Source organism: Lepus europaeus, chromosome 5 (genome assembly GCF_033115175.1).
Source record: "Lepus europaeus isolate LE1 chromosome 5, mLepTim1.pri, whole genome shotgun sequence".
In the NCBI taxonomy this organism is placed as follows: Eukaryota; Metazoa; Chordata; class Mammalia; order Lagomorpha; family Leporidae; genus Lepus; species Lepus europaeus.
In genome coordinates this window covers 83747890-83819978 of record NC_084831.1, presented here as the reverse complement: position 1 = coordinate 83819978, position 72089 = coordinate 83747890, and the positions used below count along the sequence as shown (strand labels likewise).

Here is a 72089-nt window from a genome sequence, read left to right as displayed (position 1 = left end):
CCCAGGCACATCTCGAGTGGTATCTCAATCGCTGTGCCACACACATGTCCCACCAGGTAGTCTTTTTACTTTCTTTCACCTCATGCATTTCCTAATTGGCTTATGATTACCTCTTTCTCCATGATCTTTAAGTTTCTTATTGCACTACAATCTGAGAACATGATCTAAATAGTATTACCTATCTTAATTTTACTGAAACTTCTTTGTGTTTGGTAAATTTTTTAAAGGGTCATCTTTACTGGAAAATGACTACATTCCCTGTTGAGAGTAAGATTATATTGTTTACCTATGCATGTGAATATGCTAGTTCAGGCCTATCCATTATATTGTTTGTGCCAGATAGTTTTTTGCTTTTGCTGTTCAATTAATTCTCAAATGATAATTTCTAATGTTTCCATTTTTCCACTTGTCCTTTTATTTAAAGTGTTTTTAAAATTTATTTATTTATTTAAAAGGCAGAGTTTCAGAGAGGTAGAGGCAGAGAGAGAGAGAGAGAGGTCTTCCATCTGCTGGTTCACTTCCCAGATGGCCACAATGTGCCAGAGCTGCACTGATCTGAAGCCAGGAGCCAGGAGCTTCTTCCAGGTCTCCCACATGGGTGCAGGGGCCCAAGGACCTGGGCCATCTTCCACTGCTTTCCCAGGCCATAGCAGAGAGCTGGATCGGAAGTGGAGCAGTCGGGACTCAAACCAGTGTCCATATGGGATGCCGGCACTGTAGGCAGCGGCTTTACCCATTACGCCACAGTGCCGGTGCCCCCATATTGTCTTTTTATCATCTCCTTCAGTTATTGTTCTTTTTACCAGTGTACAATATCCATGTCTGACAAAAGAATGAACATTGGGTGTATATTTCCTGGGCTAGAGAAGTTGTCCTATAGGTTCTACCTGCAAATGTAGGTATAATGTGTACTATGTCACCCTCAGTGAAATAAGACAATTAACGGTCAGCCTGCCTCTGGCCCGAGGCATGAACAAGCATATGGACACCATGCACCATCAGAACAGCAATAGCACCGTGCTGCAGTAGGGACGGACGAGGCTTTATGACCCGTTTTGGAATAGGATGAAGGGGTTGCCCTGCCCAACTTCCAAAGTCTCAGCCTCCCTCTTTTGGCTAAGAGTACTAAATCCTTCTAAAATGCAACTGGCCCCGGGAAGGGCGGAAGGGCGGCAGTCATTCACATCTTGTGATGTGTGAGTCCAGTCAGTTCTGCGCCTTCACTAAAGGAAAGAAAGCACAAGGGTAGAGTAGCCCATTAGGGAAGAGACAAGGAGATAACTAACTGTAAAAGTCCTCTAATCGCGTCATTTAAATCACACTTGTACTTCATTTAAATAATACTTAGTCAAATCACTTCATTATAATTGCAAATAAGCAGATTTAAAAATAAGTACAGGGGCCCGCTATAAACACACCCCTTACAGGTGGCGGATGCACGCCTGGAAAGGGGCCATCCAGGGAGCCAGCTCTGGCACCAGAGGGCGTGATGGCGGCGGGGAATGACGCGGGTGCATGGGTCAAGAGCTGCAGCTGAACTTCACAACTTTGCCTGGTGTTGGGTCTAACCAAACTCCACCTCTGCTGATCCAGAAATATGAAAGAGCACAAAGCCCAGATGAGAAAATGTCTTATCACTGAGCCACGTGCGTGGCAATCACATTTCACGTGCGCTCTCTAGGCCCTGGGAGGGGCTTTCTGCTTTTTATCCCACCTGGTCCTCACCGAAACGCCACAGGGTGGGTATTATTATCCCATGTCACAAGCAAGGAAACTGAGGCACAGACCTGCCACATCATCTTCCCCAAAGCAGAACAGCTACGAAGAGGAGGAACCACGACACACACGTGTGCACTGCCTGTGATGTGTTGCCGTTTTACCAACGCTTGGATGTGTTAACTAGGAAATATTACCAACAACGTGTGCCTACCATTCATCAATTAAAACATTCACTGGCACTAAATGCCAGACTGCTATTCACAGGAGTATGAACATGAACGAGGCCCTATTCCTGAACCTCGTAAGAATACTGGAAACCGGCCGGCACCGCGGCTCACTAGGCTAATCCTCCGCCTGAGGCGCTGGCACACCGGGTTCTCGTCCCGGTCAGGGCACCGATCCTGTCCCGGTTGCCCCTCTTCCAGGCCAGCTCTCTGCCGTGGCCAGGGAGTGCAGTGGAGGATGGCTCAAGTCCTTGGGCCCTGCACCCCATGGGAGACCAGGAGAAGCACCTGGCTCCTGCCATCGGAACAGCGTGGTGCGCCGGCCGCAGCGCGCCTACCGCGGCGGCCATTGGAGGGTGAACCAACGGCAAAAGGAAGACCTTTCTCTCTGTCTCTCTCTCACTGTCCACTCTGCCTGTCAAAAAAAAAAAAAAAAAAAAGAATACTGGAAACCATTATACCTAGTGAGATAAGGCAATCACAAAAAGACAAGTATCATATGTTTTCTCTGCTCTGATACAACTAATAGAATACCTGAAATGTAATGTATTGGAGCAAAATAGACATTTTGAGAATGGCTAATTGTTCATAGCCCTTGTCTTTTCCATTGAGGAACAATCTTGTTTAGTTGTGTTTTGTTTTGTTTTCTTTCTCTTCAAACTATTTGCTGAACTCCTTTACTTAGAGTAGGTTAACACTATGATCACTAAGTATACTGATAATAGATCATTGTAAAAATTAAGAATGGAAATCGAGAGGGAGGGGTAAGGGTTGGAGTGTGGCTGGGTGGGAGGGGAAGTCCCACTATGTTCCTAAATCTGTATATAAGAAATATATGAAATCATTTAACTTAAATAAAAATTTTAAAAGATTCCATTTCTCCAATAAAGTTGCTTTTGTCTGATATTCAAAAAAAAAAAAGAATAAAACATAGCCAGAGCAACTGGATTCCAAGCTCGCCACACTTCTAGCTGGGGTATAAACTCGGGAAAGTTATTTACTGTCTTTGAACGTTAGCCTCCCTGTGTATAAAATAGGATGACAAGCTCCTACCACAGAGGGTTGCTAGCCATAATCACAAGGAAATCAAATTAATAGTTTGCATAATACTCAGAAAATACAGTAGACTCCCAGGAAACATTAGCTGACATGCAGGATCGTCAAAAAGATCACAAAAAAAATGTGTGCTATGGAAAACCGATGCACGACTGTCACGATTTTTTGCACGAAAATAAATGATCCTCTAATTCCATCTTTGCATAAACTCCCCGAAGCTCCCTGGTCTGAGCATCCTTAACCCCGTGACTGTTCACAAGAAGCAGTCACAAAGCTCGACTCTGTGAATCCCACATTTCCTCCAAACGTCACGCAGAGGGGAGCCCACTTCCCTAGCATCACACACACACACAAAAGGCCCATTTGAGCCATGAGCACTGCCTTCATTCTGAAAGTCGGGTCCGAACTTCCAGGCAGATTCCGTTTGGCTGGAGGCGGGCAGCCTAGAGTGGGAGCGAGAGGCCGCAGCCTTCCCGGCCTCACCTTTGCTCTCCCGCCTGGCCCCTGGACCAGATCCCGACCCCGCCAGAGGCAAGGAACCTGGACAGGGGGGAAACAAAAGGACGCCGAATGCTATTCTCACTGGTCTTCTTTTGGGCCACATTCTTTGGGGGCCCGGTAGTTTTCCATAAGGTCTTCAGAGCCCACCCCCACCCCCAAACAGCTCTGCATCCGGTAGATGAACGCAGCAGACCTGGCCGGCAGCCTGCTTGACCTGCAGTCCCGCGTCTCCCCGGCAGGCGGCAACCTTGGCAATGACTCTAAATGACTATTGGACGGCTCAGACTCCCACCCGGCCCACCTTTGCTCCGCGGGAACCCCCAAACGCTGCCAGGGTCCCTCGGCTCCTGCTGCCCGGCCTTTCTCCTTGCCTTTCACAGTTTGTGGGCAAGATTCAGAAAGCAGCCGTGTCTCCCCGGCTGCCAGACACATATATCTCCCTGGGGTCTCTCTGGAGCCTCTCCTTGACCCACCTTGATGGCGGCCTGCCTTCCCCTTCCTGCAAGGGGTGGGGCGCGCACAGCCTCCCCAAAAGACGCCCTCATCAAACCCCTCCCCCTCCCCACTCCTTTGCTCCTTCGGTACCGGCCCTGCAGGTGTGAGTGGGGACTTTTTAGAAGAAGAGAAACTCAGGAAAATTTGCAACTTTGGATGGCGCCTCGTTTTAGAATGTTGTAATTCTGGCAGCCTGGGGCCTCCGGCAACATTTCCAACTTGATATTCTGTTGCATTATCTTTTATTATCGTTTTCACTGAAATGTGAAGCAGCTTCATAGGATGGACTAAGTGCTATGATGCCCCTCTAAACAGGTGCTAAGGCCATCTAGGAGAATAAATGCATTTTATCCAGGACTGGGTGTAGGAGTCAGTCATGGGAGGCTTCCTGGCGTGACAACAGTTAAGCCGAGTCTGCAACCACCCACGTGTTCATTTAACAGCTGTAAAACAGTGCTCTACGCAGGTGCTTGAGATCCATCAGTGAACAGGGTCTACCTTCTAGCAGGATGGGAGAATAGATGACAAATACAATAAATTACATAGCTTGTTAGAAAGGGATAAATGCTGTAGGGAAGAAAAGCCGGGCAGGAAAGAGAAGTTCTGGAAACAGCAAAAAGACATTGCAAGAGGAAGAACAAAGTAACAAAAGTCGGGAACTTTGAAGAGAACAGCAGGCAGTCAGAGAACTGAAGTCAGTGTGGTGTGGGCAGCAGAGAGAGCGTATTAAAAGATGTGTCTGTAGGGACGGGGGGTGGGTGCAGTACCCAAGGCTCCCCTCGGGACGCCTGCATCCCACACTGGAGTGCCTGGGTTCCAGTCACAGCTCTGCTTCCGATCCTAGCTTCCTGCTCATGCACACCCTGGGAGGCAGCAGGTGATGACCCAAATATTTGGGTCCCTGTCATTCACACGGGAGACACCAATTGAGTTCTTGGCTCCTGGATTTAGCCTGGCTCAGCCCTGGCTGTTGTGGGCATTTGGGGAGTGACCCAATGGATGGATGGTATCTTTCTTCCTTTCTTTCTCTCTGTCTCTGGCTCACTCTTCCTCTCCGTCTTGCAAATAAATGAAAATAAATAAATAATCTTTAAGAGCTGTGTGTGCAGGACCCACTCCAGGCCTCACAGCAACTCACAGTGCACTGAGAATTCAGCTATCTGCCTCCACCTTCTTCCTGTGCCTTTTGTCCTTAGCCCCTTGTACTGTGACAGATTGGGGGGGGAGGGGCTCTTACATTTTATTTTATTTAAAATTCCATAGGACATTTGTCTGGAAAAGTTTGATTCCTATTCAAACACAATCAGAAGGAAAAACAGTAAGGGGCTGGCTCTGTGGTTCAGTGGATTAAGCTGCTGCTTGTGGTGCTGGCATCCCATCTCAGAGCACCAGTTCGAGTCCCAGCTGCTCTGCGTCCAATCCAGCTCCCTGCTAATGGGCTTGGGAAGGCAGCAGAGGATGGCCCAAGTATTTGGGGCTTTGCACCCTTGTGGAAGACTCAGCTGGAGCCCCTGGCTGCTGGCTTTGGCCCATCCTACACCTGGCTATTGCAGCCATTTGATGAATAAACTGGCAGATAGAAGATTTTCTCTCTCTGTGTAACTCTGCCTTTCAAATAAATCAATCTTTTGTGAAATGTCATCAAGCATCTATGATATAGTCGGCATAGAGATATGACAATGCATAAGGTAGCCATGGTCCTTGTCCATCTAAAATAGCAAAGGAAAAAGCGAACCCCTTCATTTCGGCATGTGGCCACATGTCTCTGTCACACAGAAGGGCGACAGTAGGACCCGCTGCTCAGGCCTGGGACAGCAGAGCTGGGACAGCACAGCAGAGCACCACGAACAGAAATTAAGCCTCATGTCACTTGTTTCACAGGCGGTTTAGACAGAAGGCAGACATGAGAGGGAAAATGATACCAACTGGAAAGAAATAGAGGTCCTACAAGAGTGAGTTAGGTCAAAAATCAAAGAAATGGAAGTTACTATTGTAAAGGCAATTTCATTTCCCATCCTTATCCCAGGTCAGCCAGGCTGGAGGAAATTCAGCCAACAGCAACAAGAAGGACCGGACGGACGGCTTTCACCACGAGTGTGTACGTATAAACAGCAAGTGTATGTTAAAAGTGCGACTGTGGGAGCAGGCATTGAGCTTGGGGTAAAGATGCTTGCATCCCCCATCAGAGGACCTGAGTTTGGGTCCAGACTCCTGACTTAGTAGTGTTCTGCTAATGCAAACCCTGGGAGGTAGCAGTAATGGCTCAAATAGCTGAGTCCCTGCTACCCACGTGGAAGACCTACACTGAGTTTCCAGCTCCTGCTTTAGCCCCTGCTCAGTCTTGGATCTCATGGGCATTTGGGGAGTGAACCAGCAAAATGGAGCTCTGTCTCTTGGTCTGTTTGTCTCTTAGACTCTCAAATAAATAAGTAAATATTTTTTAAAAGATGCTACTGGCTGGCACCGCGGCTCAATAGGCTAATCCTCCACCTTGCAGCGCTGGCACACCGGGTTCTAGTCCCGGTCGGGGCACCAGATTCTGTCCCCGTTGCCCCTCTTCCAGGCCAGCTCTCTGCTGTGGCCCGGGAGTGCAGTGGAGGATGGCCCAAGTGCTTGGGCCCTGCACCCCATGGGAGACCTGGAGAAGCACCTGGCTCCTGGCTCCGGATCAGCGTGGTGCGCCAGCCACAGCGTGCTGGCCGAGGCAGCCATTGGAGGGTGAACCAACGGCAAAGGAAGACCTTTCTCTCTGTCTCTCTCTCTCACTGTCCACTCTGCCTGTCCAAAAAAAAAAAAAAAAAAGATGCTACTGTGATTGATATATTTTTGTTTGAACAGAAGTCAGAATCTTTAAGATAGAGTTAGCCCTCAGGCTAAAAACTCCCCATTGCAATTTTCACTCTGGCCTTGCACTGAAATCACATCAGCCCTTAGTCCTGTGCAAATACCACCACTCCCAGCTTGGACCAGCTTTCTGCACAGTAAAGCTGCGGGTCCATGCGCTGCACCAACGACAGCAATTTAGGAAAATCATTGTTTTCTCTAATTTTAAAAAGGGGCGTATGGTTTCATTAGCAAAAAAAAGATAACGCGAGGGAAAAATAATCTGAAGTTGCAGCTTGAATCGCTTTTGAAAAGTAGGTCTCTGCTGCCCCCTGCTTTCCACTATAAAAACTGCTTGGGGCAGAACTGGAAAGCACTACTAGGTCTTGAAAAAACTTCCTCTCTCACGGTGGGGGGTGGGGAGTGCATATACACCTCCACAAAAAAAAAAAAAACACCTGCCATTACTCTAGCTTAGGAGAGCCAAAACCCCCACTCTGTACCTGAACCTGATTGTTACCTAACCCTGGCTGCGTGGATGTGTGATAAGTACTAGGGGCCATGCCTGGCTTCAGCACCCCAAAGGGCACCGTGGACCTCTCTCTCCCAGAATCTGCCCAGCCTGTGTGCTCTTTCTGGAATAATCCTCTGACTTCCATGAGGACAAAGAATGTCCCACCTTCATCATCCAAGCTTTACTTATGGTCTTCAAACTCAAAACCACCAAAGAAGCTGGCTCTGTGGCATAGCAGATAAAGCTACCACCTGCAGTGCCAGCATCCCATATGGGTGCCGGTTTGAGTCCCCGCTGCTCCACTTTCCATCCAGCTCTCTGCTATGGCCTGGGAAAGCAGTAGAAGGTGGCCCAAGTCCTTGGGCCCCTGCACCCACGTGGGAGACCTGGAAGAAACTCCAAGCTCCTTGTTTTAGATAGGCCCAGCTCTGGCCTTGCAACCATTTGGGGAGTGAACCAGTGGATGGGAGATCTCTCTCTCTCTCTCTCTCTCTCTCTCTGCCTCTGCCTTCCAAATAAGTAAATAAATGCATCTTAAAAAAAAATAAAACCCAGCATTTTCCCTCACAAACCAGCCGGTACAAGGACTGCTGCTGGTGGGCTTGCCTTCTTGTAACGGCACTACTATGGCTTCTGTCTTCAGCTGCTCAAATGTTACATTGTCTTCGTTAGGATACTCCCTCTGCCCGACCTCTAGCAGCAAACCAATGCAGATTCTGCTTGCTTTATAAACATCTCTCAAACCTATGGCCTCCTCCCCATTGTTACCTTCTGTGGGCCCTCATAACTTTCATCTGGAATGTCACACCGGGTGTCTAACTGCAGTCCCCACCTCATACCAGCTTGTAATTGCTGGCAGATTTATCTTCCTGAAATAGAGCTCTGCTCGTGCCACTGTCTCCCCCTCTCGCCTCAGAATAAAATCCAAACCCTTGAGTCTGGCATTCACAGCCATCCGTGATCTGCCACCAAGCGCTTCTGCTACTGCTTCAGGTGACCTACGCTGCACCACCTGCAGTGCACGCCGGGCCCCTAGAGGCTGCCCAAGATTTTCTGCTGTGCTTTGCTCCTGCAGATTCTCTCCCCTGAATGCCTTTCCGCTTACCGCCCCCATCCCCAGTTCTGCATGTTCAAATCGCATGCATCATGCAAGTCTTAGGGTAAATACTACTTCTTCCGCAAAGCCTCCCATAATTCCTTCAGCTGGAATAAATCTTTCCTGAAGTCTAATTACATCCTGTTCCTTTCTTTAGTTCAAGTGAGCAAAAAAATGTATTGAGATTCTGCTTTGTATGTTAGGGAAGTGTTAGTTCTGGGCACGTTGGGGCCAACTTAAAACAGACATGAGCCCCAGCCTTGTATACCTAACAGTCTAGTGTTCATCAGGTACCAGTTGGTATGCTCCTTCTGTGCGAGTCTTACTTTCCCTTCTAGACTGCAAATTTCATAAATACAATATGAAAATTTGCATTTATGCATATTTCTTTCACTTTTATGTCCCCCTGATACACACATCTAGCAGAGTGCATTGCATTCCCTTGAGTGGACAATTATTTGAACAAAAGTATTAAATGTTTAAGGTCATTACTCACTTCCTAAGCTCAAGTAACTTATTACCTTTTTTTAAGATTTATTTATTTATTTATTGAAAGGCAGAGTTACAGAGAGGCAGAGGCAAAGAGAGAGAGAGTTCTTCCATCCACTGGTTCACTCCCCAGATGGCTGCAATGGCCGGAGCTGCAGCGACCCAAAGCCAGGAGCTAGGAACTTCTTCCGGGTCTCCCACGTGGGTGCAGGTGCCCAAGGACTTGGGCCATCTTCTACTGCTTTCTCAGTCCATAGCAGAGAGCTGGATCAGAAGTGGAGCAGCCAGGACTCCAACTGGCGTCCATATGGGATGCCAACGCAGCAGACCAGGTCTTTAACCCGCTGCACTACAGCACTGGCCCCATGCATTACTTTTTTTTTTTTTTTTTTTTTTTTTTTTTGACAGGCAGAGTTAGACAATGAGAGAGAGCGAGACAGAGAAACGTCTTTCTTCCTTGGTTCACCCCCTAAATGGCCACTGTGGCCAGCACACTGTGCCGATCTGAAGCCAGGAGCCAGGTGCTTCCTCCTGGTCTCCCATGCAGGTACAGGGCCCAAGGACCTGGGCCATCCTCCACTACCTTCCCGGGCTACAGCAGAGAGCTGGACTGGAAGAGGGGCAACCAGGACAGAACCAGTGCCCCAACCAGGACTAGAACCCGGAGTACTGGTGCTGCAGGCAGAGGATTAGCCTAGTGAGCCGTGGCGCTGGCCTGCATTACCTTTTGATAGTCCAACAAATCCTTTGGATTATATGGTTTTAAAAATTCCTTATCACCAAGGCAGGCATTTGGCACAGTAGTTATGACAAGCACTTGAGAAACCTGGACCCTAGATTGGAGTACCTGGGTTCAAGTTCCTGCTCTGCTCTTAATTCCAGCTTCTTGCTCATGTGCACCTGGGAGGCAGCAGACGATTGCTCATACCATCCACATGGAGTTCCTGGCGTCTGGTTTTTGTCTGGCCCAGTCTTTGCTGTTGTGGGTTTTCGGGAAGTGAACCAACAGATGCAAGATTGACCTCTGTGTGGGTCTCTCTCTGTCTCCCTTTCCAATAAAATAAAAGTAAAATTTGTTTCAACTCTTACAACTTGAACTGTACTCACAAGAGAGTTAAGTGCACAAGCTTTGGAATCAGACAGAATTGACTATGAGTTCCAGCACTGCTGCCATCAGCTGTGGGGAATGGTGGATGAGAAGTGGCTGGGGAATTCATCAGCCACTCCAGACCCTGGATCCTTATCTGACTTTGGGTGAGCATTAAATAACATAATAAATGCAAGGCAATTAGTGCCACCCATAGTACATCAACATTTGACAAACTAATTAATTACTATTTTTATTTATCACTTATTTTCCTTTGAATCACAGTGTATCAATACTATTTCCCAAAGTGTATTGCTATTTCAAGATGTATTTTTTTATTTATTTGAAATACAGAGTTACAGAGAGAGGGGGAGAGAGAGAGAGAGAGAGAGAGAGAGAGAGAAAGGTCTTCCATCCGCTGGTTCACTCCCCACATGGATGCAATGGCTAGAGCTGAGCCAATCCAAAGCCAGGAGCTTCTTCTGGGTCTCCCACGTGGGCACAGGGACCCAAGGATTTGGGCCATCCTCCACTGCTAGTGTGGTACAGAGCTGGATCGGAAGAGGAGCAGCCGGGATTAGAACCGGCGCCCATATGGGATGCCAGCGCTTCAGGCCAGGGCTTTAACCCGCTGCACCACAGCGCCAGCTCCAGTGTGTTGCTATTTCTGGTGGCACTCTGCTTCCTTACCTCCCATGACAGATGCTATTTGTAAAGTGACTCCATTGTCATTCCTGGCCCTCTTTTTCCTTCCCATCTTCCCTACAGGCTGCTGCGGATTAGCCATGTGCCCCAGTGATGGGCAAAGAGACAGAGCCCAGCAGGAGCACTTAGGGAGTGAGTCAGTGGACTGAAGTAGCTCGCTCTCGCTCTCCTTCTGTCTCTCCCTTCTTTCCTTCCCCGCCTTCCCACTCTCTCTCCAGGAAATAAATAAAAATTGTCAAGCAAGAAACAAATATATAAAAATTATTGAGTGATGCTACCACTCTGGCTGCTGAGGGTACAGCGCTGAATTAGAGGACAAAATTCCTGCTCTTGTGCAGCTGGTATTTAAGAAAGGAGACAGATGACATACTAATAAAGAGCATGGGATAGCGAGGAGAGGCACCAGGGGCACAGCTGAGAGAAGGATTGTGGGAGTTCTCTCCGAGGAAGCTGCAATTTAACTCAGCTGACTAAGGAAAGGGACCCAGTCAGGCAAGGGTTAGAGAGAAGAGCCTTCTGGGTGGAGCCCAAGTTGCCAGAGATGACATCACGCAGGGGAGACCTCAGCGCCTGGCGGGGCTGCGTGCAGGTGAGCAGATCCCCATGAGCCTGTGGGGGGCACTTGCTGGTGTCTGTAGAAAGATGGTTAGGGGGTGAGAATTTCACAGGGAAACCTGAGCAGCCAGAGGGCAGGACAAGAGAAGCGGATGTTGCTTCTCTTGTTTTGGGTTCGAGGTCGGTGCTCACAGACAGCTGATTGAGCCTGATGAAAAGTGAGAGCTGTGTGTGGAAGTGGAGGAATCAGGGAGCGATTCCACCAGCTTTCTCATTCAGCTTCTTCTGCCTTCGTAGAAGGTTGCCTCGCTAGGTTCCTGGAGGCCGCTTCTTGGGAAACACATCGCTTGAAGAACAGAGCCCCACCTACTCATTACACCACCACCCCTGACCCCAAACTTCCTCCTGGCAGGCTTTTTAAGACTCACTGACTGCATTGATTTGAAAGGGAGACTGAGAGAGAGAGTCAATCTTCTATGAACAGGTGGTTCTTGTCCCCGAATGTCCACAACAGCCAGAGCTGTGCTGAGGCCAGAAGCCAGGATCCGGGTCTCGCACATAAGCGTCAGGGACTCGCTGTGACCTCATTGAGCCATCATCTGCTGCCTCTCAGGTGCATTAACAGGGAGCTGGATGGGAACCCGAGTAGTCAGGACTCAAACCAGGCACTCCGACACAGAACACAGCCATCGCAAGCAAGGGCTGACCTTGCTGCACCCTAACACCCACCCTCCTGTTGGGTCTAGAGCACAGGAAAACTGGAAGAGGTCATTTAAGATCTTGGAAGCAGATGGGAAGCTCATGAGGCCTACAGGGCACGTCTTGCTCTTAATGTGACGCTTATCTTGAAACAGATTCTAGGCCTTACGTAGTTAGGTTTGGACACCAGTGTTGTCAGACAGACCTGGTTAAGAGAGTCATTACTGAAGCATAATCGCCTCTTAAATTATCTTGAAGATTGCTAAGGACGAGGATTATGCTGTACTTTTGTTCATAACCTGATTCTTAGCTCCCAGCATCAGTGTCTGGCACATAGTAAGTGCCCAGTATACACGAGGTGATTAAATAATGCTTCAAGAAAATCAAGAACTGGCCAGTGTTGTGGTGCAGCAGATTAAACAACAGCCAGCCACACACCCCGATTCGAGTCCTGGCTACTCTGCTTCTGATCCACCTTCCTGTTCACGCACCTGATTAGGCAGTGGACGATGATCCAGCTACTTGGGCCACTGCCACCCATGTGGGAGTCCTGGATGGAGTCCAGGCTCCTGACTGACCTGGCCGAGTCCTTGCCGCTGTGGCCATTTGGGGAGTGAACTAGCACATCGAAGATCAATCTCTCTCTCTGGCTCTCACTCTCGCTCTCCATCTCTCCCTGTCACTCTGCTTTATAAGTAAATAATGTTTAAAAAAAGAAAATTAAGTATTACAGGCTTATAAAAATTAAAGGATACCACAAAGGAAAATAAAATAGCTACACACATCTATTTTCTTTTAAAGATGTATGTCTGTGTGTATATATAAATATATACATATCAGTGAAAAATGTAACTATGTTTATCAAACAAATCCATTTCTAAGGCATCTACTATGTGGTGGCACCCTTCTAAATCCTGGAGACAGGAAAACAAGACAAGACAAGAGCAAGACAGAGAATTGTCTCAAGGCAGAAGCCTGCAGCACAGGGTTTTGTGCAGGCTCTGATAAAGCAAACTGCAGTGGGGGTGGGGAGGGGGAGCGGCAGGCCACTGGCAGTTGCTGATGAATAGAGGGAAGCGAAAGTCAAGAAAACACGAGAATGATTCCTAGAGCAGCTGAATCTAAGTTGTTTTTTATATTTTGCTTTGTCTCAGATACATCCTAATACCATTAGGCAGAATTATTCAGAGTTCAAATTCCACCCCTAACATCCTTTCATATGAAGATACTTTAAAACGTTCATGGAAAAATGAAATTAAAAAGTAAGTTTAGCGGCTGGCATCATGGCATAGCAGGTTAAGCCGTTACCTGTGATGGCGTCATTCGATATGGGTGCTGGTTCATGTCCCAGCTGCTCCACTTCTGATCCAGTTCCCTGCTAATGCACCTGGGAAAGCGGTGGAAGATGGCCCAAGTGCTTGGGCCCCTGTACCCACATGGGAGACCCAAAAGAAGCTCCTGGCTCCTGGCTTTGGCTTGGTCCAGCCCCTGTTTTTGCAGCCGGTGTTGTGGGTTAAGCTGCCGCTCAAGACACCTGAATCCCATATCAGAGTACTATTTTGGGTGCTGGCCCCTCAGCTTCCCAGTCTTCTTCCTGCTACTGCATCCAGGGAAAGCAGTGGAAGATAGCCCAAGGACGTGGGCCCCTGCCACCTATGGGGAGAAGCACATGGAGTTCCAGGCACTTGGATTCAACCCGACCCAGTCCTGGCTGTTGCATGCATTTGGGGAATGAACTTGCAGATGTAAGCTCTTGTGCTCCCCCCGCAACCCCGTCACTCTTTAAGTAGAAAGAAATGCACATCTTTCAAAAGACAACTTTGTTTTGGTGCAAAATTTTGAAATCCATACATAGTTTCTTCATAATACACACTTTCCATGATGACCCCTCAAATATCTAGACTAGTGGTTTGCGAACAGGACTGAGTTCTGCTGGGGAACATTTGGCAATATTTAGAGGCATTTCTGATTGTCACAACTGGCTGTATGCTACTATAATCTATTAGGTAGAAGCAGGAATTTTTGCTAAATATCCTACAATGCACAGAACAGCCCACAGCAAAGAATTATTCAATCTAAAACACACTGGCAAGGACGTTTGGTGCAGTGGTTAAGACACAATTTGGGATGCCCACATTCGGTATCAAAGTGCGTGGGTTCAGGTCCTGACTCCACCCCTGATTCCAGCTTCCTGCTAGTGAGCACCATTGGAGGCAGTAAGTGATGGCTCAGCTGGTTGGGTTCCTGCCACCCAGTGGGAAAACTGGATTGAGTTCCCAGGTCCTGGCTTTAAGCTGACCCAGCTGTGGCAGACATTTGGCAAGTAAACTAGTGGATGGGAGATCTCTCTCTCTCGCTCTCTTTCAACATAAATACAAATTTCGAAGTAAATTAATAAGTATAACATTGTTAATCCAAGACTGAGAACCCCTAATCTAGGATGAGGAGAAAAGTTAGCCAGTATCATGCTATCACAGACATTGTTTAGTCAAGGTTTCTGCAATGCAATTAATGTGATCATAGGAATAATTTTATTAGCTGCCTCAACTGTAAGTCAAGAAAGTACAAATAAAGCAATATTTGTGATGGCTACAAGTAAAGCATTTGTGTTTCATGATATGTATAATTCAAATATTTATATTAACTAGTCATATTCCTAACATTACATATCAAACCTTGCATTTCAGGAAAATGCTTTTTTTGAATTCCAAATTGAAGATCGCCACACTTCAATGGAAATTATCAGAGATTTTTTTTTTTAAATAACTTTCAGTTTCTAGGACTGGAAAGGCTTAGTCCATTTCTTGAATTAAAAATTACATTTATAGTCATATGTTCAGCATCCGCTAGCTTGTTTATTCCCTATAGGAAGTTTATAACTTGTAAAAGGAGTTTTATGCAGAATACAAATTGGGAGTATTACTTGACTACCTCTTGAGGATGCTGAGCTGTGCAAACAACATCACTTTACCTGACGTAGCGCCTTTGGATTGGTCTATCTGCTCATCCTAGGGCTGTCTGGAATTATAGATCAGGGACATCCCTGTCATACCCCAGCTGCTGCAGAAGGCTACAGGCAGAAAGGGAGATTTATGAGTATTTTGGTTCTACTGAGCCAGGGATCCAAGAGCTGCACAACAGGGAGCCTGGTGGTTCTACATTGTAGGCATTATGCAAAAAGAAAATGCGGAGTTGGGTGTCGAGGGAGTCCTGAGGAAGCAATAGGACGTCTTCATAAACTCTCCAAAGAATAAATTTAACAGTTATTAAAGAACTCCACCCTGTTGTTGCAGACACTGAACTTTATATCACCAGAAGGGAGAGAGGGATTTTCAGGAAAACATCTGTCATTTAACAGTGATAGTGACCTCAGCACCGACAAGCAATTCAAATCTCAGCTGAGTAGAGTGGTTTAACTCTTTGGGGTTAGCTGATTCTGGAGCGTTAGCATTAGCAGGTTATTAATAACCTTGCACTTGATGATCTTTTGATGCTAAAAGAAAAATAATTGTTGAAGGTAACTATGCTTAATCCCATATATGAGACATTTGTGGATTATTTTCCTTCAACTATATCAGGTCATCAGGTTATGATTTTGTTCATGTTGACCAAAGACCTGTGCAAAGCTTAAAATTGGTGACATAATTTCACCTTCAAAATAACTTCTTATACACTTGATGCACAAATCAAAGAGGGGAGCTCAAAGCCTCCAAACCTAAGGTAATGACAAGGAGTGGGAAACATCAGTTATCTTGATTTTATCCATTCACATTTTATAAATTTATTGAAATGTCACACTGTACCCCATAAGCTTGTACAATTAAAAGAAAAGCAAGTCTTTTTTTTTTTCTTTTTTTTTTGCAAGTCTTGAAAAATAAAAATTAGAACAGAATGAATTTGCGGGGAAAAAAAATCCCTGTTTGTATATTTACTATATATGCAGATTTAACGAGCCAATGCTTTTTTCTTCTATCTCTAATTAAAAACAAAAATGAATGAATAAGCTCTGGTTTTTAGGTAATAATAGGAAAATTAAAACACTGAAATCTAGCTAAGTGCCCAGACTGTGCTGTTTCCTTACTTTAATCCTTGCAACAACCTTGCAAGGAAGGTAGCATTATCTTTATCTTATAGGGGTCTTAATTATTTTTTTCCCTCTGATGGACAAGACTAGAAAATGGTGCAGAAGCATTGTGGGTGGGGAACCACAGGAAAGGAAGATCTGTTGAATCCCAAGGCGAACACGCTGTTACACCAGGCTGCCACAAGAAATTACGTTTTTATTTGTGTCAGACACATGAATATTAAAAGGCCTCACTTGAAAGAGAAAGCATTAATACTGCGAGCTGATCACAGGCTCCCCTAAGCGCCATACCATACATGCAGTGGCGAGTTTGATAGCGCCACTTCAGTGTCCCACAGGCAATGCCCCCAGTTGATTTAGCATCTTCTCTCACCTACACTGGCTCTTCTTCCTGTTTCTCTTACCTTAAGGAACATCGACACCTACTTCATTGCAGAGAAAATGGATCATAAGGAAACATGCCAAAATTATAAATAATGTGATTATCTGTGAAACTGAATTCCAGGCTTTTTGTTTTATTTACTTGATTTGAAAAGCAGAGAGACAGAAATCTCCCAACCATTGATTCACTCCCCAAATGCCTGTAACAGCGAGGGCTGGGCAAGGCCAAAGATTGGAGCCAGGGCACTCAATGCCGAGTGCCAAACCTGAATGGTAGGGGCTCACTACCCACTGCATCAAAACGCCAGCTGTGTTTCAACAATTCTTAAACAAAATTTGCCCAGCTCAAATTAACATTTCTGGTGCTGTGACATATCTTACCACTGATTACATGTCAGCATCACTGTAAGCCTGGTGGCATTTATTTGTTGTATAATAATCTTTTATTCTCCTGTAAGAATCAAAAAAACTGTACCCTAATATATTTCAGATTAAGTAAAATGAGGAACCTTTTCGTTCACATGTATTTCAGACATTTTTAATTTCAGGCAAGTATTTGGAAAGTTGCTTTGCTGGACTAAAGAGTATATGCATTTTAAATTTTGCTAGATGTTTCCAAATTGTGCTCCAGATCAGGTGCAGTGATTCAGGTAGCCACTGGCTGACTTGGAAAGAGTTTGTTCTCCTCACCCATAGGGCAGCATGGATCTCTGATCCAAGGCGTGGTTGATACGTTGGCACTCTAATGACTTAGTCTCTTACCTGTTACACATCTTGCAAATATTTCCTCCCCTTTGATGCTCTGGGGATTCTGCACCATGCAGTTATGTGTTCTTCTTGTGTATTCAATTGGTCAGACCTTCTTTATGACTTTTACAGTTTATACCCTACTTAGAAGGACCTCCACCCTTAAATTTTTCTATTTTTTTACTACTGCCTACAGTTCTTGTAAACTTTATCTCTCTAAGCCACTTGAAATTTATTTTTATACAGTTGGATACAGGCATCTGTCTTCTCCCAATGTGGTTGTTCTACTGACTCCAGGGCATTCACAGGCTCCTCTTTGACCCAGATCTTAACAAACACTCTGTATTGACGTATTACATGAGTCTTTCTTTTTTCATTGATCTATTTACATATGGTAACCTGTACTTATTGTAAGTTTTCTTTATTAAGATTTATTTATTTACTTGAAAGGAAGAGTCACAGAGAAAGGAGAAACAGAGAAGAGAGATCTTCCACCTGCTGGCGCACTCCCCAGATGGCCACAACAGTTGTGCCTGGGCCAGACTGAAGCTAGGAGCTAGAAGCTTCATCCAGGTCTCCCACATGGTTCCAAGGTCCCAAGGGCTTGGGCCATCCTCTGTTGCTTTTCCAGGTGCATCAGCAGGGAGCTGGATTGGAAGTGGAGCAGCCAGATATCTAACCTGTGCTCCAGTATGGGCTATTGGTATTGTTTGTGGCTCAACACACTGAGCCACAATACTGCCCCTTATTCTCTCTTTCTTTCCCTTCTTTTCTTTTCTTCTCTTTCTCTCTCTGTCTTTCCAGATTTGTTTTATTTGAAAGTCAAAGGGACCAACACTGTGGTGTAGTGGGTAAAGCCACCGCCTGCAGTGCTGGCATCCCATTATGAATGCCGGTTTGAGTCCCACCTGCTCCACTTATGATCCAGTTCTCTGCTGATGGCTTGAAAAATCAGTGGAAGATGGCCCAAGTGCTTGGGCCCCTGCACCCATGTGGGGGACCTGGAAGAAGCTCCTGGCTCCTGGCTTCAGATCGGCCCAGCCTCCAGCCATTTCAGACATTTAGGGAATGAACCAGCAGATGGAGAATCTCTCTCAGCAGATAGAGAATCTCTCTCTCTCTCTCTCTCTCTCTCTCTCTCTCTCTGTTAACTCTGCCTTTCAAATGAATAAATAAATCTTAAAAAAAAAAAAAAAAAAAAAGGTAGGCCGGCGCTGCGGCTCACTAGGCTAATCCTCCACCTTGCGGCGCCGGCACACCGTGTTCTAGTCCCGGTTGGGGCACCGATCCTGTCCGGGTTGCCCCTCTTCCAGGCCAGCTCTCTGCTGTGGCCCGGGAGTGCAGTGGAGGATGGCCCAAGTGCTTGGGCCCTGCACCCCATGGGAGACCAGGAGAAGCACCTGGCTCCTGCCATCGGATCAGCGCGGTGCGCCCGCCACAGCGCACTACCACGGCGGCCATTGGAGGGTGAACCAACGGCAAAGGAAGACCTTTCTCTCTGTCTCTCTCTCTCTCACTGTTCACTCTGCCTGTCAAAAATTTAAAAAAAAAAAAAAAAAGGCAGAGTTAGAGAGAGAACTAGAGACATAGAGAGAGATTTTCCATCTGCTGGTTCACTCCCCAAATGGCTGCAAAGGCCAGAGCTGGGCCAGGCCAAAGCCAGGAGCCAGTAGTTTCTTACGTGTTTTTTCCCCCTGTATGGCAGGGGCCCAAGCACTTGGGCCATCCTCCGCTGCTTTCCTAGGCCATTAGTAGAGAGAGAGCAGGATCAGAAGAGGAATAGCCAGGACTCAAACTGTCACCCATATGGGATGCTAGTGCCTTAACCTGCTATGTTGTAACACCAACCTCCTTTGTTCTCTAAGAAATGCAGGTCAAACTTTTATTGCTGTGTGTGTGTGTGTGTGTGTGTGGTTATTTAGTACTAGCAGAATTCATCTCCTTTTCCTATAATAGAAAACTCTGGCCTTCTCACCTTGAAATACGGCCATACAGAATAATCCCAATTCCCAGCCTTTCTGGCAGTTATGTGATCATGTGGCTATTTTAACAATAGCATTAACGTAGAAGAGTAGACACAGAATCTAGGAAGTGCTCTTTAAAAATAAAAAAAGATTTATTTATTTGAAAGTCAGAGTTACATAGAAAGAGATGGAGAAGCAGAGAAAAGAGAGAGGTCTTCCATCTGCTGGTTCATTCCCCAATTGGCTGCAATGGTTGGAGCTGCACCGATCTGAAGTCAGGAGCACTATTTTTTAAAGCATTGTTAACTAGGCTTTGCCACTTTGAGTGAAAAATTCCTAAGGAAGGAGGACCAATCAGTAGGAAAACTGGGAAATGGAGAGCAAGAAGGTTTGTCTCTTGTCTGCCTTTCTTCTACAGATGAGGACTCAAAGCAGCTTGTGGTATCCCATAACACCAGGGGCACTGCCACACTTCCACAGCCTCCATATTTACACTCCACTCTCGTATTCTGTGACTTATCACAATACCTGGTAAACAGCCAGCTGAGTTACAACTTCAGCTTGGAGAAATTCTATGGGCCTGCAGCACTGGCCAGGGACTGGAAAAACTCATCCTGTAAAACTCAATTTGGGGTTTATGATGGTGCAGTAGGAAGGGAGCTTGCTGCTTGAGTACAGAAGATAGTTTTAAAAAAGTGGAAGGAGTGCAATCTCAGGGATTAGTTAGGGAGGAAACTCTACGTAAATTGGAAGAACACAGTGGACCTATGTGGAGGGTGAGGATGCATACATTGTAGGACCCCAACAGCTGAGAGCCTTCGCCCAAGCATTGGAGAGCAAGATGAGACCAGACTGCAGCAGCCCAAGCCACTTGCAAAAAAGCTGCAGGAAGAGTCTAGCAGGAATCTGGCTTGGAGCCCTGTGATGGACAGTGTACCTGCCAAACTAGAGGAAGAAAAAAAAAGGGGGGGGGGCATGTTTTCTCTTGCTGATCATCCTGCAAAGGCATCCTGTAACAAGCTGACGGAGAGCAGGTGCCATTTTGGACATATGTAACAGCTGCACCATCTCACGTCCATGCCCAGAAACTAGCCAAGCAGAGACTCCGAGTCTGGAGGGGAGAACAGACAGGGGGTTGGGTGCTCATGACTATGAGAGGCTTGTGTGCTGGGACTATGAAAACACTGAGGCTGTGTGGGAGGACTCGGTGTGGCTGGGACATGGGGCAGTCACATGGGAGGCTCCACACGACCAGCACTCCCTGGATAGCTAGCGAGGGACATTGCTGGGGAATCTGAGCTTACAATGTGGACTGCACAGATCCTCTGTATGGTCCTTGTGGCAGAGCAGATGAATAATATACTAACTGGGGCTAGCCCCCAAGTACTGTCACTGGCTTCCTTTGAAGAGAAGAGCTCAGCTGAGTCTATGCCAACAGGCAAGAAGAAACCTCCCCTCTGATTAAAAAAAGAAAAAGATTTAATACACCAAAACTGGGTGTGTCACCTCAGACACACCTTCACCCTGGAGCACAGAACAGAGCTACCTGGCCACTCCCACCACACGCCTCTAGGTATTCCCTGAAAGCAGACACTCCACTAATCCAATCAGATATAGTCCAAAGGTAAAAGCTGCCATAATGAAAAATCAAAGAAACCATCGAGCAGCCCCACAAATGCCAAATAACAAATGCACCAATCCAAGACACAAGCATAAGGAAGACAACATGATATCCCCAAAAGAACACAACACTTCAATACTAGATTATGAAGGTGATGAGATCAAAGAAATGGCAGAAATAGAATTCAAAAAATTTATCATAAGATTACTTAGAAGTAATGAGTTCTGTGCCTCGCACAGAGCTTCCAGCCAAGCCATGTTGGCACAGAGCATCCGGAGGTTCACAACCTCCGTGGTCCGTAGGAGCCACTATGAGGAGGGCCCAGGGAAGAATTTGCCATTTTCAGTGGAAAACAAGTGGAAGTTGCTAGCTATGATGACCTGGTATCTTGGATCTGGATTTGCTGCCCCTTTCTTCATAGTACGGCACCAACTGCTTAAAAAATAAGGATGTTTTAGGTCATCCGTTTAACAGATAACAGCATTTCAAGAGGTGCAGTCTCTGAAAAATGGATCAAACTCTTGAACTCATAGCATACTAGATATGTTTGTAAATAAACTTAAGACTAGAATGCTGAATGCCTCTTCTCATATATAGGGAATGTGATAATTGAGCGTGTGCTTGCTTTATTATTTGGATAATATTCCAGCATTAGTTTCTTAAGATGTGAATGATTCAGCTTGTTATGTGACCTATTTATTTAATTTTTGCTCTTTTGGATTAAGACATTGTTGAAAATTTATGATATAAAAGAAATGCCAAGCTATATATTGTCTATAATTTTTTTAAAGGGAGAGAAAAGATTTAAGAGCTTCATTTTTTCCCAGGCCTATAACATTAAGCTGAAATTTTTGGTCTGATAATGGTACTGCTGACTAATATTAGTCTTGTTGAGGCTGAATAAAAGTATTTAAAGTGGAAGCATATACTGTAGGAAGTGTTCCAAACATTGGAGTTTGACTAGTAGCAAGGGGATAAAAGATAACAGTTGAATTATGCTTTAAAATCTTAGGGGCCTAGTTTGTAGGGTTTTGTTTTAGGTAGGGGAAAGTAATTCACAATTGAATATTTTAATAGTTTGGTTGCTTTTGGAGTGGATGAATAATGTAAAGTAGATTATAAACTGGTAGTCTCTCTGGCCTCCAGATTTTGGTGAGAGGATGCTATATGTTTTTAAATAACATGTATTTCTGGATTCTTTAACAATTGCTCGGTGTGGTTCCAAAGCATTTCATATAACAAAATAGGTGCCTACACCAGCACTTAGCATAATGTTAGGCATCCTCTTAGTCTTAGTGTAAAACTAGCTGATTTGCTAGAACCTGAAATTTTTATTCTCTCAGTTTATATGCTAGTGCCTGTCTTTAGACTCCTTAACAGCCATCTGATAACTTCTTAAAATGACTTTGCCTAGCTTGCACTTCTGTGTCACTTTGTTTTGACTAAGTAATCATAAATTTAATGTCACTGTTTGTTGGGAAAGTTTTCCTATGGAACAGTAAGATTTCCTATCTTTGGAAAAAGTAGAAGCAAGAATAAGACTGTAGGATTGATAAAATGATCTTGTGATTTCAAATCTTTGCTCTGTAATTAAACTACAAATTTAGCAAAAAAAAAAAAAATGTAATCAGAAGCAAATGCATGAACTAATGAAATCCATACATGACATGAAAGAAAATTTCTGCCACAAAATTGATACCTTAGAGAGAAATCAAAATTGAATCTTAGAAATGAAGAATTCAATAGAACAAATAAAAATACAGTGGAGAGCCTTAACAACAGCATCGGTGAAGCAGAAGAAAGAATATCTGACTTAAAAGAAAATGCACTGGAAATTATAGAGTAAGCCAAAAATAATAAGAAATTAGAAAACTAAAACATTATTGGGGATCTACAGGATACTAGCAAGCCACCCAACATATGAGTTCCAGGAATTCCTGACATTCACAACAGCTACAAAGAAAATCAAATGCCTTGGAATAAATTTAACCAAGGATGTCAAAGACCTCTACGATGAAAATTACAAAACATTAAAGAAAGAAATAAAAGATACCAAAAAATGGAAAAAGTCTTCCATGTTCATGGATTGGAAGAATCAATATCATCAAAGTGTCAATTCTTCCAAAAGTAATTTATAAATTCAATGAGATATTAATCAAAATACCAATGACAGGCCGGCGCCGTGGCTTAACAGGCTAATCCTCTGCCTTGCGGCGCCGGCACACCAGGTTCTAGTCCCGGTTGGGGCGCCGGATTCTATCCCGGTTGCCCCTCTTCCAGGCCAGCTCTCTGCTGTGGCCCGGGAAGGCAGTGGAGGATGGCCCAAGTGCTTGGGCCCTGCACCCGCATGGGAGACCAGGAGAAGCACCTGGCTCCTGCCTTCGGATCAGCGAGATGCGCTGGCCGCAGTGGCCATTGGAGGGTGAACCAATGGCAAAAAGGAAGACCTTTCTCTCTGTCTCTCTCTCACTATCCATTCTGCCTGTCAAAAATAAATAACTAAAAAAAATTAAAAAAATAAAATTAAAATACCAATGACATTCTTCTGATGATGCTGATATTCACACGGAAACACAGGAGACTTTGAATATCTAAAGCAATCTTACACAGCAAAAGCAAAGCCAGAGGCATCACAATACCAGATTTCAAGGCATACTATAGGGCAATTATAATCAAAACAGCCTGGTACTGATACCAATGGAACAGAACAGAAACACCAGGAATCAATCCAAGCATCAACAACTAATTTATATTTGACCAAGGAGCTAAAACCAATTCCTGGAGCAAGGACAGTCTCTTCAACAAACGGTGCTGCGAAAACTAGATTTCCACATGTAGAAGTATGAAATAAGAGCCCACCCTTACGCCATACACAAAAATCCACTCAACATAGATTAAAGGTCTCAATCTGTGATCTGACACCATCAAATTATTAGAGAACATTGGGGAAATCCTGCAAGACATTGGCACAGGCAAAGAGTTCTTAGAAAAGACCCCAGAGGCACAGGAAATCAAAGCCAAAATTAACAAATGGGATTACATCACATTGAGAAGTTTCTTTCTTTTTTTTTTTTTTTTTGACAGGCACAGTGGATAGTGAGAGAGACAGAGAGAAAGGCCTTCCCTTTTGCCACTGGTTCACCCTCCAATGGCCGCTGCGGCTGGCACATCGCGCTGATCCGAAGGCAGGAGCCAGGTGCTTCTCCTGGTCTCCCATGCGGGTGCAGGGCCCAAGCACTTGGGCCATCCTCCACTGCCTTCCCGGGGCCACAGCAGAGAGCTGGCCTGGAAGAGGGGCAACCGGGATAGAACCCGGTGTGCCAGCACCGCAAGGCAGAGGATTAGCCTGTTAAGCCACGGCGCCGGCCGAGAAGTTTCTGTACTGCAAAAGAAACACTCAGGAAAGTGAAGAGGCAACCAACAAAATGGGAGAAATTATTTGCAAACTATGCAATTGAAAAAGGATTAATAACCAAAATCTACAAAGAAATCAAGAAACCCCACAATAATAAACAACTCAGTTAAGAGATGGGCAAAGGACTTAAACAGATATTTTTAAAGAGGAAATCCAAATGGCCAACAGGCACATGAAAAAATGTTCAGTGTCACTAGGCATCAGAGAAATGCAAATCAAAACCACAATGAGGTTTCACCTCACCTCAGTTTGAATGTCTTTCATACAGAAACCAACAACAAATGCTGGTGAGGATATGGGAGAAAAGGTACCCTAATCCACTGTCGGTGGGAATGTAAACTGGTAAAGCCACTATGGAAGACAGTATGGAGATACCTTAGAAATCTGAATATAAACCTACTATATGACCCAGCCATCCCACTGCTGGGAATTTACCCAAGGGAAATTAAATCAGTAAATAAAAAAATTATCTGCACCCCCATGTTTATTGCAGCTCAGTTCACAACAGCTAAGACATGGAATTAACTAAATGCCTGTCAACCAAAGACTAAATAAAGAAATTATAGGATATATACACTATGGAATACTACACTGCAGTAAAAAAAAAAAAAAAAAAAAAAAAATTCCAGTCATTTGCAACAAAATGGGTGAATCTGGAAAACATCATACTTAGTGAAATAAGTCAGTCCCAAAGGGACAAACACCATATGTTCTCCCTGATCTGTGACAATAGAGCACCTAAAAGGAAATCTGTAGAAGTGAAATTGACACTTTGAGAAGCAATGACTTGAACAGCCCTTGTCTTGACTGTCAAGGAAGTTTTTTTCTTAATGGAGAATGGGACTGGGAATGGGAGAGGGAGGAGGAGGTGGGGTGGGAGGGTGGGTATGATGTGAAGAATCACTATATTCCTAAAGTTGTACTTATGAAATTTGTAGTCTTTAAATAAAGTTTCTCGGGGGGGGGGGGGGGGGGAGTAAAACACCAACAAAAAACCTCAATCTGACCACACCAGACACCTCCTCTCACAACTGCTTCCAAATCTGGAGGTAATGTCTCAGTATCATCTCCATGTGGATGTCAGTTCTTTTTTTTTTTTTAATTTCACCAAGATCTGATTTCTTGTTTAGTATCTTCTAGAAATCCCACATAGCACCCTGGTTTTCTTTCTAGTTTAAATTTATTACTTTTTTTTTATCACTGTATTTTTTTCTGTAATTTTAATAGAACTGTAGAAAACACTAACTTGAATCCTGTAGTACCTTTTGATCTGGAGCTCTCCCAAATTTATACTTTATATTCATGGAATAATAAAGGTGCTCATAGTCCCTTCCACACTTCATGCTTTCATCCTTTCCTTGTCATCAGAGAGAGCATCTGTCACCATGCACAGCAGCTCAACTCTATCCTAATTTTTGTTTTAGTTCAATCAAAAGCCAGGGGACCGACCCTGTGGCATAGAGCGTAAGGCTGCCACTTGCAGTGCCAGCATCCCCTATGGGTGCTGGTTCGAGTCCCGGCTGCTCCACTTCTGATCCAGCTCTCTGCTGTGGCCAGGAAAGCAATAGAAGATGGCCAAGTCCTTGGGCCCCTGCACCTGTGTGGGAGGCCAGGAAGAAGCTCCTAGCTTCCTATCAGTGCAGCCCTGGCTATTGCAGCCAATAGGGAGTGAACCAGCAGATGGAAGACCTCTCTCTCTCTCTGCCTCTCCTCTGTGTAGCTCTTTCAAATAAATAAATTTTTAAATAAAAAAAAAAAGGCCAGAAAAATCAAGGGAAAGGAAACAGTGGGAATAGACTATGATGGCTGCTTCTGAGCAGGCCTCAAATGGTGGCAGGATCTGCTGAATTTACCATTGCTGAGAATCTTCCTTCCAGCCCTGAAGGCTCCCTGATTTTGTTTGCCAACTAACCAGAGATCCAGCTTTCACTGCAAGGCTAGAACTACCAAAGCCTACCAAGAAAACCAACTTTCAGTGGCAGAAATCTGGCACAGCAGTTAAATTGCTGGTTGGGATGCTGACATCTTATATGAGAATCCCCGAGTTCAGACTCCAGCTTAGCTTTCCTGTTGATGCACTCTGGGAAGCAGCAGGTGATGACTCAAGTACTTGGATCCCTGTCACCCAAGTAGGACTCACACTGAGTTCTAGGCTCCCAGCGTTGGCCTTGCCCAACCCCGGCTGTTTTAGATTTGGGGAATGAACCAGTGGACAGAAGATCTCTGTCCCTCTGCCTTCCAAATAAAGAAAACAGGAATTCTCATACATTTTAATATGCACTATAAACACTGGCCTTCGTAGTTTTTTGTTAAGATTTGAGTTACAGAGAGGCAGAGGCAGAGAGACAGACACATAAGTCTTCCATCAACTGGTTCACTCCCCAAATGGCCGCAACGGCCAGGTAGAAGCCAGTAGCCAGCAGATTCATCCAGGTCCCCCATGTGGATGCAGAGGCCCAAGGATTTGGGCCATTTTCCACTGCTTTCTGAGGAGTGTGAGCAGGGAGCTGAGTCAGAAGTGTAGCAGCTGGGACTCAAACTGGTGCCCATATGGGATGCCAGGGCTGCAGCAGTAGTGCTGGCCCCTGTAGTTCTTGTTTTCTGTGCCTTATAGCCAAGAGTAAGCTTCCTATTTAGGAACACTGAGTCTTATTGACTTCACAATATGAACATAAGCATCAATTTTTAAAAAATATTTATCTGAAAGGCAGAGTTACAGAGAGGCAGAGGCAGAGAAGTCTTCCATCCAATGGTTCATTCCCTAGATGGCCATGAGGGCCAGAGCTGAGCCCACCCAAAGCCAGAAGCCAGGAACTTCCTCCTGGTATCCCACACAGATGCAGGGGCCCAACGACTTGGGCCATGCTTTCCCAGGGCATACAGAGCTGGATTGGAAGTGGAGCAGCTGGGACTTGAACTGGCACCCATATGTGATGCCAGCCCTGCAGACAACAGCCTTACTCGCTATGCCACAGCACTGGCCCCTATATTCATTTTTTTAAAAAGGCCCAGTTTTCTAATTTCCACAGGCCTGTTATAGATCATTCCAATGCTTTCAGAAATTATAAAGAATCTCGCAAACCTATGCCTAATTTACTAAAATGCAAAAAAACTCCTACTTTGAAATCTGAGAGTCACAGACAACAAACACTTGGTTAAGGGCTCTAACAGTATTCGCAGCCATGAACCAGCACCTTCAGAATCACCTAGGACACTTGTGAAAATACATCACTTTGAAAGAATATGCTCTAGTAAGTCTGGGGTAGTCCCGCAAATCCTCACTTTAACAAAAACGTTTAAGTCCCGGCAGCCCCACTTCTGATCCAGCTCCCTGCTGGCAGGCCTAGGAAGGTAACTGAAGATGGCCCCAGTGCTTGGACCTCTGCACCTGCATGAGACACCTGGTGAAGCTCCTGGCTTCAGTCTGGCCCAGCCCTGGCCATTGTGGCATTTGTGGAATGAATCCTCTCTGCCTCTGCCTTTCCCACTCTATAACTGTTTCAAATAAAATAAATCTAAAAAAAATTTAAAAACTGTTGCCTTTTCTAACACTTCTCAGGAGTAGGAAAAGTCTGGCCATAGGGCCACATAAGGCCCAAGAAATCACTTGGTCTGGCCATGGCAAGGCAAACACAGGCAGGACTCGATATTCAACAGGCTAATTTTCAAGTTGATTATTTTGTATGGTCCATGATGGCCCGTGGCAGAAAAAAGGTTCTCCATTCCTAAGTGCGCTTGAAGGAGGAAGAGTCTGCTAAGGAAAGCTAGCAGCTATTGGCTACAGAAAGTACAGAAAAGACTTGTTTAATGTTTATTTGAAGGTAGAGCAACAGAAAGAGGGAAAGACAAAGAGATCCTCCATCCACTGTTCACTCGCCAAATAGCTGCCAACAGCCGGAGCTGGGTCAGGCTGGAGCCAGGAGCCAGAAACTCCATCCAGGTCACCCATGTCAATGTCAGGTACCCAAACTCTTGGGCCATCTTCTGCTCACCCTGCCAGACACCTTAGTAGGGAGCTAGACCAGAAGCGAAGCAGCTGGGACTCAAACCAATGTTCCAGGGGCCAGCACTGTGGCATAGCGGGGAAAGCTACCACCTGCAGTGCTGGCATCCCACATGTATGCAGGCTTGAGTGCCGGCTGCTCCACTTCTGATCCAGCTATCAGCCATGGCCTGGGAAAACAGTGGAGGATGGCCCAAGTCCTTGGGCCCATGCAACCGCGTGGGAGACCAGGAAGAGGCACCTGGCTCCTGGCTTCAAATTGGTGCAGCTCCAGCCGCTGCAGCCATTTGGGGAGTGAACCAACAGAGGAAAACCTTTCTGTCTCTCTCTCACTGTAACTCTACCTCTAAAATACATAAAATCTTTGGGAAAAGAAGTCATTATAGGAAAAACTCACATCAAAAATGTACAGAAGGTAATGGCTGGTGGGAAAGATAACACTTAGATGTAAAGTTGGAAAGGAGGCCAGGGTTGATCTCTAGGATAGCTTTGGACTGCCCATGTACAGAAGCATGTAGGAGATTAGCAGTAACTTAATTCCACTTTTAAAGATTACAGTTCTGTACAGAAAACTGAGTCTAGTAAGGTGAGAATGAAAACAAGATTAGTTAATAAACCACTCCAATAATCCAGGAAAGAGATGATTAGGACTTGAACTGTGTTAGTGGCCGTGGTAGCAGAAAGTGGACAGACACATTTTGGAAATAGTAGAATATCTGATAGATAGAAGCAGAAAGTTATAAAAAGAAGACATACCACAGTCCATAGCTATGCATCTGACTTAAACCGTGTATGTTGTAAATAAATTGCTTTGGCTATTAGAACAATGTATCTTGCTAACAAAGAAAATAAATACTTAGAAACAAAAGCCAGAAGAGTAATAGTAAAGATCTTACACACATCCTTATTTTAGGGGCTGGCATTGTCGTGCAGCAGGTTAAGCTACTGCTTGTGATACTGGCATCCCATATAAGAGAGCAGGTTTGTGTCTCAGCTGCTCTGGTTCTGATCTAGCTTTCTGCTAATGCACTCAAGAAGGCATTATGTGGGAAATCCAAATAGAGTTCCTGGCTCCTGGTATCAACTTGGCCCAGATCTGTTGTAGACATATGCGCTGTGAATCAGTGGATGGAAAATTCTGTTTTACTGCATTTCAAATAAATAAACCATTTTTTGAAAATCCTTACCATAAAATCAGTGTTTTGGACTCTCCAGTCTAGAACAGACATGACTAAGCCAACATCTAGCCTAGCATTTAAGAGACAATTTAGGATGCCTGCATGCCACTTCAGACTGCCTGGGTTTGATTGCCAGCTCTGGCTCCTGATTCCAGCTTCCTGCTAATGCACACACCATGAAGCAAGCAGCAGGAATGACTCAAATGGTCAGGTCCCTGCCACCCTTGTGGAAGACCCGGATTGAGTTTCCAGCTCCTGACTTCGTCCCAGCCTAGCCCAGCTCTTTCAGGCTATTTAGGTGGCAAATCAGTAGAGGGGCTCTCTTTTTACTTTCTTAAATAAATGATAGCTTTAAAGGCTACATTAAAAAATGACAAAAGAACTAACACAACTGCAGCAAACTTATTTGTATTCAAATGTATTTTCAGGAAGATTTGACACAGGCACAGAGAAAAGGAACAAATGAAAACAAGTATAAACAAGGTCAGCTACAGACTGACCTCTAGGTGAAATGTTTTAAAAAAAATTTTTTTAGTCATACTTTTTAAAAATATGATTGAGAAAGTTTATTTTTTCAAGTCTTCTCAATCATTCTGAAATACTTTAATACTTTTGAGCTGAATTCATACATTAAGGCAAATCTTGATTTGTAAATACTCATTTAATTGGTGAACTATTTCATTTAAATTGCTAATGCAGGGAGAAAGTTTTTGTAAAAAACATTTTATTGCTACAAAGGGAAACATGGTCACAAAAGCCTTTAAGCGTATCTTAACCCAAATTACTATTCAATGTCCAATGCAGTAAAAAAATACACAATCAGAGCACAAAATACTTGCCCAATGTATCTCTTCTAGGGTAAGTATTCAAAAAATTAATGCACACTTGAATATTCACTCCCAAGAGCAGCTTTTAAGTTCAAATGATTAGAATAGATACACTAACAATACACATCTGTCATCCTTAACAGCAATAAAGTAACAAAATTTAAACTTAAAAATTATACAAACAATTTATCAGATCTGTTTGGAGCTATAAAAACTAAACTAAAATAGTCTTACCTTCATTTTATTAAACAAATGTCAAACATTTAGAAATTATATAAAACAAATTTTAATGTGTGGAATGCATGCAACATGAATATTAACTCATATTTTAAGCTATTAAATTCTTACCCTTTCCCATATTAGTACAGAAATTTAAAGCTCTCTTTAAATCTAATGCCTTATATTTAATTTTCTTCAGGTTGCTCAACGGGGACATCAACAGGCTCTTCCTTTGCTTCTTCCTCTACTCCCTCTACTTCTCCCCTTCCCTCTATTTCTTCCCCTCCCTCTACGTCCCCCACTGGCTCAGCTCCCCCCACTGCCCCGACTTCCCCCACTGCCCCGACTTCTTCTACTCCCTCTATGTCCCCCTCTCCCTCTACTGTTTCAACTTCTCCTGCATCCTCTGCTTCTTCCACTTCCTCGGCTTCCCCCCCTTCCTCTACTTCTTCCTCCTCTTCATCTTCCTCAACAGGTTCATCAATCTTTTCTTCATCTTCTTCGTCTCCTTCTGTTTGTTGATCCTGAGAATGATCTTGAATTTCAAAAGGATTCTCACCCTAAAAATATTGAGAAATGGTTTTTAAAATCAGAATATCAATTTTTGAATCCATGAAATTTTTATTTGCTATATCATGAAAAATAATTTTTATTTGAATAGATTTTTCCATTAAATATTTTTAAGTACCTACTTATATAATGACCATATAAGTCATTATACCATACAAACTGGAGCTCATAGGCCATATGTTCTTCTTAACTGAATTTTTGAAATTATACAGTATGACAAAAGTGGTTTTGGGTAGAAACAAATAGATTGTACAAATATTTACATTCTACCTAATCACACCAGTATTCAGTGTATTATTGTTCTAGAATCTCTTTTAAATGAAAATGAAAATCAGGTACCTTGTCTTACCTACTAGGTACCATGCCTTACTTCTACTTAAAAAAAAAAAAAAAGACAAATCATTAATTCAGTAAACATTCACAGGTACAACTTTTACATTTTAATATGTGAATCCTATGCTTAGGTTAAATCTCATATAATTGGAGCATATCAGAAGAAAATTAATGCAGTAAGAAATGAAAAGCAGTAAAGTCTATTAAGAAGGAAAGTATTACAACTGATGCTATACCGTAAGATGAAGCAAGAAAAGAAATACTAGTGAGAGCGCTACTCTAATAGCCCAGAAAAGGGATATGTAAAAGATGTGGTGATAGCATTAACAGAACACTCAAATTGGAACTTGAAAAGGGGAAGAAGTGATGTTATATATAACTAGAATTTAAGATATCTAAATGTTATATATAACTAGAATTTATGATATCCAAATGTCTAACAGGCAACTATAAAAGAAAAAGAGTCCAAAGAATTGCTTGTGTAAAGTGTATAGTGAAAACAAGTTATAAATGGGATAGCTCTGAAGTAGGACTGAAAAAGTAGAAAACAAGGATGAGGATAAAGCTTTATGAAAATGTCTATACATGGGGGCAGAAGTAAGAAGAAAAAAAGACATTTGGTGCAGGAGGAAAAGCAAGACAGTAAAGTATCATGTATCAAAACAGCTTCAAAAAGAAGTGATAAACAATGTTTCATAACCAAAGAGAAAAAGATTGAAAAGCAGAATCTGCCATTGTTAAAGCTGAATGAGGATTCTTGAGGATTTTACTATCCGTTTTACTTTTTATGTTTAAAATAACAATGCTAAAATTCTTAAGAAACCATTAGATTTGATAATTAGGTCACTGACAGTTTCAAACAGAGGATATAATTGGAATTCAGATGGCAGCAATGTCCAGTAACTATTTTCACAATTTCCCATCAAGCTCTCAAAACAGAAGTATGCCCTGACACCACAGTGACTTTAACAAACATTTTATCTTCTGTCTCTTGTCTACTTTTCAACTGATTCTGAAGTAGAAAGAGGGTAAGAGGAATCAGTTACTACTCCTCTCCTGCCAAATTCCAATAATTAGGGGGTTGGAAGGGAGGTGTTTCACTTATATGCAAGATACTGTGTAAAATTCTTCCTGTATTGTATTTGAATATCACGAAGGGCTATTACTATTTAATTATATTACCATTTAATTATTGCACTGCAATGTTAACTGGAAAGCTTTTGTCCTCAAATCTTACCTTAACAAAACGTTCATATCGTGCCTTCACTATTGGATTATTTAAAATGCTAGTAGCAGTCAAGACACTCTCTCTTTTTATTTGTTCCTTATAAACCTATGAAAAAGAACACAATGAGTATATCATGTCACGAAAGGAATTTCTACAATTAAAAAAGTACGTTAATGCTCAAACCCTTTTCTAACTAACGTAGAGAGCAACAATGGCTACTGTGACCACAATCTAAATCACCTATAGATTAAACAATGCAGATTCAGTAAGATGACAAGCTTTAATTTAAAAAATGCTCACTCCCCAAATACTCTAAGTCTAGATCCATAGGATAGTTGCTTTCCTTTACACTCTACACCTACTTCCCCTCTTCCAATTATTTACTTTCATGCTATCAAAAGAGGAAGAATAATTTTTTAGACCATAACAGTTATTAGTCTTCCTCTGGACTACTGTCATTTCAAGACTTTACTATACAGAGGAGGACAGGCTAATAATGGCATGTCTGTTTGCTAAAAAGGTGTCAAAGGGATTTTAAAGATACGAAAGGATAAACATAAAAAAAAATTAAAATGAGGTTCATTTCAATACAAAATATTAATTTAAGGATGCTCTACTTAAAATCTACGACTTTAACATTTGAATCTTTAAATTTGCTTTTCCTAAAGAACTAATTTCTCACAATATAAATTTGTGGTGTTTGAAATAAATTGAACTAAATAAAACCAGTCTATGGCCGGCGCCGTGGCTTAACAGGCTAATCCTCCACCTTGCGGCACACCGGGTTCTAGTCCTGGTTGGGGCGCCGGATTCTATCCCGGTTGCCCCTCTTCCAGGCCAGCTCTCTGCTATGGCCCGGGAAGGCAGTGGAGGATGGCCCAAGTGCTTGGGCCCTGCACCCGCATGGGAGACCAGGAGAAGCACCTGGCTCCTGGCTTCGGATCAGCACAGTGCGCCGGCCGCAGCAGCCATTGGAGGGTGAACCAACGGCAAAAGGAAGACCTTTCTCTCTCTCTCTCTCTCTCTCACTATCCACTCTGCCTGTCCAAAAAAAAAAAAAAAACAGTCTAAACAGAAGCAGAAATATGCTAATAAAAGACAGGGCCAGCACTGTGGTACAGTAGGTTAAACCACTGCCTGCGAGTCTGACACCCCATCTGAGAGCTAGTTTGAGTCCCAGCTGCTCCACTTCTGATCCAGCTCCCTGCTAATGCACCTGGGAAAGCAGAGGAAGATGGCTCAAGTACTTAGTCTCCTGCCACCCATGTGGGAGAACCAGATGGAATAGTATAGGAAAGCCCAATATAGGCTAGTATAGACTAGCCCAGCCCTGGCCATTGAGGTAATTTAGGGAGTAAACCAGTGGATGGAAACTCTGCCTCTTCCTCTCTGTAACTCTGCCTTTCAAATAAATAAAATAAATCTTTAGAATAAAAAAAAAAGTAAAATTTTCAGGGACTTTCTATTCATAAGCTGTAACAATAGATTATAACTGATAATCTTAGTTTATTTTTTATTTTTTAATTTTTTTGACAGGCAGAGTGGACAGTGAGAGAGAGAGACAGAGAGAAAGGTCTTCCTTTTGCTGTTGGTTCACCCTCCAATGGCTGCTGCGGCCGGCGCACCGCACTGATCCGAAGCCAGGAGCCAGGTGCTTCTCCTGGTCTCCCATGGGGTGCAGGGCCCAAGGACTTGGGCCATCCTCCTCTGCAGTCCCGGGCCACAGCAGAGAGCTGGCCTGGAAGAGGGGCAACCGGGACAGAATCCGGCGCCCCGACCAGGACTAGAACCCGGTGTGCCAGCGCCACTATGCAGAGGATTAGCCTATTGAGCCATGGCGCCGGCCTAATCTTAGTTTTAAATCTTTTTCCCAGCCTTCAGAAAAATTTATCAGTTATAATCAAATCTTTATTCTTTGTTCTAACACATACTCTCAAAATTGTTTTGTACCAAAAGTTAAGAACATAAGTAGTTCAACATCCATTATTTTTGCTTACTATGACTATGCACTATTTTAACTCCCTTATATGCTTTATTTATTCTAACCCTTAAAAATGGGTTCTGGTTTGAGTGCTCCACTTCCAATCCAGCTCTCTGCTATGGCCTGGGAAAGCAGTAGAAGATGGTCCAAATCCTTGGGCCCCTGCCTCTGTGTAGGAGACCCAGAAGAAGCTCCTGGCTTCAGATCAGCCCAGCACCAGTTGTTACGGCACACTGGGGTGTAAACCAGCAGATTCAAGACCTCTCTCTCTGCCTATCCTCTTACTCTCTTACTGTGTAACTCTTTCAAATAAATATATCTTAAAAAAAAAAAAAAGAGTAAAATGATTGTCCATTCTTTTCCCCAAAGAAACTTATTATTTAAGGAATATAAACTGCATGCACTTCTAAATATAATTTCAGGAACACAGTGATTCTTCCCACTGTACCTAACCTCCCACCCACACTCCCACCCCTTTTCCTCCTCTCTCTCCTATTCCCAGTCTTATTTTTTACTAAGCTCTATTTTGAATTAACTCTATACACAGATTAACTCTATACTAAGTAGAGTTCAACAAATTGTATATTAAAAAAAAAACTTCCAACAGTCAAGACAACGACTATTCAAAGTCATTGCATCTCAAAGTTAATTTCCCTTTTTTAAAGCATTTTTTTGAGAAACTTAAAGAACCCAAGAATGATACATCTTTTGCAAGCACTTAGACATAACTACAACTTATAGAGAACTTAGACATAACTATAATATCCTCCACTTTTTGTTTTATAGTTATGTAAACTTAGACAAAGCAACTTAGTTGCTTATTAACACATTATTGAACCAGGATTCAAACACAGGAAGTCTTGCTGCAGAGCACACAATCATAACTTCTACACCATAGTGCATCTCTGAATATGCTTAAAATGGTACACATTGAAATGACCAGGACTGTATGTAGGTGGCTAGGTATGCAACGGCCTCAAAGAATTAATGGATAATCTAACAAATTATAGCTTTCTTAAAACTAATCAATACCTACCTGTTTCCCTTTAATATGATCAGGAGACTTTAAGTGCTGCTGAACTGTACTATGTAAAGCAGGAATATACACACTGCAAGCACTGCAGTGAACAGTCTCCACTTTCATCATGTGATCATCTGCAGTAACACCTAAAAAAGGAATCCAATTATTAACACCATGATCTGGGGTAAACATTGTGGATTAAGCTGCTGCTTAGGATGACTGCATCCCATAATAGAGTGCCGGTTCAAGTCCCAACACTTCCACTTCTGATCCAGCTTCCTGATAATGCATTCTGGGAGGTAGCAGATGACAAGTCAAGTGTTTGGGCCGCTGCCACCCAAATCATTCACAATTTCTCTCTCTCTGTTGCTCTACCCTTCAAGTAGATGAAAATAAATATTTTAAATAAATTACCCTTTTAAAAAAGATTCATATATTTTTATTTTTTTTTAAAGATTATTTATTTTACTTGAAAGTTAGCAACTGTCATGAGGATAAGGATTTGAACAAAAGCAGCATTTAAGGAGATACAAAAGCAAAAATGAAGCAGATCGTCATAAATTTGTAACATGGCAACAAGAAATAAAAGGTGTCCATTTCTGATAATCCATTTTGGGCTGCAGCACATATGATAGCACTATATCACTCCAAGGGTTGTCATTTACATTGACACTTATATAAAACATCCAAGTAAATTTCTAAAACAATTTGTTTAAATACTTACCTTCCATAACATCTTTTTCAATTATTTTGACTATTTCTGGTTGATTATTTGCCTGTTGTTTACGGAGAGATGTTTTCTTGAATTTATTTACCATACATTCCTAAAAAACAAAACAGAATTCAAATAGTTTTAAATCAACATTGACTACATGCTTAACACCATGGTCATTCTCTGGAAGACTGAATATGTGCTACAAAAGAACTAATACTGGTTCCTTTTTTTAATTTTATTTTTTTAAAGATTTATTTATTTATTTGAGAGGTAGAGCTACAGACAGTGAGAGGGAGAGACAGAGAAAAAGGTCTTCCACTCTGTCTCCCTCTCTCTCTCACTATCCACTCTGCCTGTCAAAAAAAAAAAAAAAGAAAAAGGTCTTCCTTCCGTCGGTTTACTCTCCAGATGGCCGCAACGGCTGGAGCTGTGCCGATCCGAAGCCAGGAACCAGGTGCTTCTTCCCTGTCTCCCATGTGGGTGCAGGGGCCAAAGCACTTGGACCATCTTCTACTGCTTTCCCAGGCCATAGCAGAGAGCCGCATTGGAAGAGGGGCAGCCAGGACTAGAACTGGTGCCCCATATGCCAGCACTGCAGGCGGAGGATTAACCTACTGTGCCATGGAGGCGGCCCCACTAGTACTGGTTCTTAAGGAGCTCACAACATAGTTTAAAAGATTATCATAAAGTACTAGAAAATTAGGCAATCACTGGCATCCCATGTGGGTACTGGTAAATGTCCCTGCTGGCCCCTCTTCTTATCCAGCTCTCTGCTATGGCCTGGGAAAGCAGAAGATGGCCCAAGTGCTTGGACCCCTGCACACATGGGAGGCCCGGAAGAAGCTCCTGGCTCTGGTCACTTTAGCCATTTGGGAAGTGAACTGTGGATTGAAGACCTCTGTCTCTCCTTCTGTCTGTAACTCTACCTCTCAAATAAATTTAAAAATCTGTTAAAAAATACTAGAAAATTATAAAAAGTATTCCATTTTCAAAACATATTTTAGGCATATAAGAGACGTGAAAGAGAACTAGAAAGGGAGAGGCATTTGGCATAGCAATCAAGACACAGCTTAGAACCCCAAACCAGAGTGTCTAGATTCAAGTCCCTGTCCATACTCAACTAACTCTAGCTTCTTACTAATGCAAACCCTGGGAGGTGGCAGTAATGGCTCAAGTAGCTGGGTCCCTATAACCCAGGTGGGAAACTTGGCCTGAGTTCCAAGCTACTGGCTTCAGCCTAATGCAGGCATTTTGGGAGTAAACCAAGGTATGGGAGATATACATTCAGTCATTTCTCTCTCCCCCTCCACCTCAAATTCCAAATAATGTTACATACATTTTTTAATTGTTTCAAAAGAGCTAGAAGGGCCGGCACTGTAGCACAGAGGGTTAAGCACACTGCCTGCGACACCAGCATTCCATATGGGCTTCCCATCAAGTCCAGGCGGCTCCACATCTGATCAGGCACCCTGCTAATGCACCTAGGAAGGCAGCAGGAGGATGGCCCGAGTGCCTGGGCCCCTGCTACCCATGTGGGAAACCCAGATGAAGCTCCTGGTTCCTGGCTTCAGCCTGGCCCACCCTTGGCTGTTGAGGATATTTGGGAGGTGAACCAGTGGATGGAAAATCTCCCTCTTGTCTCTGCCTCTCTAACTCTGCCTTTCAAATAAAATAAATAAAGCTTAACAACAACAAAGCTAGAAGTCAGGAGGTCAGCTCACAGAAGGCAGGTATTCAGGTCACAAATGACAAAAACCTACTAAGGAAAGAAATCACAGAAAAGAAATTTTAATTAAGGAACACAAATTCTGTGAGGGTATAGAGATTTGAATGATAATCCAATCATTGTATTTCTAACCTTCTAGTAATTCCATCTCTTCTGCCAAAATTTATTTATTTACAATTAGCAACTCATTGGGTTCAAGTTCCTGCTTTTAGCATTCCTGGTCCCAACTATCTTCCCCTTCTTCTAAACCCTACAATAGTTCTACATTCTTAGCATTTCCATTTTGCTGTATTATCTGTGTAACTGTGAATGTGTTGTATTTCAAATTATTGTTAGTTTACTGAAAGTAGTATTGTTTGTGTTTCCAGTGCCTGACATAGCAGCATTCACAGGTTTTCAAGAATGTTAAGCTGATAATCATCTACTAATACAAAGGATAAAACAAAGGATGCTAAACATACAGTAGGCTTTCTGAATCTGAATTTAGACTTTGCCACTCACTAAACTGCTCTGAGCATGAACTTTTGTGGTAAAAATGAGTAGGCATGAGGCTCAACTGAAATAATGAATCAAAGTACCTACCACCCCATATACAGTGGACTCTCAACAGATGATAGCTGAATATACATCAAAATACAATTATTAAAGGAATTCTTGTTCGGACATTTCTGCCAGGAACTACCACAAAAAATACAGAATAATTTCTCGAATAACAAATCCAAGTTCTGTTATAGAGAAATTCATATCTAATTGTGGGTTTATTTTAAATTAATTCTTTTTTAAATAATTACATTTTCAGAAACAGAGTAGGAAATGGGAAACCAAATAAAAATTTAGAAAATGCTACTTACATGCAAAAATTCCATGACTACTTTATCAAATTTGGTTTGTTTCTGAATATGATCTAATGTCTCCTGGTGTGCAGAACTTTCCAGATGTAGTTCAATATCTTTTTCTTCAAACGTTCGAAATTTACAAAATGAACATGTAAAAGCCATTCTATAAGGCAAAAAAAATTTTTCTCTAAATATTAAATTACTCAGAGTTAATAAAAAGATATCATTAAAACTACTTTAAGCAGTATAAAGTGATTTCTTCTATTTTATGATTAATGTAAAGTTAGCCTAAGTCTGAAAAACCATTTCTTTATACTTCATCTCTTTGGATGGAAAAGTGGTTACAGCAACTTTGCATTTCTAGCCAAGCTTGGAACTCCTAGGCAGGAAAAATGGGATCAGTGGATCTTTAAGAAACGCACTTCCAAACCTAGACCATTAAAGGCAAAACAAACCTTGTGAAGTATCAAGTTCCAAAGTTCTACAACTTATTTCACATTGTTTCATCCTCAAGGTTTTAAACCACTAAGTCAGCAATCCACAAAGCCAGGTGGCTCCCCAGACAACCATAATTTACACCCATGATCAAAAGTCCTGTCATCTGATGACCACTTCATGTGACTAACAGGTCTGGAGTGGGAAAATGCACACACAAGGAGAGGACTTCAAAAGTACATGGAAGATAAGTTTATTGGGAAATAAAATGTTCAAATCTGTGCATAATTTTGCCATAATATGCATTTCCATGAACTTGTTAAAACAACCTAATACACATATAGCCTTTAGAATGGCTCCTGGCATATAATAACTATTCAGTTAGTCTCCATTACTTCCTAAAAGAGGTAACAGCACACTACTATTCAAAAGGCTTTACTGGTCCCTTAAGCTCAAAAACAAAGTCAGATGTTTTTAGCTAATCTCTCCTATCTCTATTAACTTAGTATAGACTCAAATGTTTAAGTTGCATTACACCTTTCAACCCACTAGGGTTATTTCAATCTACAAAGCTTTCCATTTTGTAAATGTGAGTCAAACATGCCTACTTCTTTGCTTTTACCTCAGGCTTTGCCCTCTATCTGGGTTGTCTCCTACAACCCTACTATACTTAGATCAACTATCACCTCAAGCAGCCACACCTGGTTTCCCTGCAGCCTTATTTATCTTGGGTGGGGGGAAAGAGATATTTGGCACAGCAATTAAGATATGTTAGGATACCTGCATCCCACATGGGAGCACCCCCAGCTCCAAATTCCAGTTTCCTATTAACACAAACCCTGGGAAGCAGTGATGATGGTCCAAGAAAATGGTCCCTGCTGCCCCCTCCTGAGTGACCCAGATTGAGTTCCCAGCTCCTAGCTTCTGCCAGGCCATACCTGCCCATTACAGGTATATAAATAACAAAACAGTAGATGAGAAGTCTCTCTCAAATAAAAACTTTAAAATATAAATAAAAAGCAAATAAATTTTGTACTTCTCTTTTCACATTCTTTCATTATGTTGAAAGCATTCAAATATCCAAAGCACCTTATCACAAGAATAGTGATTTACAGTTAATCCCTAATCCTCTTAACTTAAAACTGCTTGGGTAAACTGAAGTAATTTTAGACTATTTGGACAACTGAGTTAAACTGACATTCTTTTGGTTATATCAAATACATACTCACATTTATAGTTATTAAAAAACAACTGGCCGGCGCCGTGGCTTAACAGGTTAATCCTCCGCCTTGCGGCACACCGGGTTCTAGTCCCGGTTGGGGCACCGGATTCTATCCCGGTTGCCCCTCTTCCAGGCCAGATCTCTGCTATGGCCCGGGAGTGCAGTGGAGGATGGCCCAAGTGCTTGGGCCCTGCACCCGCATGGGAGACCAGGAGAAGCACCTGGCTCCTGGCTTCAGATCAGCAAGATGCGCTGGTTGCAGTGGCCATTGGAGGGTGAACCAACGGCAAAAGGAAGACCTTTCTCTCTGTCTCTCTCTCTCTATCCACTCTGCCTGTCCAAAAAAAAAAACAAACAAAAAAAAAAACAAAAAAAATAAAATAAATGAAAAAGTTCTTTCATTTTCTTCAAAGCACTATATTATATAAATATGGACTGATCCTATCCAAATCTACAATCTTTAAGGGGTAAAGTACTCTAAAAGTAATTAGAAGTACTTTAAAGGAGTTAAATAAAAAATTCAAACTCCTACACATTTGACACAAAGTATAAACTTCAGTTCATTTGTGAATCAAAGTAACTAGGCCCATTACCTCTGCAGGAAAGAGGGAATAACAAAAGAACAGTGGGAGAGATGCTCACAAGGACCAAAAACAGCAGTTTTCTTAAGACTAGTCCTTTTATAAGCTGCAGGTTAATTTTTTTTTTTTTAAGATTTATTTATTTATTTGGAAGTCAGAGTTAGAGAGAGATCTTCCATCCACTGGTTCACTACATGCTGGGTCAGGTTGAAGCAAGGAGCCATGAGCTTCTTCCAGTTCTCCCATGTGGGTGGCAAAAACTCACACACTTGGGCCATCTTCTACTGTTTTTCCCAAGCCATTAACATACAGCTGGATTGGAAGTGGAGTAGCCAAGACATGAAAGAGTACCCAGACAGAAGGCCAGAGGCTTTATCCACTATGTTAATGTGACTGGGAAAGCCGTGGAAAATGTCCCAAGTCCTTGGGCCCCCGTACCCATGTGGGAAACCCAGAAGAAGCTTCTGGCTCCTAGCTCCGAACTGGCCCAGCTCCAGTTGTGGCCATTTGCAGAGTGAACCAGCAGATGGAAGATCTTTGATTCTCTGCCTTTAAAGTAAAATGAATAAATCTTGGGAAAAAAAAAAATAGTCAAGCCTCAAGAAGCCTTAGTTGTTCTCTTCATGTTATAACATAAAGGTTTTTTTAAAAGAATACTGCAATTTCTGGATTCTATTTTTATATGCCATTATGAATACAGTCAGTTTTTCTTATATTTTCTAAGCAGCATGCATATATAAACATCAAAAATGAAAAGTATTCCAATATTTCCAATAAAATCTTTTTCATTTGACTCTCAAGAGTGTTCTCGTATTCTAATTGATGTATTTGCCTATTCTAGGGAGCTACTTTTTAATGAGCCCAATATTCTGACCCAAATAAGCACAAACCTGTATCCATCTCCATACTTTTCACTGTTTTTTTCTCTTCTGCGTCTTTGTTTCTCCCTCCGAGCCTCAATCCGTCGCTTTTCTTCCTCTTCATTTTTAGGATCAGTTTTTGCTATCAGAAAAGAAAGTGACAACTAAAAATCAGTTTTCCATTTTTGTCTTCAGATCACCAGTTCTTAAGGTATAGGCATAAAAGGGTTCACTTAGTAAGTAAACCTAAATGTTACTCACCAGAAAAATAAGTTTGAGACAGTTTGCTCTTTCTGAAACTTTTATTAAATGAACTCTTATTTGATTACTACCATAAATTTTGCTGATTTGCTCATATTTTTCTTTAAACCTATTCATTTTCTCTTACCCTTATTCTAAGCAAGAATATCTTTATCATCTAAAATCATCTTGAACACACATTTTGAAAACACTGAAGTAAACTGACCTAGCTTGAAAATTACGTCTGGGGCAGGAGTTCAGCCTAGCAGTCAATATACCTGGGTTAGGAAGTCTACATCCAATGTTGGAGTGTCTGAGTTGAAGTCTCAGCTCTGTTCTCAATCGTTTCCTGCTAGTGTACACTCTGGAAGGCAGCAGTTGATGCTCAAGTTGCTGGGTCCCTGCCACCCACAAGAGACCTAAAATTGAGTTCTCAGCTCCTAGCCTTGGCCTGTCCCATCCCCAGTTGTTACAGGAATGTAGGGAGAGAACCATGGATCTAAGCATTCTCTCTCTGCCTCAAATAATTTTAAAAAGATGTGGGTGCTGTGGCATAGTGGGTTAGGACACCACTGGGGACACCCACAACCTATATCAAAGTGCTGATTCAAGTCCCAGCTACAGTGCTTCCAATTTAGCTCCCTGATAATAAGCCTGGGAAGCAGTAAATGATGGTTCAACTACTTGAGTTCCTGCTATCCACAGGAGAAACCCAGATGGAGTTCCTGACTCCTGGTTTCAGCCTTGCCCAGCCTTAGCTGTTGCAGCCATTTGGGGAATGAACCAGTGGATGAACACATGCTCTCTTTCTACCCACCTCTGCCTTTCAAATAAATAAATATAACTTTAAAAAGAAAGAAAATCAAATTCAGGAATGCTAGAGAGCTCTAGATGTAAGATTTCATGCTCATATTGTAGGGGCTCTCCCATTATTTGTTAAAATGTATAAACTCCAAAATGTAAGATTTTTTCTTTTTGACCACTGTTGTGATAAAATACATGAAACATAAAATTTACCTTTTAAAAGTATATGATTCAGTGGCATTAAGTACATTTACAATGTTGTGCAATCATCACCATTATGCAGTTTCAGAACTTCTGCAACACCCAAATGAAATCCCATAACCATTAAGTAGCTACTCTATTTCCTAAAGCTCTGGGAAGCACGGATTTGCTATCTGTCTCTATGGTTTTGTCAATTTTGAATTTCATACAAACAGAATGGTACAGTCTACTGCCTTTTTGGATTCCTTGTTTTTATTTAGCATGTTTTTAAAGTTCACCCATGTTGTGCTATGTTATCGGCACTTCCTTTTTATAGCTTAATAATATTCCATTCAGGCAGATGTCCTAAACAGCACTCTGGCCTCAGAATCAGCCCTTAAGGCATTCGGTTATGGCTGAAGAGCCCATGAGGGTATTTCAGGCATGGAAAGCCAGGACACTCTGTCAAAAAAAAAAAAAAAAAAAAAAAAAAAAAGACCTAAATGAAGGATCTCTGCGAATGAGATCCCAGTGGAAGGAACGGGTCATCAAAGGAGGAGGTACCTTTCTCTGAAGGGAGGAGAGAACTTCCACTTTGAGTATGACCCTGTCAGAATCAGATCGAAGTCGGTGAACTCAAAAGGCTTCCATAGCCATGGCATCTCATGACAAGAGCCTAGGGCGATTACTGATGCCATAAAGAAGAGTGTCAATTTGTTAAGTCAACAACAGGAATCACTGTGTACTTACTTCTCATGTGGGATCTGTCCTTAATGTGTTGTCCAATGTGGAGTAATGCTATAACTAGTACTGAAACAGTATTTTTCACTTTATGTTTCTATATGGGTGCAAACTGTTGAAATCTTTACTCAATATATACTAAACTGATCTTCTGTATATAAAGAGAATTGAAAATGAATCTTGATGTGAATGGAAAGGGAGAGGGAGTGGGAAAGGGGAGGGTTGCGGGTGGGAGGGAAGTTATGGGGGGGGGGGGGAGCCATTGTAATCCATATGCTGTTCTTTGGAAATGTATGTTCATTAAATAAATGTTTAAAAAAAATATTCCATTCAATGAATGCACCACACTGTTATGCTCTAGTCATCTCTTTTTAATGTTTTAATTTATTTGAAAATCATAGAGATAAACAGACAGAGATTTCCCACCTGCTAGTTCACTCCCTAAATGTTCCCAACAGCCAGGGTTGGGCCAGGCTACACTCTCAATTCTAGCTTCCTACTAATGTGTACCCTGGGAGGCAGCAGGCTATCAGTCAAGCAGTTGAGTCCCTGCCAAACACTTTGGAGACCTGGATTGAGTTCCTGACTCCTAGCTTCAGCCTGCCCCTGGCTGTAGTAAGCATTTGGGGAATAAACCAGTAGACAGGAGATCTCTCTCTCTCTCTCTCTCTCTCTCTCTCCCCCTCCCCCTACATGCCCCTCTCCCTCTCTCCTCTCTGCCTTCCAAATAAATGAAATAGATAAATAAAATTTCAAAGAAAAAAAAAGGAACAAGGGGCTGGAGCTGTGGCATAGTACATTAAGCATCCGCCTGTGCCACTGACATCCCAGATGGGTGCCAGTTTGTGTCCCGGCTACTCCTCTTCCAATCCAGCTCTCCGCTTATGGCCTGGAAAAGCAGCAGAAGATGGCCCAAGTGCTTGGACCCCTGCACTGAAAGACCTGGAAGAAGCTCCTGGTTTTGGACAGGCCCAGCTCTGACCATTGCAGCCATCTGGTGTGTGAACCACCTCTCTGTCTATAACTCTACCTTTCAAATAAATCTTAAAAAAAAAAAAAAAAAAAAGTAATTTGGCTCTGAACTTTTTTCGAGAAGCTTAATTTAGCTATATTCACAGACCATGCAATTTACCCACTTGGAAGTATACAATCCAATGGTTTTGTATTCATCAACATAACATCCTTTACCATGCTTAATTTTAGAAATTTTATTTTTAATTAGATTTATTTAGCGGGTAAAGCTGCCACCTGCAGGGCCGGCATCCCAGATGGGCGCTGGTTCAAGACCCGGCTGCTCTACTTGATACAGCTCTCTGTTATGGCCTGGGAAAGCAGTAGAAAATGGTCCAAGGCCTTTGGCCCCTGCACCTGCGTGAAAGACCCAGAAGAAGCTCCTAGCTCCTGGCTTCAGATCGGCACAGCTCTGGCCATTGTGGCCAATTGAGGAGTGAATCAGCAAAAGGGGGGCCTCCCTCTCTCTTTCTCTAACTCTCCTTCTATCACTGTGTAACTCTGACTTAAAAAAAAAAAAAAGATTTATTTATTTGAAAGTCAGAGTTACAGAGGTGGAGAGACAGTGAGGTCTTCCATCTGCTAGTTCGCTCCCCAGTGGCTGCAACCAACTGCCAGGGCTAGGCCAGGTGGAAGCCAGGAACTTCTTTCCAGGTCTTCCATATGTGTGCAGGGGACCAAGCACTTGAACCATGCACCACTGCTTTCCCAGGTGCATTGGCAGGAAGCTGGATTGGAAGTGGAACAGCCGGGACTCAAACTGGCACCCATACAGCATTACAGGTGGCACTATGCCACAACATCAGCCTCAATTTTAGAAATTTTCATCTTCTCAAATAAAACTGAGTACTCTTTAAGTATCACTTCTCAAGCCCCTACAATCTTTACCCCACAGCACAAAGCAACCATTAATCTATTTTCTGCCTCCATGAATTTTTCTATTCTGTACTTCCACATGAATAGAATTATAAAATAGATGAATTTTTATGACTGCTGCCTTTAATTTAGCATAATCTTTTCAAGGTTCATCTAAGTTGTAGCATGTATCAGTAATTACATTTTTAAATAAACAGTACTCTATTGTATGGACATACTATACTTTATCTGTTCATCTTTTGATGGATATTTGAGTTGTTTCCACCTTTTAGCTACTATCAATAATGCTGCTATAAACATCCACATGTAAGTTTTTTTGTATGGACTTGTATTTTCCTTTCTCTTGGGTTTGAAGAAGAGAACAGATAGGTCAAATAATAATCTTATTGTTTGAGGAACTGCCAGACTATTTTCCATGTGGCTGTCATATATTACATTCCCCCTAGCAATGTATGAGGGTTATGACTTCTCCACATCTTACTAAGGATTCTTATTTCTAGGCGATCTGAAGCGGTACCTGATAATAGTCTTGATTTGTATTTCCCTGTTTTACAGTTTGACCATGATTTGGTCCCCAAATTCATGTAGATGTTTAAACCTCAAACCCATAAATCAATGCTACTAAATAACACTTAATGCAATTATTTTATATAGGGGGTGGGCACGGTAAGAGGTCTTTGGTCCATGCCAGCATGTCCTTAGAAGGTAGTTCTTACTAGAGGATTGCTATAAAAACCTGTGTTTGGTCCAGCCACTCCCCCTTGCTTCTTGGCTCACCCTGTGATCCATCCTGTGCACACATTCTACCAATGTCATCCACCACCTCCACAGGAGCCAAACCAATAGGGCCACCAATCTAGAGATACTAAACATTCAAAACTGTGAACTTAATAAATCTTTTCTTGTTATAAAGTTGCCTGACCCATGTATTTCATTATAGTAATGAAAAACTAATACACCCTGATAACTAATTACTGAGCACTATTTCACGTGCTTATCGTCTACTTTTATATCCCTTCTGGAGAAATGTCCACTTATATTCTTTGCTTGCTTAATTGGGTTATTTGTTTTATTGACTTGCATGAGTTCACAATATATTCTATATATAAGTTCCTTTTCAGATGTATGATTGGCATATCTCCCACTGTGTGAGTTCTTCTCATTTTCTTAATGATATTCTTGGAAACCCAATTTAGATCTTGATAAAGTCCAATTATCTATTATTTTAATTTGTAGCTTGTGTTTTTGGTGTCATAACAATTCCTAGAGCTGGCATTGTGGCATAGCAGGTATAGCGGCTGCCTGCAGTGTTGAAATCCCATATGGGCAACAGTTCGAGTCCAGATTGCTCTACTTCCAATCTAGCTCTCTGCTAATGGCCTAGGAAAGCAGTGGAAGATGGCCCAAGTCCTTGGGCCACTGCAGGTGCATGGGAAACCCAGAAGAAGCTCTAGGCTCCTGGCTTCAGATCAGCTCAGCTCCTTCATTGTGGCCATTTAGGGAGTGAAACAGCAGATGGAAGATATCTCTCTCTCTCTCTCTCTCTCTCTATCTGCCTCTCTGTAACTCTGTCTTTCAAATCAATAAATCTTAAAAAAAAGAGAATTTATTGCCAAACCACAAGTCATGAAAAGTTGCCCTACATTTTGTTCGAACAGTATTTAGTCTTAGCTCTTGCATTTTGGCTTTTGCATGTCCCAGCACCATTTGTTGAAAAATATTCTCTGCCCATTGAATAGTCTTTGACACCCTAGCTGATCATAGATGTATGGGCTTATTTTTGGACTCTCAATTCTGTTCCACTGATTTAAGCCTGTCCCTGTGCCAGTGCCATGGTCTTCATTACTCCTGCTCTACAAGAAATTTTGAAATCACGAAGTGTGACTCCTTCTACTTTGTCTTTTTAAAGGTTATTTTGGCTATTCCAGGGTCTTACAATTCCCTGTGAATTTTGGAGCCAGCTTGCCAATGTCTGCAACGAAATCAGCTGGAACTGATAGAGATTACATTGAATCTATAGATGAGTTCGAAGAGTAATGCCATTTTCACAGTATTCAGCCTGCCAATCTGTGAAAACTTACATAAATTTTCTTTAATTGCTTCCCACAATATCTTGCAGTTTTCAGAGTATAATTTTATCCTCTTTTGCTAAATTTATTTCCAAGTATTTTATTCTTTTTCATGCTGCCATGAATGAAATTGCTTCATTTATTTCAGAGGCCAGCACTGTAGTGTAGTAAGTTAAGCCTCTGCCTGCATCCCATATGGGCACGGTTCAAGTCCCAGCTGCTCCACTTCCAATTCAGCTCCCTGCTAATGCCCTAGGAACCAAGTGGAAGATGGCTCAAATGCATGGGCCCCTGCACCCATGTAAGAGACCTAGGAGAAGCTCCTTGCTCCTCGCTTTGGTCTGGCCTAGCCCCAGTGTTGGTTGTGACCACTGGGGAGCACACCAGCAGATGAAGACTTCACTGTCTCTCCCTCTGCCTGTATCTCTGCCTCTCAAATAAATCTTTTTTAAAAAAATTTCAATTTCAGACTGGCTCTAGATTTTAATGTAAACATGATTATCTCTAAAAGTTATTTCATCCAGAAAATTAAAAGCAAGTTAATTTTTTTTTTTTTTTTTGGACAGGCAGAGTGGACAGTGAGAGAGAGAGAGAGAGAGAGAAGGTCTTCCTTTGCCCTTGGTACACCCTCCAATGGCTGGCACGCTGCAGCCGGCACACCACGCTGATTCAAAGCCAGGAGCCAGGTGCTTCTCCTGGTCTCCCATGCGGGTGCAGGGCCCAAGCACTTGGGCCATCCTCCACTGCACTCCCGGGTCACAGCAGAGAGCCGGCCTGGAAGAGGGGCAACCGGGACAGAATCCGGCGCCCCGACCGGGACTAGAACCCAGTATGCCAGCGCCACAGGCGGAGGATTAGCCTTTTGAGGCGCGGTTTCGGCCAAAAGCAAGTTAATTTTCTAAAACAGTTTTCCAAATACCAGGAACCATGAAAATTTTCTTCTCCTTGTTCTGATAAAGGTTATATAACAGACCACATCCTGAACAATACCTATAACAGTATATGTAGCAACAAAGAAGGGGGTCTAATTCAAAATCATGTATGAATCCTTTCTAAAAATATAGATGTTAGGCCAGTGCTGCGGCTCAATAGGCTAATCCTCCGCCTGAGGCGCTGCACACCGGGTTCTAGTCCCAGTCAGGGCACCGGATTCTGTCCCGGTTGCTCCTCTTCCAGTCCAGCTCTCTGCTGTGGCCCGGGAGTGCAGTGGAGGATGGCCCAAGTCCTTGGGCCGTGCACCCACATGGGAGACCAGGATAAGCACCTGGCTCCTGCCTTCAGATCAGCATGGTGCGCCGGCTGCAGCGCGCCAGCTGCAGTGGCCATTGCGGGGTGAACCAACGGAAAAGGAAGACTTTTCTCTCTGTCTCTCTAACTCTGCCTGTCAAAAAAACCACAAAAAACAAAAATATAGTTGTTTGCGCCTTACCACACAGGATTCAGGGAAAGAGTGGACCACAGCATGTAAATTAAAAGTACCTTTGAATATTCAGGCATGATTAACAATGATGTCATTAGGGACAAGTGTCTGACCTAGCAACTGAACAGCATTTAAAATGCCATACTGGTATATCTGAATTCAATATTAGGCTCCATTTCCTGACTCCAGCCTCCTACTAATGCAAACCCTAGGAGGCAGCAGTGGTAGCTCAAGTAATTGAGTTCCTGCCAACCACATGGAAGACCTAAATTAAGTTTCCAGATCCTAGTTTTGGCCTTGCCCAGTCCAGCTGTTGTGGGCATTTAAAGAGTGAATAAGCAGCAGATGGGAGCTCATTTTCTCACTCTCACACACTCTCTATCTAGTTCTCAAATAAAATAAATTTAAATAATGAAGTCACTGAACATATATAATTAATAAGGACAGGCCAAATTTCTGCAGTTATATTAGGCAGTTTTTCTATAAAAACATAGAACAAATTTTCTAAAAGCATTGACTTTAACAAAATAAAAAGTACCCTGAACCACAGCAATGTTTCTCTTACTTACTTGGTGATTTGCTGAGGTTCATCTTTTCCATAGGTTTGGCTAGCTTGGGTTTCTTGATAAAGGTTCCACCGGGCTTATTAAATGGCTGCATCATTTTTCTCTTTATTCCTCTTGCAGCAGCAACTGTCACATTGGTGGGTTTGTTTTGATAGTCAACAACAATTCCGGGTCTATGAATATTTCCAAAATCACCCATATGCTGTAAATTTGTGAAATCAAGAAATATTAGCATATTGTCCAAAGGTAAGATATGAAGTTATACATTTTCATGTTAACTACTAATTTTCACCTGAAAATTCTCTGGAATGTTAACTAAAAACACACTGAAAAATGTTGTGAATTATAACATGAACTCAAATCCAGTGAATCAGTATTTTTATTTCCAATAGAACAAATATGAATATTTCCTACCTATTTTTTAATTTTCACAATTCAAAACTACTTGAGATGATAAACAACATATGTGCCTGTCAGAATGTTACCACTTGTACAACTCTCTGACAACTCCTCTTCAGAGTTCCTAATTGATGTATTCCCATGAAAAGACCTTAAAAGAAATCTTTATTTTACTAAAACCTGGCTTAAAACTAATGTATACAAAGAAGACCATATTTGTAGTTTGAAGTAAAAAAGATCCAGAAATCATTTAGAATGTCTCCCTGTTGAAAAACGGAATGAGAAGGCGAGATGGAACATTAGTATGAAATAGGAGAGTTAAAGCATAACCATGCATCAACTTCCAAGACACACTTCAGATCAAGAATTGCATCTGACGTTCCATTCACATTCTTACCTACAGAGACATATTCTGACCCAGAAGCCCAACAAGCAAAAGTTTACAGGTGAAGAGTCATGCAACCAAACGACTCTTTATGTCCCTTCCTCTTCTCTCATCGTTAACAAAATCCACTACACCTAGAGGCCACATGCCCACAGAAATTTATTCTGCTAATCTTACTTTTGTAAGATTAAAGATTGAGGAATTATCTGAAGAGAAGGACCCAATGGGAATTGTACAAGTGAAGATTAAAAATGAAGGTCCTACTGGTTCATCTACTTCAGTATCAGAAGAAAGAAAGAAAAGTCCATTCAGACTAGAATGGCAGTACAGGAATACATGTTTTACTGTCATAAAAACAAAACTGATACTTGAAGTCTCATTAAGAAAAAGCCCTTTACCTAAAAATAATATGCAGCAGGATAATGTGAAGTGTATTCCGAATTTTCAAACTGGAATGGATCTTCAATTTCAAAACCCAAAGCCTATTTCCCCAACTAGTTTCAATTAACCTACAGTCATGAAGTATAATGGAAAAGCAACATCTCAGTTGCTTACACTTGCATATTACGCTCAGGAATACCTATCCAGCCTAGTATACTTGAATAAATTAGTGTTTCCAGGTAATTTATAAAGTCACATCAGAAAAATCTTCACTAATTATCCATTAAAGGTGCAATGCATTTCACGTTAAGTAAAGAGTAACTGTTAAAAATGCAAAATTTCTATACAGGTATGACAAACTACACTGATGTACCAAAGGCTAATGAAAGTCAAAAACATGTGCCCTATCACATTTTTTATCACAAGTATTTTCCTCAGCAGGAAATACTAAGAGCAACTAATTTTAAAAGATCTTATAGCAATAATACAATATTCTTTACATGATCAAACTACATAATGACCCCACAATCTATATATCCTTACCAGGTAAAATTTCATATCAATCAAGCTACCTAGAAATCTAAGGCATAATCTTTACAAACTCTGTATCCTGAAACACCTGAGGACTTGTATATTTACTCATTTTAGCAATAATTTACAAACTACTACTTCCTAGGAATAAGCCATAAACATGTCTGTCCAAGTAGAAAATCACTTCTCTAGAGTAAAGCTAGTGACACATGGGAAAATAAAATAACCATAAGAGAGTGAGTTGGGCAAAATTAGACTGACCAAAAATTCTACAATCTATTAAACACTTCAACTTATTTACTGTATAGACATAGTTAGGCTATACTGATCTATCATCAACTTGTGTTTAATGTGAAACATGGAGCTATGAAGTAATTCTACATGCTATTTAGCAAAGTATAAACATTTTATCATACATTGCACCTTTAACCTACTCAAAAACTCAAAAAGGGTTCAATTACCTTTTACAATAATCCAAAACTGTCCCACTAGCAAAACTGCTAGTGTTTACAAGGAAAAATGCAACTCCTTTTAACCCCTTTTAGACCAAACCTAACAGCCTCACCTTTTCAACAAAGGGAGATTTGGCACAACTTTACAACAATCATCTTAAACTGCCACTTACTTTCAGAGGTGCTGGAAAAACTTTTACAGTCAACCTAAAAATTATGTTATGAGTCAGCTTTTGCTTAAAATACACTGGGATGAACAGTGTTTATGCTAATTAAAAACCATGGTCTTGAAAGGGTTTAAAAGAGTGACTAGTGAAAAGAATCTGAAAAGATTCTGTTGTACTTACTCCTCGGCCTCGGCCTCTGCCTGTTGATGGTCCTCCAAAAGCATCATAGTTTCTGCTTCCAAACGTACTTTCAGGATAAGCAGGCGTTCCTCTCCCCCGAGAGCCTACAGGTGCAGGCTTCATATGGGGTGAAGAAAAACTGCTGTAGGAAGAGTAATTCTCTCTTCCTCTGTCCTCCATAAACCCAGGCCTCAATTTTGAACGGGAGTAAGGTGCTTCCCAGCTAGACCCGCCCTGGTTTCTACCTCCGAAAGAGTCAAGGCTATTCCGGTAGGAGCTCTCAAATCGACCACCATAACTACCTCCGAAGCGGCTTTGTTCGGGTTCATTAAAACCATAGCCAGATCTGTACAGATCTCGCCCACCCAGAGAAGACCTGGAGTCGTAAGACTCATAAGGTCCAAACCTGGAAAAGTTGCACAGTGAGGGAAAAAACAAAAGTAAGCTTACTAATGTTAGACAATTCAAAAGACAAATTATAAGATGACATTTATCAACTAAAATTCATTTATACCATACTGGATTATACAGTTCTACTTTTATTCACACTTGATTAGGGCTGGGCAATTCAACATGAGACCAGACAGAAAGCTATCTGAGTCAGTTTCTAAATGGAATTGAGTTTCATAAACCTTAAAAATATGCTTTTTTAGCAGCTTTTCTTATTTTATTAAGAAGATTTGACTGTTATCATTAAAGCCCAGCCCTAGTCTTGGAAAAGGTTCATTTGCTAAAGTTCACAAACTATTCAAACTTTCTTTGAATCCATTGCTACTATTGAAAATTACAAAACATTTACAACACTTTGGCTTTCAGTTAGGACACAAATTGCAGACTACACAGATGTAGGCTATTTGTGACATAGAGAGATCCATTTGCACCCCAATAATCTATATCACAAAACTACTGCATTGTGTCTGTAGTAGTCAAAATTTGGGAAATTATCTCTGATTATAAAATTTAACAATCTACCAAACTTCAGCCAGTGTCAATAATCAATCCTTAATCACTTCTTACTTACAGACTAGCAAATCTAACAAATCTATGAGAATACATAAAATAGAACATAAAAGATCACAATGTATACCCTTTGCATATGAAATTTCAAGGCAGATGAGAAAGAATACATTTTATAATAACTTATTTGAAAAATCATTTCCTGTCAGGAAATTCACATAAAACTACTCTACAAAGGGAGCACACAGTCTCCTCAAGATTTTAATAGAGACAACAGAAGAAACAAATTATCTTACTTCTCACAAACCCAAAACAAGGATTACAAAAGTTGCTTGTTATCTTATAACACAGTTTTATAAAGGCCCACAATTATACATAAGACAAATTATAACAACTACAGAAATAGTTTATGCATATCACATTTACAATATAACAGGGCAGTAACTGATAAAACATTTAAATGTGTCACATTATTTCAACCATTCATAAGTATAAGATATTATTTAGTTCTGAATCCTAGAAACCTCTTTCTGACTATATTTTAAAACATCTATCACACAAGCAAACTGATGTAACTACTCATTTTTTTAATTTTTAAATTTTTCTCTACTATGAACTTTAATGGCACACTTGAAACAGAAAGGAGGAAAGGAAGCATCATTCCATCCATCATTAAGGAATCCAGATCCTTCATTTATGAAGGACAAGTTTCAATGTCTCCTAGTTTTGCTTATATTTCAGTGGGAATCTTTGTGCCTCAAAAAACAGACCCTCTTTTCCTGAAACGTGGTCAACCCTAAAGCCTATAGTTGTGTAAGGAGGTTTAAGGTTTACACGGTCTCAAAAACGAATATGAATATAAACAAAATCAAGACTTAGGCAAAGGAACTGTATTCATGGCTTTAACACAATGCTCCTAGCCTAGAGCACAAAGTATTTTTATTGAAGTAGTAACTGTCAATAAATAACCTGGACGTGATTTAAAGAACATTTTTATTATGACAATATGCTCTTGCAACTTATTTAAAATTAAAAGAAACAGTCTCTTCAATGTTTCTTAGAAACTGATGTTACTAGACTGGTTCAGTTAAAAGACTGCTTTTGCTACCCTATATAGCACCCCATATTAGAAAAGATTTTCTTTTAAAATCTCAATGACAAGCTACACAAATAAGTACTTCCAGTAACATATTTTTAGGTAGTTTGTTCTGGACTTTTTGATTGATAAGGAGTTAAAAAGTAAAAATGTTCACTGCTAAAACCAGAGTATTTTACTCTTATTACATTGGAATGACAATAGTTATCAGGGGGTTTCCTAAATTACTGTCTACCAGTGATCCTGAGATAACTTTTATACCATTAATTAGTACCTTTAAATGTTTCAAGTGACTATTCAATACCAAACAGTGACATTTATGTATAACAACATATCTAAAAAATACTTAAAACAATATATTCAGAATCTTAGTTAGCTAAGTTGGCCAAGTGATTAAGCAATTTACCTGCTACCCCCACCACCACCACTGTGATTGTCCATGCCATATGACTGGTTTAGGTAGGAATCCATGGATCTCTGACCCCCATAGGATCCATGGCCATAGTCACGATCCATCCCTATAAAAGTTTAAAAAGAAAAAAATTAAATTAAGCTCACCTTCACTGGCACTCAAAAGAAGAATTTTTAGATAAATATCCTTGAATGCCAGACCTCCATAAGATCCAGGGCCATAATCACGATCCATTCCTAAAAGAGAGTCAATAAGAAGCTCTCAGTAAAATACTCCATTCATTCAGAAAACCTTGAACAACACATAAAATTGCCATATCAATTATGTGAAATAACATGATTCACATTTAAGTTAAATCACATTAGACATTGAAGGAAAACACAAATAACCTAAAAAGTCAGATTTGAGAACAAAGTTGATATTTCAAAGGAACATATATTGTCAACTAAAAACCTCTATATTACAATTTTTTTCAATTTCACCAATATTTATTTGTCTAGGAAACTATTACATGGCTCTGTATTGGGCATTACAGCATATATAAAAGAATTAACGATACATAACTCCTATTTTCAGAGAAAACAGCACTTAACATTAAAGGAAAAAAATTATAAAAATACTATACCTTTTTCTGAATCTAACTGCTCTCAAAATATCTAAAAACTCACAAGCAGGAGTGAGTATTTGGCCTAGTAGTTAACATACCCACATCCCATCAGAGTGTCTCTATTAGCTTCTGATATCAGCTTTCTGCCAATTATTTCAAACTTATTTCAAACACCTACTTAACTGGTTTTCCCTGCTTTTTGCTCCCTTTCTGTTCATTCTGAAGACAACTGAAATTAAAAAAATCAGGTAAATATCATGTTCAATGCTCAGTAACTTCCAAAGGCTTCCAATCTTACTCCAAGTAAAAGCCAAAGCCTTAAAATTGAATCACAGACCCTACACCAGCAGCTCTTAACCAGGAGACATTAGCAACACCTACAAACATTTTTGGTGTCCCAACTAGGGGGCAGGTACTACTGACATCAAGGGCATACAAGGCCAGAGATAGTCCTGAATATTCTATAATGCATAGGACATCTGGCCACAATAAAGAATTACCCAGCCCAAAATGTCAATAGTGTCAAAGCTGAGAAACACTGCCCTACTTGACCTCCTTCTTTACACTATCTTCCATACACTGTTTTTTCTAAAGATTTATGTATTTATTTGAAAAGCAGAGATACAGAGAAGGAGAGGGAGAGGGGAAGTAGGGAGTGGGAGGGAGAAGAGGGGAGGGATCTTCCATCTGCTGGTTCACTCCCCAAATGGCCGCGACAGCCAGGGCTGGGCCAGGCAGAAGGCAGGATCTTCCTCTGGATCTCCCACATGGATGCAGGAGCCCAAGTACTTCAGCCATCTTCTGCTACTTTCCTAGGCTCATTAGCAGGGAGCTGGACCAGAAGTGGAACAGCCCAAACTCAAACCTGCAACCATATGGGATGCCAGCACTGCACAGAAGCTTAACCTGCTACTTCACAGCACTGGCCCCCTTACACTCTAATTTATATTCTATTCCAGCTACAACTATTTTTGCAGCTGATATTCCCTCTGCCTAGAATCTCCTGCCCTGTACCTACACTGTTTACCCCTTCAACTCTGTCATGTCTTCACTTTCTATCATTTCTTATATGTAAGCAAATCACTTTTGATTTTCAATGCATTCTGACAACACTTCAGCACTCTGGTCTTGTTTTAAGACTACTGAGCAAAAATCATCGAATTTAATCAAACTAGTCTTCTGTCTCTAGAAAACACTATGTATTCACCCATATCTTCGTTCTTGCTGTTCTACCAGGAATGATTTCCCTTTTTCTGCTACTTATGTAAAAAGTTTTACGAAGCCAAGAAGCAAAACATGGAGACACTTAAAATAAAAATTCCTTGCAAGAAATAGTCTGGAGGAAATTTTTATCTGGACATAAATTCTAATACCTCTACTTCACTTCAATTGCTGGAAAATGCAGTGCTAGCAATGAAGTATGCTGTTGGCTTCATTTGGTACCTACACATCTTATTTCCTGTAATTTATAACATCCTTCCTCCACACTGCCTCATAGCTTGTATCATAAAGTCCCTTAAATCTATGTACAAATGTTACTTTTTCCCATGAATCCCTCCTCAGTGACTCTTTAAAATTGTACCTCATGCACATACATTTGTCTTGCTTCATGTTATTTTTCCTCCCTAGCAATTATTACTATCTAATGCACAATGTTACTTCTCTGTCTTGTGTACCAGTTCATCACACAAAGGCAAGGATACTTGTATCTTTCCATTTAGTTCATGGCTGTATTCCCACTTCCTAGGACAATTATCTGGTATACAACAGACAATAAATAAATGTTTGCTGAATGACGTCAAATCAAATCCCTAAAACCAAAGTCCTCACTTATAAAATGCAGAAACACTAGACCTCAAAGTATTGTCAAGCAGTGGTCTTTATCCAGAAGTGCTTTCCAAAATCAATCAGTTATCTTTACAATATGCACTGTCCTAAAATTAAGATTCAAAAGGTCTAGAGTATAATCCGAAGAGATTTACAAGTTTTCCTGAGGGATTCTTTCATAAAACATTTTTAAATGTATTTTAATTATTCGAAAACCAGACAGCCACAGATCTCCTCTCAGGTGGTTCACTCCCCAAATGCAACAGTGGTGGTGGACAGGCTGAAGCCAGGGAGCTAGAACTAAATCCAGATCTCCCACATGGGTATTAGGGAACCAGCTACTTGAACCATCAGCTGCTGCATCCAGGGTGCATATTAGCAGGAAGTCAAACTGGGAAGATAATGAACCTCATGCACTCCAATATAAGATGTAGGCATTCCAAGCAGTGTCTTAACTGCCTTGCCAAATGCCCACCTCTTCCCCTCAAGGGATTCTAACAATCACCCTCAGATGCTATCACTGTTAGAATTCAACTTAAAAGATGGGGCAGGGATTGTGGTTTAGAGTTAATCTGCCATCTGCAAGGCCAGCATCCCATGTGAGCTACTCCACTTCCGACCCAGCTTCCTGCTAATGTGACTGGGAAAGCAGCAGCAGATGACTCAAGCGCTTGGGTCCCTGAACCCACATTGGAGACCTGGAAGAAGCTCCTGGCTCCTGGTTTTGACCTTGCCAAGCCCTAGCTGTTGTAGCCATTTATGGAGTGAACCAGAGGATGGAAGATCTCTCTCTCTCTCTAACTCTACCTTTCAAATAAATGAATCTTAAAAAATAAAAACAAACTGGGCCAGCGCCGTAGCATAGCAGGTAAAGCTGCCACCTGCGGTGCCAGCATCCCATATGGGCACCAGTTCGAGTCTCAGCTGCCCTACTTCCGATCCAGCTCTCTGCTATGGCTTGGGAAAGCAGTAGAAGATAGCTCAAGTCCTTGGGCCCCTGCACTTGCGTGGGAGACCAGGAAGAGGCTCCTGGCTTCAGATCAGCACAGCTCGGTGCAGCTCTGGCAATTGCAGCCAATTGGGAAGTGTAACAGGATGGAAGATCTCTCTGCCTTTCCTCTCTCTGTGCAACTCTGACTTTCAAATAAATAAATCTTTAGAAAAATAAAAATTTAAAAAAAAAAACCCTGAACAACAGAAAATAAAAACCCTAAGATCTTTTTATAATACTCTATGGTAATAAAGAAATAAATTTCTCGCCCTGAATGATTTTGCATTTCAAGTCCTACGCTGAGACATTAAATCCAACTCTTGGCCGGCGCTGTGGCTCACTTGGTTAATCCTCCACCTGCGGCGCCGGCATCCCACAAGGGCGCCGGTTCTGTCCCAATTGCTCCTCTTCCAGTCCAGCTTTCTGCTGTGGCCCAGGAGGGCAGTGGAGGATGGGCCAAGTGCTTAGAGACCAGGAGGAAATACCTGGCTCCTGGCTTCTGATTGGCACAGCGCCGGCAGTAGTGGCCATTTGCGGAGTGAACCAATGGAAGGAAAACCTTTCTCCCTCTCTGTCAAATAAATTAAAAAAAAAAAAAAAAAATCCAACTCTCCAGTAAATCCTATGCAGGCTGTGGGCTTCTACTATTCCCAGTAAGTCTCGATTTGAATTTGGTTAAAAGCAACAGTCCCACCTACTCCAGTTTAAAATTCTGGATTCATTTTTATTCTACCTATTACTAGATATCATACAAGTTATTATGCTAATTTTCTTTGAAAAACATGTTATTATTTTAAAAAGCATTATTGTCACTTTTGAAGTTTAGGATCTTAAAATTCTTCTAAATTTATGAAATGGCTTTCTAGCTAATTTTGCAATTTTCAATCTAACCTACACATGGATACAATTAAACTTCCCATGGTAAATTTTTACTATGTCATTCTCTTATTCACAGCACTCCTTTAATACATATTCACTGGGACACAGCAATGTTAAGCCATGGCCTGCAACATTGCTGGCATCCCACAGGGGCGCCAGTTTGAGTTTCCCCTGTTCTATTTCCAATCCTGCCTCCTACTGCACCTGGGAAAACAGTGGAAGATGGTCCAAGTGCTTGTGCCCCTGCCATCTCCTGGCTTCAGTCTGAGCTAGCCCTGGCCATTGCAGTCAGCTAGGGAGTGCACCTGTGGTTGGAAGATCTGTGTGCATGTGCAACTCTGTGTAACCCTGCCTTTCAAATGATAAAATAAATTGTTTGTTAAAAATACATATTGACTCCTTTCTGTATGTTGAGCCTGCGTCAAATTCAAAGTTTCTTTAATCATTACAAACTGTACATAAAAATGAGCTAATGTTAATAGTTCCCATAAAATAGCACAATCTTCCTTAATAGTACATTTGCTTTGGTTTTATTTTGTGAACATACTCCATTCTATACAACAGTTTGGTTTTTGCATTTCTCTGGAAGCCAGGATACTTCATGCTATCCCCTTTTAAATCCCTTATATAATGCTTTTTTAACCTGTTTGAATTTTTTTTTGAGTCATTATCCTATCTGGCAGGGACTTTAATAACAATCAAAGTAACATCCAATTGTGTTCTGCATTTCTCTTGTGATTTTATCTAGCTCTGTAGTCACAAGTCACAAGGCTTATGTTCATAACATTCAGGCTTTTTTATGTGTTCCTCTTTAAGCACTACACATTTGGAAGCATAGAAGAAAATGACCTCAAAACAAGGTCAAAATGCATTACAAAGAAGCTATATAGTGTCAAGCCAATAATCCACTTAAGCTACATTACTCAATACCAAAGCTTCCAATTCAACATAAAGAACTCAGCCAGTACGGGGTACTTCACCACTTAGAATATAGTCAGAGCCTTTGTAATAAGTTTAAAAATCATAATTCAAATAAAATGGACAAAAAGTCTAATTAACATGAAAACCCCTAACTTTTTCTGATCCCAAATTCAAATACTACATACATTATAGCAACAATTAACAGTGAAAAGTGATACATCAAGAGCCAAAACCATGACTGAAAAAGAAGAACTGACTTTTCATATTGGTGGGTTTGAAGAGAAAATCTGAAATGCACTGAATCCTCAAAAAATTTAATTGCAAATGAAAGAGGATACTTACCATTAAAGCCCTGATACGTATTCCTGCAAGCAGAGTGTGTGTAATCTATGAAGACACAGTTAACAGAAAGGAATTAGTAAAATATTAGCAAACCTCCAAAATTATATGTGCCTCTATTTGAAACACAATTTCTTAAATGCCATTAACTCAATTATCTGCAAAACTGAGGTACAAATAATTACCAATACTCCCTTTGGGAAAACACACATCTCTTTTTCTTGACTACCCTCCCCAAAGGCAGGTTCATCTCATCATCCAATTATGGTAATGGAAAAATTAGTTCATAACACCTGATCCATAACAACAGTCAAAAGGGGGATCCAATACTGATTTACAGTGAGGAACAAGAAGGAAAGCAGAGAGGCTAAAATTATGTATTAAAAACATGCAAAAAGTAGAGACCTCTGAGAAGTGGTTTTATGTAATATAACTTTTTTTTTCAAAGTCAACACTTCTGCCATTTAATGCACTCTCTAAAGATTTCAAGATCTAATCTGAGGAATGTATATGCATATGAGTATGACCACATGTTAAATCCATCCAAGATAGGGCATCATTGAAAACCATATTGCCAACTTCCCTATCAAACCAATTTAACAAAAGTTTAATCACTTAGTTAATTTTGCAAATAAATACTGAAAGAATGAAATTTAATACAGTACTCATTTGGATACAACAGAACCACACTACACTGTATAGATACACTGTTGGTCAAATTCCATTTCCCAAACAGAATTTGGTGACTGAGAACGGACGGTGCGGCAGAGAATATTTTATCATGGACGCTGTTTAGAATTGTAGGCCTATGAGAATAGTAAGTTAATACTGTTTGATTCTTGCTTTTCAATTGCAGAATTTGTATTGGCTAATTGCGTTGAGGTGGGTGGAAAGGACTGTCCCCACCTACACCTGGCAGCCTGATTGCCCTTTGGGTGTTTGTACCATCAAACTGTAGCCTGAAAACACAGTAAATTTTTTTTTTATTTTCATCCCAAACTTTGATCACTTCAAACATTCAGAGTTGAAAGGTATTTAAATCAAAATGAGTCAAAGTCCAACTAAAACAAACAAAAACCCCAGGTACTCTTACCAGCTGAACTTCCTATTTCCAAGTATCTACAAAAGGGCTATGGGGGGGGGGGGGGCTTTCATATATCTCGATCCAGTAGCTTTTACTTTTGTAAAAATCAAAATTCAAAAGCTATTCCTAGGCGGAGATCACACCTCATTGAATGTTAAGTATGGCTTGTTTTTGGTGGCATTAGAGGCTTTCAACTACTTAGCGAACTGGTTTTTATTTAGAAACGCCTGCCTGGTTCCCCCGGATTAAATCCAGTTTAACTACACAAGCCCTTTCCCATGCCTCCCTACTTGCTGTCACTACATGCCTTTTTTTTTTTTTCCTCTCTCGACACTCATCTCGCTAAAAGTTGAGGACTTTTGAAAACATCGGAGGACAAGACGTAGCCCCGATTAATTTTTTGTGACCCTGTGAAAACGGTCTGAGAGCTGGTGGGGGGGGGGTACTGAAAGGCATGGCTCCGACAGTTTATTTCGTCAGCAGGAACACCACAGGCGGCTGAGTACACGTCTGAAGGTGAAGGGCACGTGATGCTTGCTTGTGCCAGAATTCTAACTTAAACCGCAATCCACACACAAGACCGAAAAAAAAAAAAAAAAAAAAGTGCTCCTGTTCACAGAGCCTAATTCGAACGAGAATTAACAAGCCCGGTTTCCCAACCAGGAAATACCTGGCTTTCCACCGATCGTCTCTGAGGGACGCCCTCTAAATACATTTCCTTAAAGACAACCGAAATCGGCACCGTGAACAAGCCTCGGAAAATGCTACCAGGCAGGAAGAGCATTAACTAAACGGACGGCCGGGCCGGGTCGCCGCCCCATGGGGCGAAGGCGACACGAGCGGGGGTGGGGGTGGGGGAGGCCCCATGCGTCCGTTTGCCTGAGCCGGGAAGTTGGGAGGCGTTAGGCGGATTCCACGCACCCGGGCCAGGGCGAGGCCGCGGCCGGGCCCCGGGGCCCGGAGCTCTGGGCGCGTCCTTCCCGGCACCGAGGCCCACACCCAGCTCCCAGGTTCTCCCGGCCGGGCCGATTCGTGGCGTGCGGGTCCCTTCAGAGGCCGCCTCAGGGCCCCGGGCCCGGCCTCCAGGCCCGCCAGAACAAAGCCCACACGGCCATCTTGAGACGGTAAACAGACCCCCGGCGCAGGCCTCCCGCCTCCCGCCCGCCGCGGAGACCTCTCAAGAGGCTGCGCTTACCGTCCTCGAAGTCCATGGCGGAGGCTCGGGGCGGACGGCCTCAGAGGCGCTAAGCTGAGCTCTGGCTGGCGGCAAGCGCCCGCGATTCGCGTGGTTCCACACAACCAGTCCGCTCCACCGAGAGCGGCGCTACGGGCCGGAGACCGCAGGCCACAGCGAGGCTGGGGGCGGGGCCGGGCGGTGCTGCCGGCCGCCGCAGCGTGGCCCGCGATTGGCTGGCGCGGGCTGGTGGGCGGGCCCTCGCGCGGGGGCGGGAAGCAGGGCCGCTGTCACGCTCTAGGATTTTGACCCTGTGGAGCCGCCGCGGGCACGGTGGGTAAAAAAGGAGAGCGTCGGCGAGTGGCGGCGCCTGCGGGGAAGTGAGCTGAGTGTTCTGGAAGGGCGGATTGCGGCCCGCCATGTTTGAACCTGGCAAGAGCGAAAGGCTCTGGCTAGAGGCTCTTCCTCCTGGCCGAAACGAATAAAATCACGTGCCGACCTTTTGCTTTCTATTGGCTGGTGATGACTGCTCGGGAAAATGCCTGAGTGCGTAGGGAGACGCCGAAGTGCGGGACGGCCTTGGAACTCTGGGAATGAGGCAAGGCAGGCTCTCCTCCGCTCTGAATTTGAAGGCGCCAGTAAGAAGCTGCACAAGGTCGCAGGCACACGAACCTGCTAGCATTCCATTATGTCCACTTCTGAGTTAGTGCCGCCGGCATTGGGCAAGGTTATGCACCCACCCAACCATAGGGAAAGAGAAAACGGTTCTGATCACTCTGACCCGGGGGCAGTTGGAAGCACGGGTTTAAGAAAATCCTCCCCCTCCCCACCACCCCACGTAAAGCAAATGGTGGCAACAATGAGTTGACAGGAAACAGGATTCAAGCTCGTTGCTCTTCTTCCGGGTTCAATCAGCTGCTGGAGCCAAGTTCTAAGGAAATACACTGGAAGAAAACCTCCAGTTACACAGACACACTCGGTGTATGACGTAGCCAGAAATCCGGCCAGGCGTCGCGTCCTCCCCACCACTTTCCTTCTCCTCCCTGAATGATTCACCCTGCTCTCCACCCTTTGCTCGTTTCCTTCTTCTCTCCGCACACCCCACCCCCACCCCCGCCATATATGTTTTTCTATTCACCTGAGCTGATCATGTCGAAAACTCAACTCACCGTTTCCCTCCTCAGCCCTGCCCGGGCTCCTGTATGTATTTTTTTCCTGTCTGTTTGTGGCACGGTTAGCTAATCCCCCTAATCCTACTAATCCCAGCCAGCCCGCCTGGCAGTCACCAGTCAGTACTCAGCCCAGCCCTTCCTTCCACCCACTTCCAAGCCGTACCCAGGTCTTTCATCTGTTCATTACCCTCTAAAATTTCTTGAACTGCCCCCTCCTCTCCATCCCCACTGCCACCAATTGAATGTACAGACTCGTTAGCTCTCCCCATAACTAGTGCTACAACTTCCTAATTAATTTTTTTTCTGCCCTTCAGTCTCGAGTTCTCAGCTGCAGTGACATAAATGCCAGTCTAAACTTGTCACACGGCGTCTCTATCGTGGCTTAGATCTAGTCACCGCTCCTAACCTAACACCCCGACAGCAGGGATCTGCCTGACCTCTGCGTGCCGCCTTCTCTCTCCCAGACCCTCCCTTCTGTTCAGCAGTTTCAGGACACTGGTTGCCAAAACAACCTCTTTGTCTTTTTGTGCCCCTGAACTTTTGTTTGTATTGTTCCCTATACTTAGAACGCCACCTGATTGACACTACTCACCCTGAAAGCACAACTCAAAATTAACTTTTTTTTTTGACAGGCAGAGTGGACAGTGAGAGAGAGAGAGACAGAGAGAAAGGTCTTCCTTTGCCGTTGGTTCACCCTCCAATGGCCGCTGCGGTTGGCGCGCTGTGGCCAGCGCACCGCGCTGATCCAATGGCAGGAGCCAGGTACTAATCCTGGTCTCCCATGGGGTGCAGGGCCCAAGCACTTATGCCATCCTCCACTGCACTCCCTGGCCACAGCAGAGAGCTGGCCTGGAAGAGGGGCAACCGGGACAGAATCTGGTGCCCCGATCGGGACTAGAACCCGGTGTGCCAGCGCCGCAAGGCGGAGGATTAGCCTAGTGAGCCACGGCGCCGGCCTAAAATTTACTTTTTCTAAGAAACGTTTCCAGATCCCAGATCCCAAGCCCACTCCCTAGACCAATGGTTAATAAGCGTGTGATTTACCCAGGAACTTGTTAAGACAGATTCACATTAAGGCAGTCTGGGGTGGGACGTGGAGAGTGCATTTTTACCAAACTTGCAGGAGATGTTGCTGCTGGTAGTCCAACCAGGCCTCAGGCTATGTTACAAGCACAATCTCCCTATATGACATACTCCAGCACCTTGTCTCTTCACATTAAAAGCTCTTTGTTATTACAATGAAGTCTTCTTTCCATCCTAAGTGCCAGGCACATACGTTTACAAAGTAAAACTGAACTTTCCCTAAATGTTTATAACTTTTTTTTTCTTGTTCTTGTAGTTCTCCCTATTTAGCTTCCAGCAAAGGACCGATATTGTAACCAGAGATCTCAAGGTCTGTTAGGACTGGAAGGAAACACTGGGTCACTGTAGTGTGTCACAAGTGTTTTCTCCCATCATTCTCTAAAAGAGAAAGTTGCCAACTCTCAACACAAATGCACGGAGAGCCAAAATACACACATCTTCCCTTCCTTCCCTTTCCCAAGTAGAAAGTGCTCTGACAGACAGATGGCCATACCCTATAGATGCCGTGCAGTATGTGAGAGTCCACCAGGCTGTTCCCTGATTTATTTATTCAACTAATATTGATTGAGCACCATCGAAGTGCCAAGCATCCTTGCTTCATTGCTATCTGCCTCCCACCCCTGTACTCCAGGGTACAGCCAGACTTCCTGGCCTATTCCCACATTGTAGGCTGAAATTTTTACCCTAAGGGGCCAATGCTTTGTACAAAGTCTTAAGTCATTTCATCTTCCGTATATTTTACAACAGGTGGCAAAGTCCACTGGAAAATTAAAAAGAGTAGGGCTTTTTATGTTCAGAGAGAAAAAGAACATGGGGCGTGAGGTCAAGAGCACACTGTAGGGAGGAGGAAATGAGAGGTTTCAGCTAGGACCTGCACCTGAGGCAGTTGTCAGAGAAGTGCCACCCAGAACCTGAGATCTAGGTGAGTGCACTCCCTGAGAACCCAGGCATCTTTGTTCCTCATCAGCTCACCTTCCACCTACATACCTTCTGCACATACATCTGCAGTGGCCTGAGCAAGCTGTGTGTTTTCACATTTCCACACCTTTGCTCATGTCGTAATCTCTGCCTATGTTTTTTTTTTTTTTTCCCTCTCTTCCTTCTCTGTTCTTCGGATTCCACGTAAGTGTTCCTTTTTCTAAACCTCTCCCTAAGGTCTTGGTCAGAATCCCTTTCACTCTGTGTAAGCTTCTTAGTAGTTATCACAGTTGGAATCTTGCTGATTAGTGAGTTATATCCTGGTCTAGCTCTTTGTTCATACCCAAAGGGTATGAACCCTTGTGGGGGCTGCACATAGCACATTGGCACTATCTATGTTAAGAGGGAGGAGTATTCGTCAAATCACCACTGAAGAAAAGACTTAATCAGGTTGAAATTGAGTACACAAAGCTTCCTCTGCACAAAACCACTCTAACCCTACAATTATTTTGGAGAGTAAGTAAGCAGCAGTAGTTACAAATGAGAGTCCTGATTTCACTATACTTTTCTAACTTATGTCCAAATAATTCTTCCTCCCCATGTGCTTTGGGGGAATTCATCTACACTTAAGAGAGGGAAGTCAAAATCTAAGAATTATGGGGCAGGTGTTGGGTCTGTTAAGGAACAAGTTGGAACACCTGCATCCCACACCAGAGTACCTGAGTTGAAGTTCTAGCTCCACCCCAGATTCCAGCTTCCTGCTAATGTAGACCCTGGTGATGGGATAGCTAGTGATTGCTCAAGTAGTTGTGTCTGTGGCACCTACATGGGAGACCTGGATTGTGTTTCTACCTCCTCGCTTTTACTTGGCCCACCTCAGGTCATTGCTGACATCTTGGGAGTAAACAAGAGAGACCAGCAGATAGGAACCCTCTCCTCTCTGCCTCTCAAATTAATATCTCTATATGTGAATTTTTTAAATGTTCTTAATTCAAAAAAGTAACCAAGAATTACTATATTAGAGTAAAAAAACCAAGCTCAACAAAGTTATTCATGCTGAGGGCTCTGTGGAATTATCAAAGGCAAGCTGGTTAACAAGGCCACCGCAAAGGAACGCTGGTGAACACAGCTGCTATGACAGTCTTGAATGGAATGCGTTTTAAACATAAGGGAAGGGACCAGCATTGTGGCTCAGCAGGTTAAGCTACCACTTTTTTTTTTTAAGATTTCTTTCTTTATTTATTAGAAAGAGTTACACAGAGGAGAGGCAGAGAGAGAGAGAGAGGAGAGAGAGAAAGAGAGAGGGGTCTTCCATCCGATGGTTCACTCCCCAATTGGCTGCAAAGGTTAGAGCTGTGCCAATCCGAAGCCAGGAGCCAGGAGCTTCCTCTGGATCTCCCACGTGGGTTCAGGAGCCCAAGGACTTGGGTCATTTTCTACTGCTTTCCCAGGCCATAGCAGAGAGCTAGATTGGAAGTGGAGCAGCCAGGTCTCGAACTGGCGCCCATATGGGATGCTGGCACTTCAGGCCAGGATGTTAATCCGCTGCACCACAGCGCTGGCCCCAAGCTACCATTTTTGATGCTAACTTCCCGAATCAGAGCACCAGTTCAACTCTCAGCTGCTCCACTTCCAATCCAGCATTCCTGCTAATGCTCCTGGGAAAGCAGTGGAAGATGGTCCAGGTACTTGACCTCCTGTCACCCATGTGGGAGATCCTAGCTTCAGACTAGCTCAGCCCCAAACATTGCAGCTATCTGGAGAGTGAACCAGCAGAAGGAAGATCTCTCTGTCTCTCTGTCTCTGTCTCTCTCTTCCCCCTCCCTTTGTGTTACTTTGCCTTTCAAATAAACAAAACATATCTGTAAGTATATATATATGCATATATATATATATATATATATATATATAGGAAGATGTCTCTCCTTGGTTTTAATACAGGACTTCAAAAGATATGGGTGTCTCTATAACTTCAAAGGAAGAACAATAAAGAAATAATGCACCTTTATTAGACTGTTAATAAGTGTTCAAAAGTCTTTACATATATTAAATCCTTTATCCCCTCAACAAGCCTCTGATGTAGGTATTATTATCACCCCAACTTACCAATGAGGAAACTGGGACCTAGAGAAGTCAAGTTGCTTTCCCAAGATCACAGGAATCAAGGTAGAGCCAAGATTCAAACCCAGTCAGCCTGGCTCCAGCACTTAAACTTGCATCTCTCTTTTGTTTTTTGTTTTTTTAATTTAGAAGACAGAGTTACAGAGAAGGAGAGATGGATATATATAGAGAGATCTTCCATCCTCTGGTTCTCTCACCAAATGGCCACAACAGCCAGAGCTGGGCTTCATACTCCACTTATAAAAGAGTTCAATTGGGGCTGGCGCTGTGGCATACAGGGTAAAGCTGCCACCTACAGTGCCGACATCCCATATGGGCGCCAGTTCATGTCCCGGCTGCTCCACTTCTGCTCCAGCTCTCTGCTATGGCCTGGGACAGCAGTAGAACATCTCTTTGGGCCCCTGTACCCACGTGGGAAATCCTGAAGAAGCTCCTGGCTCTTGGCCTCAGCCTGGCCCAGCTCTGGCCATTGCAGCCAACTGGGGAGTGGAATCAGTGGATGGAAGACCTCTCCCTCTCTCTCTGCCTCTGCTTCTCTGTAATTCTGCCTTTCAAGTAAATAAGCAAATCTTTTTTTAAAAAAGATTTATTTATTTATTTGAAAGAGTTACACAGAGAGAGGAGAGGCAGGGTTGGAATCCTAAGATTCATTCCCCAACTGGCTGCAACAGTTGGAGCTGCACCAATCCAAAGCCGGGAGACAGGAGCTTCCTCTGTGTCTCCCTCATGGGTTCAGGGGCCCAAGGACTTGGGCCATCTTCTATTGCTTTCCCAGGCCATAGCAGAGAGCTGGATTGGAAGTGGAGCAGCTGGGACTCGAACTGGTGCCCATATGGGATACCGGCACTGCAGGTGGCAATTTTATCTGCTACGCCATAATAAACAAATCTTTTTTTTTTTTTTTTTTTTTTTTTTTTGACAGGCAGAGTGGATAGTGAGAGAGAGAGACAGACAGAGAGAAAGGTCTTCCTTTTTGCCGTTGGTTCACCATCCAATGGCTGCTGCTGCTGACATATCTCGCTGATCTGAAGCTAGGAGCCAGGTACTTCTCCTGGTCTCCCATGCAGGTGCAGGGCCCAAGCACTTGGGCCATCCTCCACTGCCTTCCTAGGCCATAGCAGAGAGCTGGCCTGGAAGAGGGGCAACCGGGATAGAATCTGGCACCCCAACCGGGACTAGAACCCGGTGTGCCGGCGCCACAAGGTGGAGGATTAGCCTATTAAGCCACGGCGCCGGCCTAATAAACAAATCTTTAAAAAAAAAAAAAAAAAGTTCAACAAGTAAAAAGCAAAAAAGACACTAGTTTAGTATAAATATAATCAAAGGCTATAAACAGTAATCAATGAAAAGAAGACCACTTCACCCATGAATGCCTTATTTCTAATCTTTACAATAAAGTAGGTTATACCCATTTCCAAATGAGGAAAGTGAAAGGGAACTTAGGTTATTCACCCAAGACCACACAACCAGCAATTTCTAGCTCCAGCTTTATGATAAATATTACATATTGGTGTATGGAATTAACTTTGCAGACCTAATACTACACCAGGGTGCTCAGGTTAAAAACAAAAAAAAAAAAAGACTTTGCTAATCCATAGATGATTTTACATAATTGTGCTGTATTTAAAGAGAACTACATATCGGAGGATGGCCCAAGTCCTTGGGCCCTGCACCCGCATGGGAGACCAGGAGAAGCACCTGGCTCCTGGCTTCGGATCAGCGAGATGCGCCAGCCGCAGCGGCCATTGGAGGGTGAACCAATGGCAAAAAGGAAGACCTTTCTCTCTGTCTCTCTCTCTCACTATCCACTCTGCCTGTCAAAAAAAAAAAAGAACTACATATCAAAAGAACTAATAGCAAATGCTTTGTCTTGTGCTTCAGGTCTCCCTTGGATTAGAAAAACTGATCAATTTGATAAAATTTCCTTACCAGGAGAACAAGGTAAAGCTCCTAATTGGGGTTGGTGTTGTGGCATAGTAGATTATGCCACCAGCTGTGATGCTGGCATCCCATATGGCCACCAGCTCAAGTCCCTGTTCCACTTCCCATCCAGCTCCCTGCCAATGTGCCTGGGAAAGCAGTGAAAGATGGCCCAAGTCCCTAGACCCCTGGACCCATGGGAGACCCAGATGACCTGGCTCCTGGCTTCAGCCTGTCCCAGCTCCTGCCATTGCAACCATCTGGGGAGTGAACCAGTAGAGGGAAGATGTCTCTCCCTCTCTCTCTAACTCTGCCTTCCAAATAAAATAAATAAATCTTTTTTAAAAATTCAATAGTTACTCGCCTTCATGACTTATTATACATAAAGTACATTATTCCAGAAAATAAATTTTATTCCCTTATAGAGGCTCAATTAAAGCTGAATTATTGCCACTCATTTTACCTTGTTCACTTATTATACTCCATGATAAATTTTAACTTACTGTAAACTGAGAGCAAGCTGGCTATGACATTTGTCAACCCCACCAATGGCCAGGATCAATTTGGTGGATCTGTTCTGCTAGGAAGGTGTCGCATTTCTCCCTGGCTCTGCCTCACACGTCTTTTCCAAAGCTGCATGGTTCACTGGAGGGGATGATTTTTCTAGATAGGGAAGGATAAATGTCTACAAGGAGTCGAGTTCTTCTACTGGAATATCCCCAGTGTTGGTTGAGTGGGTTACCCTGCTCTTTTATTCCTGTGTCTCCAGCTCCTTAACACCATACTTGGCATGTAGTAAATTCTCTCCAATGTTGGTTGGGCAAATAAAGTGGAAATAGATGTCACAGCCAGCTCCTATATTCATCCAGCTTCAATTCTACATTGAGACAACACCTATAAACTGAAATGCAGACATACAGCATTCAAACATTCACAAATACCATCCAAATCCCACTTAGAGCTCTTGTCCACCCCACACAGTTTCCAAAAAGAACAGCCAGTAGAGGGCACCAGACACCGATTATAATCAAGATTTGGCTCTGAAAATGGAACACAAGTTCTAGTTTCTGCCGATCTGAAAGTTTCTACATGAACATCAGGGTAGAAAATAGTCCCTGTGGACCTCTGCAGATACCTGTATTTTTACCTTGGTGCAATCATGGACATAAACTTTCCTGTTTGCCTTATCTCATTACATTTTAGTTCCTAAACGACTTTTAAGATATAAAACAGTGAAAATGCTGCTTCTTTTTTTTAATCAACAAGTTTATTTGGCTCATGATCCTGGCAGCTGGGAAGTCACAGGCATGGTGCCTGCCCCTGCTCGGCACCTGCTGAGGGTCTTCTTGCTGTGTCATAGCAAGGCAGAGGGCATCACATGGCGAGGCAGAGCAAGTGTGAAAGCTCAGGTCCCTCTTCCTCTCATGAATCCACTAATCCCCATTATAAGCGCCCTGCCCTCATCTAATCCTTTTTCCCTCACCTGCAAATCTCAGTAATTTACGGCTTTGGGGACTAAGTTTCCAACACATGGACTTGTGGAGGATATTTTCACACCATAGCAGCCAGCGCAGTTAGTGAGTTGCCCAAGCCCATTGCTCCCATCTGCTTGGCTCCCCTTCTTCCACCACATGAGGTCAGCCTGGGAAGGAGCAGCAACACCATCTCCTGCCTGTCCTCAGGTGTTTACCGAGGATGCCAGCACAATCAGCCATGTCTACCATACCATCAGCCATGCCTAGTTCTGTTCCCTTTGACTGCATCATTTGCTCCCTGTCTATTTCACACATTTAGGTGGGGAAAATGCTTCTTAGAATGATAAATTTGAAAAGCAAGATATACAATTTTCGATGAAATCAGATAACCATTATGGCAATGCAATTTTAAAGACAAAGCATAGAAATAAAATGCAAATAAGAATTCCAAGAAGAATCCAGAGATTCTTTTTGTGATAACATTTTATATGCACATACATGTTTATTCCTCTATATTCTCTAAATTTCTTGAGTACCTCAAGAATATTATATACATATATATATATATTTGACATCAGTTGTGGTATTTAATAACAATTAATGTTTATATAAAGTTCCCTTTAGTCAAGTATTGTATTTCATTTTCTCTGAAGATATGGTTATTAATGGGCACAGAGAGAAGCCTCTATTAGCCACTGAAGTCAGCAATCCATGATAATGGCCCTACTCTGGAATATCTAGGACACTATTAATAAGTACTAATATTCATGCCTCATTTCAAGGATTTTGATTTGATGATGA

At 42.6% G+C, this 72089-nt stretch overlaps 1 protein-coding gene across 5 annotated transcripts; it reads right to left on the bottom strand.

Moving 5' to 3' along the window:
* Nucleotides 1–29998: 29998 nt before the first annotated feature.
* ZNF326 (zinc finger protein 326) lies at nt 29999–62774 on the bottom strand. Of its 5 annotated transcripts, none has more exons than XM_062191705.1 (12): nt 62621–62774; nt 60345–60389; nt 54978–55013; nt 54772–54883; nt 52313–52718; nt 49821–50019; nt 41941–42052; nt 38828–38975; nt 36260–36359; nt 35551–35681; nt 32543–32638; nt 29999–30962 (listed from the first exon to the last, which is right to left on the bottom strand). In XM_062191705.1, the coding sequence occupies exons 1-12, from the start codon at nt 62634–62636 to the stop codon at nt 30588–30590; spliced, it is 1776 nt and encodes a 591-aa protein (XP_062047689.1). In that variant the 5' UTR covers nt 62637–62774; the 3' UTR covers nt 29999–30587. The 5 variants fall into 5 exon arrangements, with proteins under 5 accessions (XP_062047689.1, XP_062047691.1, XP_062047690.1 ...); XM_062191707.1 differs by having other exon boundaries at nt 52313–52454; XM_062191706.1 differs by lacking the exon at nt 54978–55013.
* Between the last annotated feature and the right edge of the window lie 9315 nt (nt 62775–72089).

What these genes read in the sequence shown, in the direction of transcription:
- ZNF326 (XM_062191705.1), bottom strand. An exon ending in TAGTCATGGAATTTTTGCAT is followed by an intron (nt 36,360 to 38,827) that starts GTAAGTAGCATT and finishes TTTGTTTTTTAG; the next exon opens with GAATGTATGGTAAATAAATT. An exon ending in GATATGAACGTTTTGTTAAG is followed by an intron (nt 30,963 to 32,542) that starts GTAAGATTTGAG and finishes CAATATTTTTAG; the next exon opens with GGTGAGAATCCTTTTGAAAT.